Source organism: Oreochromis aureus, linkage group 3 (assembly GCF_013358895.1).
Source record: "Oreochromis aureus strain Israel breed Guangdong linkage group 3, ZZ_aureus, whole genome shotgun sequence".
Taxonomy (NCBI): domain Eukaryota; kingdom Metazoa; phylum Chordata; class Actinopteri; order Cichliformes; family Cichlidae; genus Oreochromis; species Oreochromis aureus.
This window is the reverse complement of record NC_052944.1, coordinates 52,578,201-52,650,289: the sequence shown is the minus strand read 5'-3', so window position 1 is coordinate 52,650,289 and position 72,089 is coordinate 52,578,201. Positions and strand designations below refer to the sequence as shown.

The 72,089-nt window shown below is 39.7% G+C and overlaps 2 protein-coding genes and 3 long non-coding RNA genes across 7 annotated transcripts; 3 read left to right on the top strand and 2 right to left on the bottom strand.

Moving 5' to 3' along the window:
- The first annotated feature begins 13,142 nt into the window (after nt 1–13,142).
- On the top strand, nt 13,143–33,133 carry LOC120433920 (butyrophilin subfamily 2 member A1-like). The gene is made up of 8 exons (XM_039600998.1): nt 13,143–13,195; nt 15,557–15,650; nt 21,378–21,719; nt 21,860–22,153; nt 22,246–22,371; nt 22,498–22,622; nt 29,946–30,038; nt 32,915–33,133. Exons 2-8 carry the CDS (start codon nt 15,563–15,565, stop codon nt 33,131–33,133), a joined length of 1,287 nt encoding a protein of 428 aa, XP_039456932.1. The 5' UTR covers nt 13,143–13,195; nt 15,557–15,562.
- Nucleotides 33,134–50,820: 17,687 nt separating this feature from the next.
- On the top strand, nt 50,821–53,846 carry LOC116316871. The gene is made up of 11 exons (XM_039600992.1): nt 50,821–51,071; nt 51,296–51,347; nt 51,656–51,718; nt 51,917–51,952; nt 52,047–52,156; nt 52,266–52,566; nt 52,650–52,685; nt 53,022–53,069; nt 53,202–53,245; nt 53,361–53,625; nt 53,818–53,846. Exons 2-11 carry the CDS (start codon nt 51,299–51,301, stop codon nt 53,844–53,846), a joined length of 981 nt encoding a protein of 326 aa, XP_039456926.1. The 5' UTR covers nt 50,821–51,071; nt 51,296–51,298.
- A 23-nt stretch (nt 53,847–53,869) lies between these two features.
- Nucleotides 53,870–54,805, top strand: LOC120434999. 3 transcript variants are annotated; one of them, XR_005609459.1, is made up of 3 exons: nt 53,870–54,014; nt 54,117–54,249; nt 54,791–54,805. It is a non-coding gene; the product is annotated as an uncharacterized LOC120434999 (long non-coding RNA). The 3 variants fall into 3 exon arrangements; XR_005609458.1 differs by having other exon boundaries at nt 54,766–54,802; XR_005609457.1 differs by lacking the exon at nt 54,791–54,805 and adding an exon at nt 54,699–54,731.
- Nucleotides 54,806–56,740: 1,935 nt separating this feature from the next.
- On the bottom strand, nt 56,741–57,944 carry LOC120434997. The gene is made up of 2 exons (XR_005609456.1): nt 57,881–57,944; nt 56,741–57,166 (listed from the first exon to the last, which is right to left on the bottom strand). It is a non-coding gene; the product is annotated as an uncharacterized LOC120434997 (long non-coding RNA).
- A 1,994-nt stretch (nt 57,945–59,938) lies between these two features.
- Nucleotides 59,939–60,344, bottom strand: LOC120438990. The gene is made up of 3 exons (XR_005612308.1): nt 60,310–60,344; nt 60,087–60,175; nt 59,939–60,000 (listed from the first exon to the last, which is right to left on the bottom strand). It is a non-coding gene; the product is annotated as an uncharacterized LOC120438990 (long non-coding RNA).
- Nucleotides 60,345–72,089: the final 11,745 nt, after the last annotated feature.

The following is a 72,089-nucleotide window of genomic DNA, read 5'->3' as shown; positions in this document are numbered from 1 at the left end:
ACATCAGTGGCTGTCCTAGCTTCATTCAGCAAGAGCCCACAGCGTAGCACTCGCCGCATGTCACTGGAGGGTGGCATTAGTCGAACATCCCTTCGGCGGATATTAGCTACTCACAAATGGCACCCTTACAAACTCCAGCTACTGCAGCATCTTAACGCGGATGACCCAGATCGGCGCACAGAATTTGCAGAATGGGCAAAACAAAAATTGGAACAGGACCCTCAGTTCACGCAGAAGATTTTGTTCAGTGATGAGGCAAACTTTTATGTGAATTTTGAAATTAACAAACAAAACCACCGCTATTGGTCTGACATTAACCCACATTGGATGGATCCCTCCAAGACTGTTGGAACAACAAAAGTGATGGTTTGGTGTGGTATATGGGGTCCATTCTTCATTAATGGTAACCTCAAGGCCACTGGATATTTGAAATTGCTACATGATGATGTGTTTCCCTCTTTATGCACTGAAGCTGGCACGTTCCCTGAGTTTTTCCAGCAAGATGGTGCACATTATGGGTGCCAGGTCCGAGCATTCCTAGATGAACAGTTTCCTGGAAAGTGGATTGGTCGTCGTGGGCCAGTTGAATGGCCCCTGTTGTCTCCCGATCTGACCCCTTAGACTTTTATCTTTGGGGTCATCTGAAGGCAATTGTCTATGGTGTGAAGATACGAGATGTGCAGCACCTGAAACTACGGATACTGGATGCCTGTGCTGGCATTTCTCCTGTGGTGTTGCTATCAGTGTGTGAAGAGTGGGAGAAGAGGGTTGCATTGACAATCCAACACAATGGGCAGCACATTGAACACATTGTATAAGTGGTCAGAAACTTGTAAATAAGTTATGAAAGAATAAAGTTACGTTGAAACCAAGCACATCATTGTTTTTCTTGTGACATTACCAATAAGTCTGATGTGTCACATGGCCCTCTTCCTATTGAAAAAACAAAAGTTGTATCCAAGATGGCCGACTTCTAAATGGCCACCATGGTCACCACCCATCTTGAGGAGTTTGCCCCCTCACATATACTAATGTGCCACAAACAGGACTTTAATATCAACAACCATTCCCATGTTATTACGGTGTATCCATATAAATGGCCCACCCTGTATTACCTGCGGAGGAGCAAAATGGAACTAAGCCATCAGCATCATGCTTCAATGGGATGAGTTAAACTGCGGTTTGCTTGTGAAGTTGGCGATCTTCCGTGTTCCAAGGGAAGATCGAGTGGGAGGTGTCAAGTCAAACCTAGTTTGGGAGGTGGAGAGCCCTGAGACAAAAAAGTAAAAGTGACAGGCTGAAGGGCAAGCTGGGCGGAACTAATGTTGTGTCTGTTTTTCTGTCCGGGAAGGAAAAGAAGGCGAACGGGGGAACAACAGGAAGTTGCAACTTACGGGAAAAACCCAGCATAATTCTTTCAATAAGTTGTCACCGGCAGGGATATTGTGTGGAACTGATATATCTATAAATCCAGGGAGGCAGCTGGTAAGGAAATTGGTCCTGGCTAAGTTAAAAGACTGGTTAAAGCGAGTTGCTAAAGAATCGCGGCTGCTGCTAGCTTACGTAGCATTAGCATTGTGCCGTGGATTGGTCGCCTGTTTACGAGCGCCACCATTGTTTATTGTTGGTCTGCATATAGAAGACTGTTAATGCTTGCATATGGTTAAGTGCAAGAGAAGCTGGTCATAAATACTATTGTTTACAGTTCTAATGCAGATTGATCATTTGATTTAGCACTTGTATAGAAAGCAGTATCCTTTAAAGTTGTATGTACAATCGTTAGTGTGAAATACATAATTTGGGCATTTAAAAATACTCAAGTAAATATTGTGCTACGAAGCTTATACACTGCATTGATGTGTTAAAAGAAATGTTTGGGATTGTTCACAATATTCACAGATGTGTGATAACAAACGTAATTTGTATTTTGGTTTTTTGGTTTGTATTTAAAGGTTTTTCACTGATGGCTGACTATGGCCGAAAAGAAGATTAAAGGAAAAAGAAAAACAAAAGATCTGCCTGGTCATTGAGTGAAATCCAGTTAAACACCTGTGGTAGATGCATCAATCCCTTTCAAGCGGGGAAGCTGCACAGACTTAAAGAGCTTTACACTGCTAATTTCTGACTTTCTGTTGAGAAATAAGAAAGACATTTTTTTAGTGTTAACCCAATTAATAAGTACTTTAAGAGAGGTGTGATTTCATTGTATTATGACCTTTTAAAAAAACGTGTATAGTCTGTTCTCATTACTCTTTTTCACTTTTATTCATCAAATATTTTTATTGTAGATACCAAACCCATAATTAATATGTACAAATTCTTCAGCTGAGTGATGTAGTTGTAAACCAATGTTGATATAAAAGAGCAGATTTTTAATATAATGAAAATAATTTAATAATTTAAATTTAAATAATTTATTTAAAAAAGTTCAGACCTTGCAGATCAAAACAGAGAAGGTTTGTGTTTTTAATTTGTTCACCAGTGAGGAGCACACACATATTATTTATTTAGGTTTGAGTAAAGGAAATGTAATTACATGGTTGGGAAATCCAATGCCAACAAAGAAAACAACCATTTATTATTAATGATCTGATTAAATGTCACATAATTACGGAAAAAATGTCTGTCTACTTTAAGGAATAAACGAATCTAAAAAATTAATATATGTTAATTAATATATCTCACCAACGTTTTAAATTTAAACTATTGGCATGTGTGACTCTGTTGTGTAATTACTCGTGTGCCTTAAAAACAACATGTCTCAGATTCCTTAATGCTTCTGACTTGCAGATTTCTCACATCAACAGTCCGCCCAAGCAGAAGAAAAAGAGACTGAAGGAGCCTCAGAAAGAAGTCAAGGAACAGCCCAAAAATCAGTGCTGTGCTTTCTGATTTGATTTTTATTTTTAAAGAATTATTTTACATTTATGTTTACATCAACAGCTGGTGTGCTTAAGCCACCAAACATTCCTTTATATTTTACTAAGGAAATTAGAAATAAGCACAGCAATTTATTGAAATATATAGTGTAGAACCACCAGAATGCCAAAACTCTGACCACCAAGGGGCGCCCTTTTGATCCTACCCTGCAACATCAGCAGTATTAGCAGTCCTTTCTTAAAGGAGGGGTTAATTTTCACCTCATACTTCTAATTAAAATTACCAGTTACAATTTTAAAAGTATTCAAGATGAATTTTGAGGTGTTTGATTAGTCTGATTTTATCACATTTTGACATGTATAAACACTGGACTGAACAGCTAATTGTCTACATTTTAAAACTAACCTCACAGTTGGCTCCAGCAAAGTAAGAAACACATTGTAGTAAATTAATTACTGTTAAAGTATAACAGTCAAAGTTGATCACACCCTCCACAACTGCCTTCGATCACCAGACCTGCACCCTCCCTCAGTCTCCAGCCCTTAACCTACCATTTTAGCCTTCACTTCACCAACTACTTGGTTTATGCAGATTCTGCGTCGGACAAAACAAGAGAGTCAGCCACATCAGACCCGCATGCAAATGGAAATGACCAGTGTAGCAACTACACTAGGTGTCAAAATACAAGTAAAACTACACACTTTTCTCATCCACAAACTGGAAAAATGTTTCAGATTAGAAGTCTGATTACATGTACATCTACACATGTTATACATATGGTAATTTACCCATGTGATCTTGCATATACCAGTAAAACTAACAGTGAACATAACCTTCCTGTCGTGTTTGGGTCTAATCTAACCGATTTACAACTTAAAACACTTATAAATATTGTGTTTTACATCTGATTGCCTCAAGGCCTTATGACATCCTTCACACTATGCACTTGAACATATTCTGATGAAGTTGTGATAAACATTTAATCACTGAACTATATATTTTGCTCTATAGAAACCAAACTAATATAACAGGGCTGTTGATGGTGTTGAGACTAAAACTTTAAATCGGTCTTCCAGGTTTATTGACTGTAGATTTTATAGCTTTGATGAATTCTATTAGCACAAAAGAAGAACACTAACTGATCTCTGCCAATAGGTTTCCCATAGCAGCCGTGGATTTCTGTCATTTCTTATGAGATGATCTGACCAAAACCAACCCAGAAGTTGCTCAACATGTAACTGAAGAGTGCTTGAGGTCAAAGCACTTCATAATAGAGAGACTTGATGTTGTTATGTCACTGATTCATGTTTTAATAATCAGTTGTTCAACTTGTAACACTTTATTCAGTCAAGACTCAGTTAAGTGAAGTAAGCAAAAGCTCTTCTCATGCATCTAAATTTCCCAAATACTAAAACTGGTTTAGTCTTTGTTTAATTAAGTAGAAAATGCATGCAATTATCAACTAAAAATATGTTGATAATTCACTGCTGTGTCTGATTTATTAAGTTAATTTTATTTTTTGAAAGATTTTCTTAAACTTATTTTAAGTTAGTTAAGCAACCGATCAATTATTTGATCAGGTAACAACTCATGAGCTAAAGCACTATTCTGGGAACATTTGTGTGTCTGTGTGTTTAATATGGTTAATATTGTGTTCATTTTTCTGTGTCAGACAAATAGAACTGTGATGTTGCTGTATCTGTGTTATGGTGTTTCAGAAACATTTGTGTATATATATATATGTATATATATATGTATACACAATCTTAAGTGAAGTAAGAAATGGAAAAAACAATCTTGATCTTTTAAGTTCCAAAAATGTTTCACATTTCTCTTTTTCTGTATGTAAACATGTATTTTGTTTCTTTCTTTTCTCATAGATGATATTTTCACTGGGTGTCACATAAATGGACCCAAAAGCAGACACAATGCTCAACAGCAACAAGTTTACAGTGAGTTTATTTGCGACGAAGTAGTGAAAGTTCACTGCGGGAGTCTCGCGGGGCAAAGTGCCTGAAATGGGAGAGAGAGTGGAATTAGTCCATGGCGAGGTTTGTGACAACGAGAGATTAAACAGTGAGAATGGGGTTTGCCTTACTTGTAGCGCGGGGCAGGAGAGCTGTGGATCGAGGGCAGGTAGTTAAGGGCAGTTTCCAGCAGGTGAAGAGCCGCAGATGTCCTTACAGGTGGGTGACAGCGTGGGAGGAAACCAGGTGAGGCTTGGATCCGCAGACTAGAGGTGGGCCGCTCTTCAGCAGGGAAGAATAGCTGAGCCCCGATCACCAACACCCGAGTGGATGACACTGGGATTGTCTTTATATATATATTTTTTGTCAATTATTATAAAACAGTTAACAAATTTAAAGGTGAATTAATGAAATGAAAGTAGTAACTGACATCCACACCCCTCTGTTGGGTCATTTTATTTTAAAATTTGTTAATATATATATGTTATCGTTCTTGCCATGCTTACTATTTAGCTGCAGAAGATACATTGACATGTTTGCAGCTGCAAGGCTTATGTAGAATTTTTAAGCCACAAGCTGGCACTGAAATGATCACGCTGACGTATTTTAACTCTACTGTGAACAAACATTTTCTCATGCGGTTTGTATCTAAGAAGCTAAAATTACTGGAGCGTCTGCAGCATCTAAAATAACCACACGCTGAGTGAACTGAGATACTGAGAGGTCTTTAAAAATGCTCAGCAGGCCTGTGGTTTTAAACTCTTCTGTGCATGACAAAGTTTAACAGCAACCAACAAAGTCAACGGAATACTGCAGGAAAAAAAGTATATAGTAAAAAAAAAAACTGTAGTCGAAGTATTTTTTTTCACAATATTTGCAATCACCCGTCATAGTGTAGCTCTTATAATTGTCCAGTTTACTGCACTGCTTTATTATCTAAATGTTAAAACTTCCAGAACATTCTCCATTAGTCATCAGTCAGTCATCTTTATATACAGATACCATTTATATCTGTGTAACACTGAGTTTTCCAAAGTGAAGTAATCCCACTAACAACAGCAGCAGAACCACCATCACAATGGTGAAAATAGTCCTCAACATTAGGAACACCTGGATTGCAGAACAAGAAGATGAGCAGGTCTCTCTGTGAAGTGCTGCAATGATAAAAATACATCTGCTGTAAAACAAATAAGGTTTACCTTTAAATGACAGAATAGGAAAACTGATTGTCTCCACTTAATTATATTTAGCTACACTCTAAAATTATAATTTATTCTAGCTCTTAATTTCTGATTTAATTTCTGATTTAAAATGACTGAATTTGCACCATGAACTGTCGCGTGATCAGAATATTGAGGGTGAGAACAAAACAACCATAGTGTAAACGAGTTGGTCAAACAGTTGATTTTAATGAACACACGTGCGGGGAGACCATTACTGCACACAATTGGCGTGGATCTCCACCCAAAAATACACTTCAGATTGCTTTTATAATATCAGGGTATTATGACGCCCCCTCATGCGTTTACAAGCACATTATTTGCATCTTAAGAACATTGTTTGCCTCCTCTACAGATAATGATCTATTCTAAGAGATAAATGCAGACACAGAAGTTCCCCTTTCTGGCATCCTCTTTCCAAATATGGTGATGATCTCAGGCCTTTGAGGTCCCCATGGACTTGTCCCCTCCTTCTTGTCACCTGTTGTTGGGTAGACTCAAATGCAACAAGAAGCTGAATAGATTCAGGCCTTTGCTCGGCTACTATTTTACTGTAACAATATACTCAGCATATAAGCTTTTTAAAATTATAGATTTAACTCAACGATTTAAGTGGTTCTAACTGCACCTGCAATAAACATGTTAATATTTGATTATGATAACCACTGTAATACAAATTATAACATAATGCCAGCAACTTCAATAAATGCTTGGATGAAATGATAATTAATGCAATGTTAGAGATGATGGTTATGTAAAATAATCCCTGTAATTCCACACAGTCAACAAGCTCTCTGGTGATTCTCCAGTATTAAACATCTTACACTTGTAGAGTCCTTCATCAGACCTGGAAACTTTGTGGATGGTCATCTCTCCTGTGTAGCTGTTCCCTCCTGTGTAGCTGTTCCCGATGAGGAAGCCATCTTTATAGAAATCAGCAGTGAGGTTTGAAGTCTTTGTCCTGTTCCTGCAGCGCAGAGTCACACTGTTTCCCTCCTCAACGGGGACAACAGGACTCTCTAGGACAACAGAACCAGCTGAAAAACAAGACTTTTTTCTGATACAGAAATCTGTAACATTTCAAACCAAACAAGCAAAACACTGAAATAATACGTGGAACAATTTTTTAGTTAACAGCTGCCATGGTAATGAAATTTTGGACTCATTGATAGTCACTCATTTTAATGTTAATTTTTATTTATAGTACATAAGACTGAACTAATACTGTGGCTTGACTCATCAATATTGTGGCAACATTTAAATGGAATCATTATGATTCATTAAAATAATTAAGTTAAATGCTGTTTGCAATAAATAATACTAATAATAGTTCCGAATACTATAGTTATAGATACCAATAGAACATTTTTATGTTAGAAAATGTTTCTGAATGACATAAATCCATCAGGTCATAAATGACCTCATCTTTTCATAATAAAATATTTCGGTCACTCAAGTGTTAAACATACGAGTTATTGTGATGCTGACACTGATGCTTTTCTCTCCTGCTCCAGTCTCACACCAGTATTCACCGCTGTCTGTTGCATATGTAGCCTGGCTAAATTAACCAGCCCAGAACACAGATTATCTTTGGGGTTCTTTTAATCTGAATGATAAAGTAAGCGCTCAGAAGAAAATAAAAAAGGTTGTAAAATAAAGAAATAAAATTGTTACAGACAGTTCTTATCCAGTAACAGCTTTGTGCACTGGTAACCTACTGCTACTGCAGGTTATTTCCCCAACTTTATCAGTGTCTGGAACTCAAGGATGTCTAGCGTCAATTTGTGACTGATATAAACCCATACAGAAATACAACAAACTTAGCAGTGCAAAAATAACTGTAGTGGCTTCTCCTGCTAAGATACAGAGCCAAGATTAAATAGTTAACAAGGTATATTTTCCCTGTTACCCACAGAAATATTCTAATACAAGTGTGAACTCAAATACATACAGTGCATTAATCCAGCAGAAAACGGATCCCTCTGAGATGAACGGTGAAGTTGGTTGCAGCAACTCCTGGTGCCTTAACTGTTCCACACTTTGCATTTAAAACAGATCACGCAGTGAAAACGGCATTGCACACCGACATAACACCAATGCAAGCTAGCACTTCTGTGAATGTCTCCGTAGATCCCCATCATTCCTTGCGCTCCGAGAGGTACCCCAAAAGAAACAGCGCCCTCCAGTGGCATGTCCCATAATATTGACCTTCCACCTGGCTACACATAGGCTCGATGAATCGCACACAGTAGTGTTGGTGAGTTCTCATCACACGCTGAAATGAAGGCCTCAGTATTTCTGATCACTTTTAACTGAGAAGCTCCATCAAGACCCTCACAGTGAAAGAAGACAGACTCCAGTTCAAAGAACTGCAGTCTTTTTGGGACGATGCGAAACACAGCATCTTAACCAAAAAGAGATCAAATGTAGTTACTGTATAGAGTAAAGGAACAATCAATAATTTCTGTAGTAAACAAAAGTTTGTAGACAAAATCGTGTGATTTAAGAGAGAAACTTGCTCAGCTGCTTACCCCTGTTTTCAACATGTGCGGCCAGCAGAATAAATACAAGTAACACTGAAAAATTAAATACATTATCAGCCAAAGAGTTTGTTACTGCAAATATAAACTCAGTTACAAATGAACTTCTGCACACGACCTCCTGCTGAATATTTATAAATTATGACATTTTAATCTGTCAGACCTTCAGTGAGTTTTATTTAATGCAAACTGCGAACATACTGACAAACATGACAAAGACCAGATTGACAGAAACACTGTAATTAAATAAGTTTCCAATGTTAATGCTGTTAAAACCATTCGTGGAAGTTTTATTCAAGTACACAGAAATATGTAAAACCAGAGAACTCACACATTGTGAAGCAGACAGCTGTAACCTTCATGTTGTTTTGCAGCTGAATGTCTAAGCCTGAAATACAGCTGCTCTGTACTGCAGATGAAAACTTCCTCTTCCTGCAGTTTGACTTTAATAACATGAAGCCTGACTCACTGTGGTTTTACCAGAGAGCAGGTTAAGGACAAAGAGAACAGTTAGATGTCTGATACTGACCATGAGCTGCAAAAACAAGTCCAGCTGAAACTATTCTTTACATACAGATGAATTACAATATATTTGTGTCTTTGTTTTAGGTTTTGAGTATTTATCGCTTCCTTTAAATTCAATCTGCAGATTAAACAGCAGTGTAAGATTAATATTGTGTTTTAATTTGACATTAACAAACAAATTTTACAGTTTTTGACCTCTACTGCTCCAGTCTGCACGTCAAAGTGTCCTTAAGAAAGATATTAAACGCCATGTTGCCCAAATGCATTCACCAGAGTGAGTGAATGTTAAACTGCTTAAACACCAAGTGCTCTATGAATGTCTGTGTGATTGTATCAATGAGGCTTGTAGTAAAAACAGCTATGAATGCTCAGTCAGAGTAAAGAAGACTGAGAATGCATCATCTATATTTATTCAAAGTATAAACTGTATTTATAAATGTCTCACATGTGAAGTCTCTTTAAACCACATAGTCTATTGTTTTTATTACATGTGATTAGCTGTTTCCTATATGACAAATCAAACATAACAGTTTTTCAGCCTTGTTTGTATTCAAACACTGAGTGATGATGAGTCTAAGGGCCTGTGACTGACGGGAATCTAGAACACAGGTGAACATTCAATTAGTCTTTTTTTATTTTTGCTTCACGAGGTAATTAGAAAGGGTTTTGTTTCCTAGCATTAGTTTTGTTTTGTTTTTTTTGCAGCAAACAATAAATCCAGTCACTCTGACCCCGCCTCCCCCTCCTTACTTCATGATTTGGTTTGGTCCAGGTGCTGCTAGCTGATGCTGAACAGTAAAATGGTAGGATGCCTCTGTTAAAAGTGGAGCCTAAGTTTAAAAAGAAAGGGAGACGGTTGGAAATTAAAATCGTAGTGACGTCCACATGAAAGAAACTGCTTGACTTTCCTAGTATTAGATAGTTCACTTCACTTCTAACAGAAAAGAATGTGTTTGTGTTATTTTAGCAAACATGTAATTGGTGCAGGCAGACCCTTTGTACGTATACTGTAAGTCTACGAAATCACTGATCTGCCGACCTGCTGCCAGGTCAAACAGATCAAACCTCTTCTTCAGGCTCAGCTGTTCAACTCCCATCTCCCCACTCCTGACACTGAACCAGCCCCACTGGTACCTGAAATAGTTGATGAGTTATTTTATGTCAAAAAATGAATAAAAATAATTTTTAGATCTCTGTCTTTGAGCTCCACTAGGTCTCAGGACAGAGACATATTTTTGTTGCCTATACTTTGTTTGAAAACTGATATACAAACAATTGTTTTAGTTATAAATATATAACTAAAACAATACTTAATATTTAAAAAAAAAATGTGATAAAGTTATCATTACAATGATTAAAATGTAAAAAGTGTCTTGTACATATCTCATCAGTCATACACAAAATCAATAAATCTATTTCTCTTAGCAGAATATTGATCCATGTCTGAAGAGTCTTATACTTTTTAGGGCTGGCATGGTTTGCAATATTAAAGTTGTGGGGCCCAAAGTGATATCTTTTTTCGCGGGACCCCAAATCCCTGGTGGCACCCCTGCGACACTGAAATGGATAACAGATGATATAAAACAGTCCTGACAGGGCTCTAGAGTGCGACGAGCGGGACCTCTCTGATTGGCCGTGGTCCAGTTGAAAGTGCAGGTGGAAGAGAGAGCTGAGTAGCTTGAATAAAGCGATATCAATTCATTAACGGATTCCACACAAAGACGTAAACACAGAGCGGACCCGACGCATCAGGATCAGCTTTGTCTTTCTCGGCTTTCTCACCCCACGGCCCGAACACGGACACGCTGTCGGAGCTTAGCGATTCTGATGCGTCGGGTCCGCGCTGTGTTTCCGTCTTTTTTGCGCTAGATTCTGAGCTGCAGGTTTTGTCTTTCCAACCAAAATTCTTAGCTGCAAAAGAAGAAGCAAACTACGCTTCACATTTGATCAATGTCGTCATGAATTCCCTCTGAGTTTTGCTGTTTTGCTTCCACCATGATAAAAATCACACTTCATGCACAGCTCTCTCTCTCTCTCTGTACTTCAAGAACAGTTTCCTGTCTCAAATCTCTGTTTTCTGCATTATTCATTCGCTTTTTACCCACCAGTCTACCGTTGTTTACAGTGCTGTCGGCCGCTGTCTTTTTCTTTTCTTTTCTTTTTTTCACTTAAATGACCTCGGACAAGAAAGCCTAATTTCTGCTGTTCAATACTGAAGAAATTTAAACTTCTTAAAATTATGCAGAATTGCAGAATATTGCAGAATATTTTTAAGGTTATCTGCTATAAAACGCCAGACCAGGAAAATCTCCTTCATGTTTTTCTGTGTTTTATTCTCAGTTACTTTGACACAAAGGCATCTGCTGTGATGTTCACAATTCTGATGAAGTCTCATGTGTATCAGTACTGATAAATGATCAGAATTATAATATTTCTGACCTCTGAGGCTAAATTGAATCGAATCAGAACTTTGAGAACCGGAATCGAATGGATTATAGAAATCAGTGATGATACCCAGCCCTAGTGATCCGCCTAGGCACGACAGAAGTGGATGTAGCTGTGGGTAATAAGAAAAGATGAAAAGAACTATTGATAACTTTTTTGTTAAGTTAAAGCCTGATCCGTCTGAAATTCATAGCCAGCTCTGACACGGTGCCATCAATCTTTGAATGCTGAAAAAACAGCAGTGTATCCAGAAAACACATTATATGCTGCAATAAATGCACTGCCCAAGTGTCCCCTCTCCCCACTGCCTTTCAGCAGCAGGCAGCAGCAAACAGGTCATCAGAGGAGCCAAGATGATGATTAAGTTTAACATTTTCTACAATATTGACAAAGCAATTTAAGCACAAGTTTGTTAGTTAATAATTTAGAAATGAATATTGTCTGTATGGACTTCCCCCCAAAGAAAGTGCACATGTAAAACTGCGGTGTTAAGTGATGCCGTTGAAAAATTTGAGTGCGCCTAACTTTTGTGCCGGTACGCCTAAATTTTTAAAGTTAGGCGTACCGGTCGCGCTGAGCTAAAGGATCCTGTCTATCCCGCAATATACGCTGAATTCTGAAAACTCTCCTTATCAATCTTGCACCTTCCACAATGGGTTGCTCGCGTACAAACGGACAGGACATGGCTGCGACAGACTTCCCAAATCCACCTTCACTTTTATAGCCGTGGTCTCTCATCTTGATTACACGAAGTAATTAACTATTACTACTCTAAAATATGAATTACATCTGAAATAATCAAATACATGAAATAGAATGATTAATAGTACATTTCCCTTTTTTTCGGAAATGACCTGTATGTATCTGTATGAAATCAATAAAAGAATCAAATACTGCATTATCTTTAGTTACATTGATAATATTTATTTATGGTAAAACAGTGGCGAAATATCGCTGTTGCTTTCGTATAAATGCAGCGGACATAACTGAGTGGCCGCGATCTAATCCTGTTTACATAAAGTAAGCCTGCTCCCGAGCAGGTTTACGCTTACGGATCTGTTGCTATGACAGCAAGTCCCGGATGAGCTTCGGAGAACCGAATGATCCAAGATCACGCGAAATCGTCAACAATCAAATCCGGCTAACTTACTTAGCGAGGTATGAAGAACGGGCCCCAGGCATCCATGAAAACAGAATTTATTAAATTTAACGGAGTTACAAGTTAGCAGTAAGTTAGCTCGCTAGTTTCCACCTAAACATGATATATCATGTTCAGACTGAGAGATATCTGAAGAAATTCAAACGTACAGCTCTGCTATCACTTCCAACATAAATGAAGACAGAAAACTAAACAGCAGTGACTTTTGCACGGTTATTGAAGTTGGACTAGCTTGTATATAATGATGTGCTATGTGATCCCTAGCGACACAGATATGTTAGCATAACATAAAGCATAACACAGTGAAGCTGGAGGATGAACGCTAACTTTTTTCCACTCGATTAAAGTTACAGGAACCCTTCCCGATGGTTAGGGACAAATGCGATCGCAGGGAGGATGTTGTAAACGGAGCAAACTTCAGTCAGGAGAACAACTGAGATAATCCATCCACAATACGAGGTTAGTCATTAATATACTGCAACAACGTGGGAATAGAGCAGCTGTGAGAGAATTCAACATTAATGAATCAATGGTACAGAAATGGAGAAAGCAAGAAGAATGAGTTGAGTAAAGTTTGACTTATCTCACTATTTTGTTTCGCTTAATGCACCTTATAATCTGGTGTGCCTTATGGTCCAAAAATACGGTATATTAAAATCTGTGATTCAGAATTATTCTTAGACACTGCAATAGGTCATCCAACCATTTAAGTTGCTTTTGAAGGTAACATAGTATGTACCCAACTGAAATGAGATTTACAAATGTGAAAAGAGTACAAGTAGCATATTCCTTGAATATCATTGCAGGGCTGTATGCAAGACGGGTCTAAAACAAACATATAAATACACTACACATATAAGTTTTATTATATATAAACAAACGTGTTAATTAACCTGGTTAATTACATGATCAGAGGCAAAGACCTCACAGCACAAGCATACTCCCAACCTATTATAAGACTATATATAATAATATACAATACAATTTATTTTATTTTAATATCTATTGACAAAAAGTCACAAGCAAAATGGGAACACAGCACAGCACATGTTTAAACATGTTTATTTATCAAAATCATTTATTAATCAAATAAAAACAACATGTATTTTTTCACCCCTAAAAATACATGTTCAAAACACCACAACAGTATCCTGATAGTTCACAAAAATGTCACATGGAATTAAACAGAAGCTGGCAACTCAGCTCTGTAGAGTGGGCAATCATAAAGAAGCAGTTAATTTTACGTTGTAGTAGCAAACTGCTATTCATATTTTGGGTCACCAGATGTCACCAAAGAGGACTGTTTAGAAAAGCTTTCAGTAATGAACCGTTTTTCAATACAAGCTTCAGAGAGCTTCATTTGGTCATTGGTAACCCTGAGTATCTGATCAGTGTGCCTTCAGTCCTCTACTGCCATCTTCAGCATGATAGCTGAGACAACACCTACCATGTGAATGCTTCCCCCTTTTTGAACACTGCAAAGACGGATATGGTTTCATCTTGATTATTTTATAACAGGCTCAAAGTTCAGCATTTGACAAACTGTACAACTGACCTAACCAGAATCAACAATGGATGTTAAATGGATTTTTCGAGCATTACACTTTGATTAACACGGTTTAGTTTTTGCATAACTCTGAGCATATATGAGGGATATGGAGTTAATAAGCCAAAGTTAAGGCCAGCAGGTTAATGATTTTCAGAGTTCACCCTTGTAGTCTCACACAACTTTCCACGAGTAAGTCTCTTTCAAATTGTCTATTTTTAAGTTCTACATGCTTTTCTGATGTCTAGTTATAAAGTCTGATTATAGTATAATTTATTTCACTGACATAAATAAATCTGTGTAAATGTAATAATACAAATGAATGACCAAGGATTACAATATTTCATTTGAAAGTAGAAAAGAAAGTTTTGAAAGTGAAAGTATGCTGTAGAGGTCTGTGCAGAGTCATTCTTCCAAGTATTTTTTTCTTCTGTTTTAATGTTCTACTTTGTGTAAAAAAAAACTGAAGGCATTAAAACACTGTAAATATTTTATATTTGACTGATTTACAGCAGCTGTGCACAGTCAAGCAGCTAAAAAGTCAATTTGCAGTCTACACTCACAGCAAACTGTCTCTGTTGGCTGAAGTTTACCAGTTGTGATTCCAACTTTTTATAAACGGCCATTTTATGGATTTTATGGTGAGACCAGCTTTTGTCCCCATGCAGAAAATTATGAGATGGAAAATAACAAATAATAAATTTTAAAATACTTTTATTATGGGATATCTTTTGAAATAAAGGAGAACATGTGCAAACATCAGATATGGTTATCCAACTCTGAACTTGTAATCTATAAACAGATTTTGATCAGATCCCTTTGTATTTATTTGTTGTTTATTGCATATTGCACTATGTTTATTCTTTATCCTGCTGATGTAACAGAATAATTTCCCTTGTGGACCAATTCAGTACCTATCTATGAAACCTTATTATCTGATAGCTAAGCTTTCTTTGTGGCCCATTACACAATCAAAACAATCAGCAGCAGACAGAGTTCATCTCAAAGCTAAAGATGACACTGACCAAAGGTTATTCTCTAGGCTGCAATTTAGCACTAATGTGAAGTAATGTGTTCACTTTAATCAGTAACAAAATGTCTGGTGCCTTAACTCTGGAGTTAATGGAAAGTTATAGTGCTAAGTGCATGTTGAAGGCCTCATGACAGTACTTGACATATTAAAACATGTAACATGTAAAATATGTTTTTAGTCTTGAATAAATTGATTTTAATGACCTTTTGTGGCCACACTTGTATCATTGATGTATTTCCAGAGGAGGATGCTTCCACAGATAGATGGACTCTCCCTTTCTCCAGTCAAAGTCTTCAGTATTTTGATTTTCCATCTTCTAATACACTTAAATCGAGGTAAGTTTGATGTTACATGTGTAATATTTTTTATTACAGTGCATATAAACAAAATAGTGCAAATATGTTACATTTGGTACAAACAGTAGTTTATAATTTGATTTTTGTGACTTGTTTCCTGCCTGCAAGTGTTTATTTAATTCTTTAGTGAAACATCTGTTTTTAACATTTTATCTTCATCACAATGCTTAAAAAGAGAAAGAAAAATAATGCTCTATGCTGAGTGTCATCTTTAACTAAATATTTGCATTCAAACTGGCTGCAGAAATTAATAAACACATCTTTCTTTCTTTCTTTATTGCTTTCTGCATTGCATGCTGGGAGTGTTGTGGTGGAGTGTGTGGTGAGTCTGACTGAGTGATTGAGGACTTGTTTCCAACTTTACTTTTCTGTCTGTTATGTCTTTTTTCTTATTATAGTTTAGATTTTTATACTGTGCGTGGTACTGAATTAAACGTTACAGATTTTGTTGCGTGCGTAAAACCGGCTTTTTGCTGGTTGGCGTGCGTATCGCCAAAATGGACCTCACTAACCTTATGAGACAACATGGTTTTAAGATCATACCTACTTGTCCTTGCTCTGTAGAGGAGTGTGGTCTGGCGGTTGGTGAAATTCTGGGTCATAGCAGCATTAAATCTGCTGCTCGGATAAGCAGCGCAGTGGTGATTTTTGTTGACACTGTGGAGAAGGCAAATAAAGTGATTGAGAAGGGTATTGTCGTGAATGACATTCTAAGCACCCCAGCGAAAAATGTCACGATTGCAAATATTCCTCCGTTCATCAGTGATGAATTACTGGTGAGAGAGTTGTCTCGGCACGGAAAAATAATTTCTCCGATCAGAAAACTGTCATCGGGTTGCAAATCGCCGCTGTTAAAGCACGTTGTCTCACACAGGTGACAGGTTCTTATGATCCTAAATAAAAAGGATGAAGACCTAAATTTAGTGTGTAATGTGCGAGTGGATGATTTTGACTATAACTTATATTTGACTTTGGGCACGGTGATGTGTTTTGGGTGTGGCGAGGTTGGCCATTTAGTTCGAGCGTGTCCTGGAAAACATGTCTCTTCAAATAATTTGGAACAAGCTAGGGGGGAAGGCGGAGAGAAGAAGCAGAGAACAGCAGAAGCCAGAGATTTGGGGAGCAATGAATTAAACGTAACGGGAGAGTAAAGTGGTGAGAAACCTGGTCGGAAAGCAGCTGAAGTGCAGGAAAAGCAGATTACAGAAGAAGAAAATGTGGAGCAAATTGTCCGTACTCAAAGCCAAACAGTGATAAATTCACAGGACAATCAGGAGGATAACACAGGTGTAGTGAAGGAGAGCTCAGGGGAGACTCAAGAAGGGAGAACAACTGCAAATGATCCCGAGGGCACAGAAGGTAGTCAGATGCAGTTAGAGGAGTCCTTTAAAGCTCAAAAGACGAAATCAGGGAGTGTAGCTAGCTCTCAAATTGAGAATGATGTTACAGATGGAGTTGGGAAGCTCGGGACAGAATCGGGTAGACACTGATAGCGATATGGAAGAAGAGGATGAAGGCGAAGAGGAAGGCTGGACTGAAGATAGTTTGGCAAGTTCAACCTATAGAGCCTCTGTTAAACAGCAGAAGAAAGGTTACGGGGTGCAAAATGTTAAACACTTTCTCAAGGTCACAAAGAATATGAAAAATGTGAAAATAGAGGATTTCTTTCCAGACAAGAAGTTGTTTTTGTTGTATGTGAGATCACAGTTGAGCAATAAAGGAAAGGGTGATTATACGGACAAAGAAGTCTATAGACTGAGAAAGATAGTTGCAAAACTTAAGCAGGAATTTAATAATGACGAGGAGTATGATGGCATCTAAGGTTTTGTGTTTTCTATTTTTATTTATCCTTGTATCTTTGGTGATGAGTAACTTCAGAGTTTCTACTTTAAACCTGAATGGAGCCAGAGATATGAGGAAGAGAGTCGGTGTGTATGAGTTAATGAAATTAAAGCATGTTTCACGATTCTGTTTGTGAATGTGTATGCTCCAAATACGGGGCAAGAGAGAGTTCTGTTTTTACGCAAGCTTGAGGCTGTCTTGTGCATGTGTGATCCAGAAGAGTTTCTTTTTTTGGCTGGAGATTTTAACTGTACAGAAAATGATCAGTTGGACAGAAATCATTTAGAACCCCATGTGCTCTCACAAACAGTTCCAAAGAGTTTGACAGAAGCACAGTCTGTAGTTGATGTTTGGAGGGAAATGCACAGTGAAACAAGACAATTTGCGTGGGCTAGGTGTAGAGGAAACTTTTTAACTGCAGCTAGATTAGACAGGATATACTGTTTTAGACATCATTTTGGAATTTTTAAAGAGTGTAACATACATCCTGTTTCTTTCTCTGATTGTACTACTTTTATTGCAAATCTTAGGCATAAGTCTGCTTACTGGCAATTTAACACTGCTTTGTTACTAGATGCAAATTTCAAGACAGCGTTTAGCTTTTTCTGGAGAGTGTTTGGATCTAGGAAAGATGACTTTCTGTGTTTAAGGCAGTGGTGGGACCGGGGCAAAACTGAAATAAAAGAATTTTGTCAACAGTACACTTTCAATGTCTCTTCGGACTTAGCCAAATCTATGAGAGAACTGGAGACTGAAATAGTGGAGCTGCAGGTGTCTGCGAATTCCACAGGAAACCGAGGTTGTTTTGAGAATCTCAATTCTAAAAAAACTTTGTTGGCTGACTTGCTGGGCTCTAGAGCACAGGAGGCACTGGTTCGTTGCAGGTTTCAAAACCTTTCTTTGATGGACGCTCCTATGAAGTTTTTCTTTTCGCTGGAAAAAAAGAAAGGACAGAGCAAGTTCATACATGTTTTGAAATCATCTGCTGGGGATCTTTTGACAGTGGATGGTGACATCAGGCGGAGAGCAGCAGATTTTTACTCTGAGCTTTATCGTTCTGAGTTCTTGGAGGATGAAGAGACTTTTCATGCCTTCTGCAGCGGTCTCCCCAGAATTTCTGAGGATTTCGCCAAGGAGCTGGGGGAGCCTCTAACACTGACTGAAATTAATACTGCCTTACAAAGTTTGGAAGGAGGGAAGGCCCCTGGCATACATGGACTTCCAGTCAAATTTTATACAGCTTTTTGGTCTGACCTGGGTATTGATGGCATGGAGGTTTTTGAAGAGAGCTTTGCTACAGGATCTTTACCTCAGAGCTGCAGAAGAGCGGTTCTAACACTGTTGCCTAAAAAAGGTGATCTTCAAGATATTAAGAACTGGAGGCCTGTCTCTTTATTATGCACTGATTATAAAATACTGTCGAAAGTGCTGGCAAACAGACTGAAAACGGTGATGGATCAAGTTGTCCATCGAACACAAACCTACTGCGTGCCAGGCAGGTCTATTGTCGATAACGTGTCACTAGTCAGAGATATTTTGGAGGTCTCCAGTTCACTGGGATGTGATATTGGTCTGATTTCTCTGGACCAAGAAAAGGCATTTGACAGAGTTGAGCACCGTTACCTCTGGAGTGTGTTGGAAAGGTTTGGTCTCGGCACTGACTTAATTGCCAAGATTATGGTGTTGTACGAAGACATTGAAAGTGTACTGAAAATAAACGGTTGTTTGTGTAAACCTTTTAAAGTTACCAGAGGTATCAGGCAAGGTTGTTCGCTGTCTGGCATGTTATGTGCTCTGTCTATTGAACCAATGTTAAATAATATTAGGTGTTCTATTGCTGGGATGAGTTTAGCAGATTTTAACATGTCTTTTAACCTATCTGCATATGCTGATGATATTGTTGTTTTTGTTAGAAGTCAAAATGATGTCAATAAGTTAGGAATGATTGTTGAAAACTTCTGCAGATTTTCAGCTGCACGAGTAATTTGGGCTAAGAGTGCAATAGGAGATTGGCGCACTGGACTCCCGCAACTTCCAGGTGGTTTGGAGTGGAAAAGAGATGGTTTGAAGTATTTGGATGTGTACTTGGGGGATGATGATATGGTAAACAAGAACTGGGAAGGGGTGTTGGGGACAGTTGAGGGGAAATTAGGGAAGTGGAGATGGTTATTACCCCAGATGTCATATAGAGGGAGGGTGTTGATTATAAACAACTGAGTTGCTTCTGTATTGTGCCATCGATTAGCTTGTCTGGAGCCACCCCCTGGCTTATTGTGTAAACTTTTGGGATAACCGACACTGGCTGTGCTTTTTTTGCCCAAAGAGGAAGGTGGACAAGGGCTGGTTCACCTGGAGAGCAGAACTGCTGCTTTCACATTGCAGTTTATTCAGAAGTACTTGATGGGAAGGGACGAAGATGTTTTCTGGAAACCAGTAACTAGTGTTATTTTAAGAAGAATAGGAGAGTTGGGCTTGGATGCTTCAGTGTTTTTAGTAAACTGTAATTTGATACGTTCTTATGACATGCCACTGTTTTATAAAGGACTTTTCAAAGCTTGGACCATTTTCACATTGAAAAGACTGGAGCCTACTTCTTCATTGTTTTGGCTTCTAGAGGAACCGTTGCTGTTTGGAGCCCGGCTGGATGCACATGATGGGAAAGGACTTGCTTTTGCGAACAGACTGCTTGAGACAAAGGTTCTCAAACTGAGACAAATTGTGGAGGTGGCTGGACCAGACCTTCGGAACGCAGAAGCAGCAGCATCTTTGGTTGGTTTGAAATCAAGTCGCATCATGAGGTGTATTCTGGACTCGTGGCTTAGACGGTTAACTGCATTTGAAAAGGAAATGCTGTTGGACTATTCGAGTGGATTGGAGATTCCTGATGAAAGGGATCCTTACCCAGGATTGGGATTGAATATTGATTTTACAGGCATGGCAGGACCACAGCTTGTGCACCAAAAGGACTCAGATTTTCACATGTTGAGTGGAAAACTGTTATATAGATTGTCTCTTCAAGGGTTAAATAAAAGGCAATTGAGTGGAAGAACAGATACCGTATGGAGAGAAAAGTTGAAAGTTGAGGATGGTAAAAAACCTATATGGCGGGTCTTTTATAAACCCCCTTTAAATAAGCGGTCAGGTGATCTACAATGGAGGATTTTGCACGGGGCCATTGCTGCCAATAGTTTTGTGTCCAAGATTAAAAAAGGTGCAAGTGAATTGTGTCCATTTTGTCAGGAAACAGAGACAGTTTTTCACATGTTTCTTGAATGTAAACGCCTTGAACCACTGTTTGTTATGTTGGAGTATGTCTTTGAAAAATCTGGAGTGGGTTGGTCTCCATTGGCATCTCTCTTTGGTGCTGGCTATACAAAAAAAGAGGCTTCAAAATGGAAGCTGCTAAATTTTGTGGTGGGTCAAGCAAAATGTTCTATATATAAAAGTTGAAAGGATAAGATTGATAATTTTTCAGGGAAACAAGTTGATACTACTTTCATTTTGCTGGTTAAATGTCGAGTTAAAGTAGAGTTTCAGTTTTACTCATTGATGAATAATTTAACAGGTTTTTCTTCTCAGTGGTGTTTTAGGAATGTGGTGTTTTCTGTTATAGATGGCCGTTTGTACTTCAGCCCTATGTTTATGTGACAGCTTTGTCTTTTGTTTTTTTTCCCTTTGTGACAAAACTTGTGATGTCTTGATGTTTATTTATTGGTAATAAATGTGTTGTTAAAAATCAATCAATCAATCAATCTTTCTTTCTTTCTTTCTTTCTTTCTTTCTTTCTTTCTCCTGCGGCAGAAATTAATAAACTAATTTTCTGTCTTTCTTTCTTTCTTTCTTTGTTTTTCCTCCTGTCTACAGCGGAGTCTCAGGTGGTTGGTCCACATCAACCAGTAGTTGCATTAGTTGATGATGATGTTATTTTACCATGTCACGTGGAGCCTGCAGAGGATGTGACAGCTCAGATATTGGAGTGGACAAGATCTGACTTGAACCCAAGATTTGTCCATGTGTGGCGATCCGGTCAGGATCTGGTGAATACAAGAAATCCTTCATACAGGGGAAGAACATCACTGTTCATCAATGAACTGAAGAATGGAAACATTTCACTGAAACTCTCCAGAGTAAAACTGTCTGATGGAGGAACATATGAATGCAGTGTTCCTTTAATGAAGAAAAAATCTTTTGTTAAGCTTGTGGTTGGTAAGTAGACTTTAGAAAAGAGAACACACCAAATGCGTCAGAATTGTATAATTTTAATAATTTAATAACTGTGAATTACTGTCCATAATAGGAGGTTTTTTCACCCACTAACATCTTTTCTAAACTTTTCTTTTGCTCAGCATCAGATGCTGCCACCTCACCTGTCATCAGTTTATCAGGGATTGACAAAAACAGAGGAGGAGTGGTGTTACAGTGTGAGTCTGCAGGCTGGTATCCAGAGCCTGAGCTGCTGTGGTTGGACGGTGAGGGAAACCTCCTCTCTGCTGGACCTACAGAGACCCTCAGAGGTCCTGATGACCTCTATACTGTCAGCAGCAGAGTGACTGTGGAGAAGAGACACAGCAACAACATCACCTGCAGAGTCCAACAGAGGAACACCAACCAGAGCAGAGAGACACACATACATGTTCAAGGTTCAAATTATATTATTACATTTATGATAGAAAGACTTTTTGAACATCTGAAGTCCAAATGTAACCAAATTATTTCTTTTATATGATTTCAGAGGATTTCTTTGAGATCCCGTCCAGTTCTTCCTCTGTCATCATCGGTTTGGCTGTTAGTTTGGCTCTTTGCATCATCCTGTTAATATTATCATCCGTTGTTCTTTTACTTAGAAAGAGGAAACACAGTAAGTCACTAATTAATTATTTACCGCTACTATGAATCAATGTTTTCATTGAGACTCTGATGAGAGGTTTCATATTTTAATCCAAGTTTGGGTATTTCCTTCTTATTTAATTTCAATTTCAAAAAGAGAACAACAGGAGGCCAAAGGATCAGACTGACTCAGGAGATGCTGAAGTTCCTCTGAGGAAGACAGAGAGAGAGAAACAAAATACCAGCAGCTCTTCTGTCCAAACTAAGAAGCAGACTTCATGCGTGAGTAGATAAACATGAATAAGTTAAATATCAAGATGTTCATTGTTTTTCAGAAATGAAATGAAATACTAATCCGGATTTCACAATAAAACTACCTGAAATAATGCTCAACAGAAAAAAAAAGAAGAAAAAACAACCTGCACACGGTTACCACACAGACATTATGTGCATTATGGGCATTTACTAAGTGTCAGTACAAAGAATTCTCTTGATTTCAAAGGAATGAAGCAGAAATAATGTGTTTCACATTATCATTATCAGATTACTATTTCAGTAATGTCACCACAGTCTCTGTTTTGGTAAAAATGTTGCTACTGTTAAAATGATTTTATATAATCAAACCTTTCAATTTGGTTGATGACAACACACATCACCAACAAAAACAATAGGTGTGCTCATAAATAAAAGAAACATAATGATTTAAAAATACAACCCCAGCATGAAAAACAAGTTTTTTACCTCATCTTTGTGTTTTATATCATATAAGCAGATTTATTGATTGTGGCTTTAACCAGTGTTGCTCATGCTGTAATTCAGTGTAATTTGTTAGAAGTTACATTATTTATCACCTGGAGTGAGTAATCCATTACATTATGTGTTACATTACTTTTGTGTTACTCCATAACAAGGACACAAATACACCTTCACATAATTACCATTTAACAATATAAGCCTTAAGAGTACAATCCCACGGACTGACACAAATCTTCATCCTAATGACGACACCAGAGGTGACAAAAGTACAGACATTTTGTACTAAAATAGAAATACAGATACTAGTGTTAAAAAATACTCAGTAAAAGTTGAACTACTGATTCAATTTCCACAAATTTTTACACAAGTAAAAGTGAACAAGTACCGACTCTGAAATTTACTCAGAGTAAGAAAGTAAAAGTAACTCTTTGGAGGAAGTTTCTTCCATCTTTTTTCTTGGAAAGCTAGATAATAATGAAATAATATCAGTAAATGGGAATAAAAACATTAGTTCAGTGTAAATTATATTTCTAATAAATGTACTTAGGTTGAACCACTTAAGTAGAGATTGAACAGACAAAAAGAAGAAAAATTTAAAAAGCTCTATTTTCTGTTGCCTCCATTGTAAAGGGTCAGACTTTTCCTCTAAACAGAAGATGAGCATGGAAGAGGTTAAAGTGGGATTTCTCCATCTCTGAGTGAAGTTAGCTCTCTCTTTTCTCTCTCTGTTAAAAACAGCAGCTGGACCTTTAAGAGGACATGAAAGCTGCACATATAAAGGCTAATTTACACACTGAGCCCTCAAACACTGACATAGATGTAACTGAAGCTGGATTTAAGAAATAAGCGCTTAAAGTTTTTAAAACATATTGTGGCGAGCTCAGACACGGAGGAGACAGAGGTTTCTTGGGAGCACCCGTTTATTTCTCCCTGCCGAGAACACTGCCGCTACCTCCCTGCTCAGCGTGGCAACAACAGAACAACAACAAAAAGGCGCCCTCTCACCGGAAACACAGTCGCCGAGAGAGCGCGTCACCCGTCACCATAACAACATGACAACAAACACATTACTGTAATAACAGAACCCCAAACAGCCCTGGCCCGCTACATAGCCCCCACCTAAGGGGTCAGTCGTCCCCGACAACCCCATTACCCAACGCAAAGTCCTGCAAATGTCCATGTGTCTTCCTTCGACGCGCAGGCCGATCTCGACCAGCAGGGGAGGAGTCACTCGGATGAGAACCTGGGGTGCCACCAGCATCCCCTGCCCCGGCGACTGCTGGAGCGGGCGGGCGGTACGGTGAGAGCCTGTCCAGGTGCAACACCACCACGCGCCCTGGGCCCGGCATGCGGATCTGGTACACCACTTCTGTCAGCTGCCCCACGACTTCCGCCGGCCCTTGCCAGTGACCGCACAGCCTGGGGGACACCCCTCTCTTGCGAACCGGGCAGTACACCCAAACCTTGTCGCCAGGCATGAAAGCTCCCCCTCGGCACCTGGTGTCGCAGGCTCTTTTCTGTCGTACTCCGGCGCTGACCTGGGCCTGGCAGGTGTAATCATGAACCACTCGTGGCCGCTCCCTCAGCCTCCTGTAGCAGTCCCTGGCCACCGACACGCGCCAGTTCCCTGCCTCGGGAACGGGGAAAGGCCCTAGGATATCTCCTCCCACTCTCTCCATCGGGGCCCCCACCCGATGCTGCTGCAGGGGGCCAGTGGGGCGTTGAGTGGGGCCCTTCCGTGCCATACAGGTGTCACAGCAGTGCACATGAAGTTCCACATCCCGTCGACAACCAGGCCAGTAGAACTGTCCCCTGAGATGGCGGAGAGTTTTAGCATTCCCATAGTGGCTGGCCCCCACCGAGCCATGGACAAGCTCGAGCACCTGCGACCGCAGCGACCGAGGCACCAACAGCTGCGGGAGATCCTTGCCCTGTTCGGGGGCCCGCCATCTCCGGTACAGGAGGCCGTCGCGGGTCTCCAGATTGTTGTACTGGGAGTAGTAGGCCTTCACTTCGGGCCCCTGTCCTGAAACCCCTGTCCAGCCTGGGCGTCGTGCTGCCTCCAGCCAGGCCCCCACCTGAACCAACGTCGCATCAGCCTCCTGCTCCTGCTTCAGCTGCTGCATGGTCAACGAGAGCCATCCCCCTCCGCCAGCTGTGGCCCGAGCAGTAACCACGCCCCGTGCCTCCTGGGCCCGCTCTCCCTGCCGTTTCGAGACGGGCAGCTGGCGTGGGCGCAGACAGATGGGTTGAGCAGAGCCGGTGTCGATGGTGTGCTGAACCAGCCACGTCTGCCTGCAGTCTCTGGTTCCCTGCTTTTGACCGCACTGGAGGGCCAGAGTCTCTGTACCAAGAGTGATAGCCAGCTTCGCAGTGTCAACGCAGGTCCCCCAGCGGGTCAGCAGATCAAGGCCGATGATGCACTGGTCTTGGATGTCAGCAAGCCAGAAGTCGTGCACCAGCTCCAAATCCTTCACTCGGATCCGCAACGGTTTCTTCCCCCGCATGTCAGTTCTCTCCCCCGTCACTGTCATCAGCTGGGTGTTGATGGGCGACCAACCCATCACAAGCGGCCCGGATGTTCCAGGAAACACACCAGGTCGTATTAGGGAAATGGTGGACCCCGTGTCCACCAGGGCCTGGCAGGGCTGGTCCTCAACACAGCAGCTCAGGTAGAGTCCCTTGAGGTGCCCGACTAGGCCTGCCACCGTGCATCGTTCTTGGAAGGGGGCAGGAAGCTGGAGCGGTGGCCCCCTCGCTGTGACGCTCCCCCTCTCATCCCCCTGAGGCCACATACAGGGAGTGCAGAATTATTAGACAAATGAGTATTTTGTCCACATCATCCTCTTCATGCATGTTGTCTTACTCCAAGCTGTATAGGCTCGAAGGCCTACTACCAATTAAGCATATTAGGTGATGTGCATCTCTGTAATGAGAAGGGGTGTGGTCTAATGACATCAACACCCTATATCAGGTGTGCATAATTATTAGGCAACTTCCTTTCCTTTGGCAAAATGGGTCAAAAGAAGGACTTGACAGGCTCAGAAAAGTCAAAAATAGTGAGATATCTTGCAGAGGGATGCAGCAGTCTTAAAATTGCTTCTGAAGCGTGATCATCGAACAATCAAGCGTTTCATTCAAAATAGTCAACAGGGTCGCAAGAAGCGTGTGGAAAAACCAAGGCGCAAAATAACTGCCCATGAACCGAGAAAAGTCAAGCGTGCAGCTGCCAAGATGCCACTTGCCACCAGTTTGGCCATATTTCAGAGCTGCAACATCACTTGAGTGCCCAAAAGCACAAGGTGTGCAATACTCAGAGGCATGGCCAAGGTAGGAAAGGCTGAAAGACGACCACCACTGAACAAGACACACAAGCTGAAACGTCAAGACTGGGCCAAGAAATATCTCAAGACTGATTTTTCTAAGGTTTTATGGACTGATGAAATGAGAGTGAGTCTTGATGGGCCAGATGGATGGGCCCGTGGCTGGATTGGTAAAGGGCAGAGAGCTCCAGTCCGACTCAGGCGCCAGCAAGGTGGAGGTGGAGTACTGGTTTGGGCTGGTATCATCAAAGATGAGCTTGTGGGGCCTTTTTCGGGTTGAGGATGGAGTCAAGCTCAACTCCCAGTCCTACTGCCAGTTTCTGGAAGACACCTTCTTCAAGCAGTGGTACAAGAAGAAGTCTGCATCCTTCAAGAAAAACATGATTTTCATGCAGGACAATGCTCCATCACACGCGTCCAAGTACTCCACAGCGTGGCTGGCAAGAAAGGGTATAAAAGAAGAAAAACTAATGACATGGCCTCCTTGTTCACCTGATCTGAACCCCATTGAGAACCTGTGGTCCATCATCAAATGTGAGATTTACAAGGAGGGAAAACAGTACACCTCTCTGAACAGTGTCTGGGAGGCTGTGGTTGCTGCTGCACGCAATGTTGATGGTGAACAGATCAAAACACTGACAGAATCCATGGATGGCAGGCTTTTGAGTGTCCTTGCAAAGAAAGGTGGCTATATTGGTCGCTGATTTGTTTTTGTTTTGTTTTGAATGTCAGAAATGTATATTTGTGAATGTGGAGATGTTATATTGGTTTCACTGGTAAAAATAAATAATTGAAATGGGTATATATTTGTTTTTGTTAAGTTGCCTAATAAGTATGCACAGTAATAGTCACTTGCACACACAGATATCCCCTAAAATAGCTAAAACTAAAAACAAACTAAAACTACTTCCAAAACATTCAGCTTTGATATTAATGAGTTTTTTGGGTTCATTGAGAACATGGTTGTTGTTCAATAATAAAATTATTCCTCAAAAATACAACTTGCTTAATAATTCTGCACTCCCTGTAGTGTTTGTGTTATTACGAGTGCTAAACAAGAAGAGTTCCCAGATGGTACAGTGGACACATGTGTGACTCCTGTGATTAAAGCATCTTTCTTTCAGCTTAACGAGTGAACCGTCAGCTCGTTCAAACACACGTTAAAGTCCGTTTGGCTCGACACCACCGAACAGAGGCAGCAATATAACATAGCTAACATTAACAGTGCAGTGAATCCTGCTTGTGCCGTCATATTCAGGACTGCAAACCGAGCAGCATCACTGACTTTCAGCTTGTTGTGTTTGTGGATATATGACTGACTTTAATTATCCATAAAATCATCACATTCTCTGTAAGATTAAGGTCAACTATTGGACGGCGTATATTTGAAAGGCTTTAAAACCAAGTCATTGCTGAAAATACAAACATCGCTAATGTCACATAACTTTGCCAACATGTGGCCAACAGTAATGTTTTAATGTTCTTCATTATTAAACATTCGTACATAACTAAGTGACATGATATTCCGTACTTACTTTTGACAGTTCACTCTTCAGCCGATCCGCTTCAGCGTCTGCCGTATTTTGAGGCAAAATTATCCACACCCACAACCATGCTATGAATTGTGGGATATATGGGTTCACGAAGCGTGCACCGGACCACGCTCGATATTTGGGGAAATCTACGGCGCATTTGGAGTATGTATTTGAAGTACACTTTGAATTGGGACAGCCGTCGTCGTTCGGCGGTGACATAATCGCACTCAAAATGCATACTCTAAGTGTGCGGTCTCTAAATTGGGACACAGCCTTATACACAAGAGAGCTGAGAGGAACCACCTGGGAAACACGGCTGGACATGATCTAAGAGATGAGACAGGAGAAACAAAACTGAACATGATGCACACAGGACAGGAGACTGTCAGAATAAAACAGGAAACATGAGAAACACGCACTGAAACTCAGACTAAATACAGACAAGGGAGAGAGTGAGGGAGACAGATAAACATGACTGGGGACCAGAAAGGCAAATAATCATGTAGACAAGACTGACTTCACAGGGAGAGACAAATAACACAAAGAACATTACACAAGACAATGGGGAGCACAGACAGAGGGATTACTCTAACCTAAACACACTTTAAGCATAATAGAAATGAAACCAAGAACCAACATAGATTATTCAAACAATATAAAGTCCACAAACCTTGAACCATCGCATCACTGACTCAGGACTAGGGCTGCCAGGATTAGTCGACTATTAAAATCATCAACGACTAATTTAATAGTGGACGCGTCGTTTGAAGCTTTGTAAGATCCCAAAAGACGCAGGAATAAGTAGTAAGATTTAAGAGTGTAATAACGGACTGAAACAGAAGATGGCAGCACTGCATGTACAAGGATGCCAGCTGCCGTTAAACCCCGAAGAAGAAGAAGCTGTGTCCAGTATTGTAGCTGTTTCCAAATTCAGGAACCACATCCCCCTGTGCCGGAATTTGTAGGCTGATTACGTTACAGCGACACGAGGAAAACTGTCCAAATTCGAAGACTCCGACAAATGCGGTTGACAAATGCGCCCTTCATTTCCCCAGATTTGAAGGATGGGTTGAGTGTATACTTCGTGGCCCAACCTATCCCAGAATTCATAGCGCGGCCCTGCTCAGTTTCCAACAATGGCGGCGGCTAGTTAGTTTTAATATTACTCTTATTATTCTTTCTGGGTCACAAAATAAACTCTTAACATATTTTCAGGCGAGAATATAGCTGTGTAAACTTCAAATATCTGCTCAGTTTATCAAAACACCACATATTTTCAAAAGCGCTCCGACGTTTTCGGAGACGTCTGTTACCCACCAGATCGAAAGCTAGCCGGAGTTCAAGGCTCACTAGAGCCGGTGAGAACACCGAACTCCCGGCAAATCGTTTTCAAACCCACCGCTGTCTTTTGCTACTCAGGTTAAACATAATATATAAGTCACTTAGATAACTTAAAAATGTTATTGTTTGGCTTTTTTCAGTATTTTATTTGTTCCTGAGTAAATCGGTTTGGCTGAGATTAAAGTTATAGTTTTTACACAGCTGAATAAACGTCAAACAGACAACTGATTATCAGAAGTTTGAGATGCTCAAGAATAATATCAAATATATCAAAGTAATCGTTTGTGGCAGCCCTACTCAAGATCATGACAGTGAAAGCAGAAACTTCACTTTTGGTGCTTGTGATCATGTAGAGGATCAGTTCTGTTTCAGCTTCTCATTAAACTAAAGCGCTGCTGCTTCACTTTACATGCATGATTTGTTGGCTTTGTGTGATGGTGCTGCTGTAGGCTGATAGAGAGGAGTAGACTCACTCCTGTGCAAGAGGATCGTTCCTGATCTGATCGTCATTCACTGCATCATTCACATGTTAGAAGCAACAAGTTTCAGTTTTCAAGTTTAGATTTTAATCTGGAAAGTCTCCTGTTGATCTCAGTAAACATGAACATTTCTTCCTTCTGCTCTTTCTTCATGCAACATTTCACCTGCAGTGGGAGAAGAAAACTGAAACCATCGATCAGCTCCAGCAGTTGAAACAAGCAGCAGAGATCCTGAAGATTCAGCTGGAGTCCAAAAATCAGCAGGTTTGTCTTTTCATCATAAATAATGTAAATTTGCTGACTCAGCTCTCTTTATGAATAAAATAATAGCCTGCATCATTATTTACTCACCAGCAGACTATACAAATAAATAAATAAATAAATAAAACAACATCTAAAGGTCTAAAATATATTTTAAAAAGAGTTTAGGGTATATTTACATGCTGCTGTTGATCTCAGTAAATAAAGGTCACCTCCTCCCCTATACACAGTGTTTTTTGGATGTGGGTGAACGACGATGACACACTGTACAGTTGACTCCTCAGTGAAGTAGAAAATGTTTTCCCATCAAATCAGAGTGTTTTCTAACTTTGATATGTAGAGATCTACCAGAGCTGAATGTTTGGTGTAATATTGATTTTTCTTTTTTGCAACTGACAGCATTTTGTGCTGTTGAAATTTAAGCTTATTTCATATTAAATATTGATGTTATCACACACCTGATCAAATAGCACTAAGTGGAAATGAGATTTAAAGCTTCTTTTTACTGTTTACCATTTGATGTGATTAACTGTGTGTGAAGAGACAAAGACGAGTGAGAATATTGCACATGTTCATTGCATTAAAGACACAGTATCCTTTAAGAGCTGTGGTCATATTTAAATTTATCATTATTCTATAAACCTTACATTGACAGCAATAATAAAAGTTCTTTCAGGCTTCTAAATATATGAGACCACTATGTTTTTATTTATTGTTCTGAAGTTCATACGCTGAAGCAGAGTAGTACCAGCCCTCAGCAGTTGTATTTAAATAAAGTGTTTAAAAAAATTAGGCGACTTTAGTTTTTTATGAGTTTGTGACTTTACATAATTTAGGCTCTTTATATTTTATCGTTTATCATTTATTTATTTCCTTACCACATTTCATTAAATCAGCACTGTTGATCAAAGTGTTGTACAAAAATACAATATAACTAGTAAAATAGCTTATATGGTATTTGATGTTTGGTACTAATATTATATTAGTACCAAACATATACATATTATATAACTCTCATACTGTATTAAAAGCCAGTGAATATAAATGCTTTTTAAGATAAGATTTAAAAGATTGACAGTAGGAGCCTTTCTGATGTGTAAGGGTAGATTATTCCACAGTTTAGGTGCTACGACCCCAAACCCTCGAAAGTTTTTAAAAGACAAAAATGATTTCAGAGATAGATATAAGTTTGAAAAAAGACCACTGTACAAGGTGAAATTGCTGTCAAATATAAGCCCCCAATTTTTGGCATGTGAAATAATAAAAGGCTCAAGACTGTGCAGGTTAACAAGATGGTGCTGGGATTGCAACTTGGTCCAAAAATGATCACTTCGGTTTTGTTCTCATTAAAGTTAAGGAAGTTAGAGGCCATCCAGGCTTTAACTTCACCGAGACACTAAAGTAAAGACATCTGCAGCCCATCTTTTTTCCACTTATGTTAGGCCTCCCTGCACTCTCATCTGGCTGAATGAGTGGCCTCATTTATCCATGGGTTCGATTGTGGTTTCAAGCGGATAGTTTTAAAAGAAGCAACCTCAGTTTTGCAGTTTATCACGAAAATCTCCTCTCCTTGGTAGCAAAGCCGAGGGGAGATCCTAAAACCTTTTTAAAAGTAATAGAAAATTGTTCTAATTGTTGTTTGCACGATACCAGCTAAAAAGCTTGAAAAGTCTAGAATAAAATCCTTGTGATATTTTGGAGGTGTGTATACTGCTGCAACAATTCAAACATCAGAAGTTCAAAACTTGAATAAGAGTCAGTTAAGAGTTATTTGTAGGTGAGCTTCTTCCTAAAAACAGCCGCCACTCCACCACACCCAGGCATGTTAAGATATTCAGAGTCTGAAGGTAAAAGTTCAGTAAAACAGCTGGACTCACTGGCTCTCTGCCAGGTTTCTGTCATAAGCATTAGATGCAGTTCCGGATTAGTGAAGAAGTCCTTAAGAATAAAATTTTTGTTTGTTAGTGATCGAGCACTAACAAGACTTATCCTTAGTGGTACCAGTGGCTCAGTGGCCGATGAGGGTGCCTGACCTATCAGCTGTAGGTTCTGAGGGTTTACTCCACCTGAGTGAAGACGGGGAGAACACTTGGCGCGAGGTTATTGTAGTAAACCCAACAAGAGGTGTAAGCGGTAAAGGCGGTTGCCCCATGATCGGAAGGTCGGGGATTCGAATCCCCTGAACAGCTACCCTGATGTACCCCCTGAGCAAGGTACCGTCCCCACACACTGCTCCCCGGGTGCCACACTGGTGGCTGACCACTGCTTCACTGAGGGAATGGGTTAAATGCAGAGAAGAATTTCCCCACGGGGATCAATAAAGTATACATTATTATTACTAGTTGACGCGGTCAAATCCATTCGGGATAGCGTGAGGTGTTTTTGCAAATCATGCCAAGGTCGCCTTCATTTTCACTAATAAGCCAATGCATTTCCCACAGCATCTACGGTGCACTCTCAGTTGAAGTACAACAGAGACAAACTGGAACTCCTGAACGGAATTGTGGGGAGAAGGTTCCCTGATATCCACGACTGCAAATAACAGGTTTTAAATAAGAAGATCTTATTGCCAGGGGAGTTGGGCGATCATATACAAGCAGAGAGTTAGCATTATTTAAGACAAATAAAGAATAAATCACTAGTGCAAACAGAGTCAAATGGCAGGCTGTAGACACTGACGTGATCTTGGGTTTCTCTTAGACAAAGTAGAGAAATTTTACTCTTTACAGTCTGTATCATTAAGAAAAAGAAAAACACCAATCAGACTAAGTACGGTTGGAAATATGTTGCTCACAGTGTGAAGCTTTAATAATTTTATCACTTTCATCAACAAAGTGCTGCAGAAACATCAACATCTCTCTGTCTTTTTTTTCTGACAGATTATCAAATCTGGAAAGAAGGATGAAATCATTACGAAGCTGACAGACATATTTCCTACACTGGAATCAAAGGTCAGTGAAAGCATCTCTCAGCAGACAGAGGTAAACATGGACACATGTGATGCTGTCATCCTCCCAATGATCACAGACCTGTGCACTTATATTCCTGCAGTTTTGTCCAGCAGCAGCTTCTGTATCATTAACCAAACACAACTTTGAAATCCTACCACTGCAAGATTGTTGACATCATCGCAAAACACTTAATGTTGTTAACATCATGCTACATCAGCTCCCTTATATTTACATAATACAGCTTTAATGTGACTCTTTTTGTCTTTTCAATATTGTGTCTTAAACATGAACATTTCTTCCTTGTGCTCTTTCTTCATGTAACATTTCAGCGCCAGGGTAAGACATATAGTGAAATCATCAAACAGCTCCAGGAGGACAAAGAAACAGCAGAGAAGCTGAAGCAGCTTCAGGTTTGTCTTTCCATCATAAACATTCTGAATTTAACTGACTTTACTGAACTCTATTTATGAATAGAATAATTACATACATCAATATTTACTCACCGTCAGACTCTTCAATATAAATGAATAAATTTATATTAAATTTAAATCATCTGCACGCAGCGTTTTACGTAATTCATGAAATGAGCAGCACTGATGAACAATATTTACATAATACAGCTTTTATTTGACTCTGGTTGTGTTATCATTATTGTCTTAAACATGATTGTTTCTTTCTTCTGCTCTTTCCTCATGTAACATTTCAGCTCCAGGGTGAGACATATAGCGAAATCATCAAACAGCTCCAGCAGGTGAAAGACACAGCAGAGAAACTGAAGAAGCAGATGGAGTCGGAAAATTGGGAGGTTTGTGTTTCCATTATTCCACAGCACAGTGCTTTTTGTCATAACCAAATAATTTGATTTTTGTTTCATCAGTCTAATCTGGCTCGTCTTAATGAGCTATTGTACAACTAGCAATTCTGTTTTTGTGTGAATGCAGAAAGGCCTTCTTTTCATTAGCCTCCCATACATATGTACAAATACACATCTTCAGCAAGATGCTCTGCAGGTTTTTGGAGCTGATTCATTGTTACAATCCGCTGCATATGCAGCTCCTGTAATTTTCTTGGCCTGACCTGAGTTCAACCACAGCAGATGTGCCTGTGCTCTTCTATTTCCTGATTACTGTCCTTACAGTTGACATTGAATTTAAACCTCTGAGGTACGTTTTTGCAGCCTTCCCTTGACAATCTTTGTTTTTAGATCTTTTGAGAATTACTTTGAGGATCCAATGCTGTCAGTGTTTAGTATAACTTGAAACTGACCACCTTAGTTGATAGTGGACTTCCGGAGGTGCAGAGAAGTACACACCCCCATAACCATCAACGGCGCTGCTGCGGAGAGAGTGAACAGCTTCCGGTTCCTTGGTGTACATCTGGCTGAGGATCTTACGTGGTCAGGACACATAAACAAAACAGTGAAGAAGGCGCAGCAGCGCCTCTTCTTTCTCAGGAGACTGAAAAGATTTGGCATGAGGCCCCGCATCCTCAGGACCTTCTATCGCTGTGCCATTGAGAGCATCCTCACTGGATGCATCACCACCTGGTACGGCAACAGCACCGCTTACAACCACAAAGCTCTCCAGAGAGTGGTGCGGTGTGCTGAACGGATAATTGGAGGTGAGCTTCCCTCCCTCCAAGACATCTACAGGAAGCGGTGCCTGAGGAAAGCGGGCAGGATCATCAAGGACTCCAGTCACCCCAGCCATAAACTGTTCAGACTACTTCCATCAGGAAGGAGGTTCTGCAGCATCCGGTCCCGTACCAGCAGACTGAGAGACAGCTTTTTCCACCAGGCCATCAGACTGCTGAACACTTCATAGACACCTCACCTTCACTACTGGAACTTCAACATTATGCACTCCACACTGTACATTAATGCCACTGTTTTGCACATGTCCAACTACCAACCTCTGTATATTTTATATATTTTATTTTATTGTTTACTCTATTTAATTTGTAAAATATGTATACACACACACACACACACACACACACACACGGAGAAAAACATTTAGTATACACATCCAGTAATGCATACACTCTTATATTGTACATATATTTATTACTGTCATATTTAGCCATTCTTATATTTTGCTTGTTTTATGTTATTGTATTTTTGCACAACTCTGTTGCTTGTGAAGCTCACACACAAGAATTTCACTCGCATGTACTGTACCAGTGTACCTGCACAAGTGACGTGACAATAAAAGTGATTTGATTTGGTTAAAGACATTTTCTCATGATTGGACACACTTGCCTATGAAGTTCAAGGCTTAACAAGCTAATCCAACTGATTTAGTGTTGCAAGTAATCAGTATTGAGCAGTTATGTGCATTCAGATTAGTAAAATTACATTCAAGTTTCAAGATTCTTTATTTGTCACATGCATGGTTATACAGGTATAATACGCAGTGAAATGTGACCTGATACGCTCCTCGACTGTGCCGAGAAAAAAAAGAGAGAGACAGAACAGAACTTTATATACACTTGAATAAGTATATACAAAGAGGACATTATGTGCAGGAAGTGGGTGAGTTATGTACATTATATAAATAGAAATAAAATTTAAAAAAACAATCTGGAAATTTACAGCTTGTGTACATTGTGTGGGTTGGGTGTGAGAGTGTCTTGCTGTAGTGAGAATGTGGTAATGAATCCTGTCTCAGTCATTTATGGATTATGGGGGATGATTCAACACACGAATGGCCTGAGGATAAAAAGTTTTCTTGAGCCTCTATGTTTTTATTCGGTGGAACAGTCCGCTACTTGGATGTGACAGGTCCTTCAAAATCTGAGTTGCTCTAGTCCAGCATCTCCTTATGTAAATGTCTTGTAGGGAAGGGAGAGCAGTCCTGCAGCAGCGTTCTGCCATATGGATCACTCTTTGAAGAGCTTTTTTATCCTTGACACAGCTGTTTCCATACCAGGATGTGATGTTCTGTGTGAGGATGCTCTCCACAGTGCCAGTATAGAAAGTCCTGAGGATCACTGGAGAGACCCTGAACTTCCTTAGTTGTCGTAGGTGGTACAAGCTCTGCCTAGCCTTTTTGGTCTGGACCTGAATGTGGGCAGACCATGTCAGGTCTGAGGAGATGTGGACAACAAGATACTTGAAGGACTGCACTCTCTCCAGTGGAGCTCCATTAATGATGGGGCGATCGTGGCTCAAGAGTTGGGAGTTCGCCTTGTAATCGGAAGGTTGCCGGTTCGACCAGTCTCTGTCGTTGTGTCCTTGGGCAAGACACTTCACCCGTTGCCTACTGGTGGTGGTCAGAGGGCCCGGTGGCGCCAGTGTCTGGCAACCTCGCCTCTGTCAGTGCGCCCCAGGGTGGCTGTGGCTACAATGTAGCTTGCTATCACCAGTGAGTGAATGGGTGGATGACTGGTTGTGTAAAGCGCTTTGGGGTCCTTAGGGACTAGTAAAGCACTATACAACTGCACCCATTTACCATAATGGGCTTGTAGTCTCTGTGCCGACTCCTTCTGAAGTCCACCACCAGCTCCTTGGTCTTGCTAACGTTCAGCTGGAGATGGTTGGCACCATGATACCAGATTCTTCACTTCATCCATGTAGGCCACCTCATCGTTGTTGGAGATGGCGCCCAACACCACTGTGTCGTCAGCGAACTTCACAATGGTGTTGGATCCGTGGTTGTACACACAGTCTGAAGTGTAGAGGGAGTAGAGCAGTGGCGAAAGGACACACCCCTGTGGCGCTCCCGTGCTGATGGTGATGCTGTCGGAGATGCACCTACCCACCCTCACCACCTGAGCTCCTCCAGTGAGGAAATCCGACACCCATGCACACAGACGGCTGTTGAGTCCTAGATCCCTCAGCTTTCAAAACAATAGTGCCCGGTAGACTGTTCACAAAGCTGAGCTGTAATCAACAAACAGCAATCTCACATAGTTACCCTATTTCTTGTCCACGTGGCTGAGGGTGGTGTGCAGGACGTGGGCGATGGCGTCCTCCGTGGATCTGTGGGGTCAGCTCTGCGATGCTGATCGCCGCTCCCTCTCTGATGACGTCACTGTCCTCAGTTGTCAGGCAGTTGTTAGAATTAGCCGCCTGGCTAACCTCGAAACGGGCGTAGAACTGGTTCAGCTCATTGGAGAATGCAGAGTTGGCGTTGGTCGGCGCAGTGTCCCTGGCTTTGTAATTTGTATGGATACCCAAATTGTTGCACAGCCAGTTTTTCACAATTAACTCCATTCTGCACATCTAAATACTGCTTCACTAAAATAGATGTTTGTGAAACCCACCAGTACTCAGTGGCATGTATTTCATTTCCTCAGAACATCTGTTATCTTTTTGTTGAATGTAGAGTGAATTATTATGCAGGGAGAGAGGTTCCCATATGTTTTCATATGACTGAGCATTTCAACAACTTTTTGACAAATAATTTAAAAACTGTTTTTGGTGACACAACATAAAATTGAACATATATGTATGTATGCCTGCTGAAAATTCTCACCATTCAAATATGAAAATTGTCAAAATTCAGATTAAGTGCTCAACTTCAGAAATATCAAATAAAGAGATAAAAAGCTGAATTGTCCCTTTTCAGTTTAAATCCTGACTGAACAGCCTCAACCAACTTCACAGGTAAGAAATCTCAACACTGGGTCCAAACACAAATTAAAAAACAAGACATAAGACAGTAGTGTTAGCCCCAATACTCATATCTAAATAAAGTAATTGATAGATGACATTATTAATGCAAACTGGATTAGTGTAAGAAAATGGATTGATGGTCAGTCTTTATTAAATAACTTTTATTGAAATTCAAATACATGAGTTGTTTTAGTCATATTTCTTTCTGGCCTGAAAAATGACAGAAAGCACTCACAAAATGTCAAAACATGAGACTTTTTTCATGTTTTGTAATGTGCAGTTACAGGAAATTGATTCTATAATTAGCATCAGCTTCATCGGGACAAAGAGAAAAGACGAGATGCCGAGAGGAAAATTTGAGGGACCAGTTACAGTTGATGAGGTTCATCTTTCCTTTATCAGCTTCCTGAATTTGTTTATTCAACTTTGTTTATTACTGTAATGTAAAGAAAACTTTAGAATTGAATCTTTTTTTGATAATTATTTTTTGTAAATACAGAATTTGTATATACTGAAGCAGATGATTTTACATTCCAGCATAAACCAACCAACAAACCCATAAATATCCATCCATCAAAAACTAACTAACTAACTAAATAAATAAATAAAAATGACAAAAAAAAGAGCATGTGTTGATAATCAAGGAGCTCATTAATAGTAAATTATACACTTAAAAATAACACCTAAATCTAAAACCTTTGACTGATCATCTATATTAAGAATCACATCTGTTTTACTATATTAAGAAATAAACTAGTCTAAATAAATTAGTATATTGCAAAAAAGTAATTATTTTTCCTTCATTCACAGAAGAATATTTCCATTAAAAATATATTTATTTTTTCATTTCTCTCCTGTCTGCTACATGGAAAAGATGCTTCAGGCTGATAAGACGAGGAATGATGAAACTGACAGAAAACTCAATGAGGTAAATCTTTTCACCCAGAGCAGTTCGCTCCTATCGTCTCTCTTTATCTCTTAGTACACACTGCCAATTTGGAATTTCTTCACAAAAATAATTTTTCCACCACAGAAACATATTTCAGTTCATAGCTGTGATCTTTCTCTCCATCTCTCTTCTGTCCTTTAGTTGGTAAATCAACTCGAGGAGAAGAAGAAGAAAACTGAGGAAAAACTCAATGCAATGAGGTAAATCTTTGTCACCCAAATCAATCACCTGCTATTATGTCTCTTTTCTACGTGTTCATGTTACAACCACACATGAGAACAAACCTCAGACACCAAATAACTGTTTGTGAAGCTCAAGTTTGTTCTCACTGTTTTTTTAAACTTGAAACTTAAAAACATAATTTACATAACATATGTGATAGGTTTGTAGCATAAACCTATTCGCTGGAACGTTCAGGACAATTTGCTACACAGCAGAAACAAGACACAAGTAGGCAAAGTTCTTTGTGTTACTCATGCATGAGGGAGACCTGCCTGGAGCCAAGTGTCGTTCCACCCACTTGACCTCCGTCAGACTCTCAGCCAGGTTCCCCATAGCACTCCTTTTATTGAGGTTACTTGAATATGCATAGGGTCATTAACATATGATGTATACATGTGGACAAAGAATACCTTGTCTGTGTGTGTGTGTGTGTGTGTGTGTGTGTGTGTGTGTGTGTGTGTGTGTGTGTGTGTGTGTGGGGTCAAGATATGACCCCATGAAGACTCCCCAAAGCTGGTGCCAGGAGTCTAGCGGTCCATCTAAACAAAAGGCACTTAGACTAAAACAGATATACGTATGTTTGCTATACCATATATCAGCAAGAAAAGATACGACCTCTCCTAGGAGGTGTGTGATCTATGCCAGAACACTCTGAAGAGGAGTGAACGCACTCCCCTCTTCATGCTACACAGAGTTGTTACAGACCTCCTGGGATGAGACATTCTTTCAATATGCCATCAACTATATACTTCTAAACACAAATGATTACATGTTTCTTAATACAAATGACAATAATAAAATATAAACCCAACAACATGTTTTAATTTACAGTTAAACTGATTTTTTTTCTTTAGTGAAGTTTGTGATTGTATTATTATATCATGCTTTATAAAAGAGCACATCTCTAGTCATGTGTCCTTTCACCTGCTGTTTGATTAAAAGTATTCTGACTTAATCAGATCTAGCAGGAGAAACCTGCTGTTAAGATCCTCCTGAATTTCTTTCTAAACATAAAAGCAAAATGCAAAAATGTTTCAAAAAAAGACAAATGCTGAAAATCATTAACTTGAATATTTAGCACACAGATCAGTAAAATAAACGTTTTAATACCAGCTCATTAGTGCGCTCTCACTGTTGTCTGAGGTGACAACTGCACATTCTGCCCCACAGTCTGATGTATGAGCAACTCCCACGTCTTCTTTATCAAAGTGATGTTAATTTGACTGAACAGGTATTCTTGGTGTGTAACTTGTGTACTAACAGCTGCAGTGTAAAAGAGACTCAGAAGTATTTACATGGTTTTTTGCATGACACAATTAATGGATGTACATTGATCATTCGTGGTTTTAGTAAGGTAAGATTTAACAGCTCGTACATTTAAAATGTATTTGACAAGCAGAGATTGTAAGAAAACTTACAAGATACTGTAAAGTAAATAATCAGAGGCTTCCAGCTGATTTTAAACCAAATCTCAGATCATAACCTGCTGCTGTTTATGTGATCAGCACAGGTTACCACAGTGATTTACCAGTTAAAAAGAGAGACACATTTGTGACACAGAAAACTATGACTTCAATGTAGACATGAAATATTAAACCATGGAGCCATACTCTAAAAACTGTACAAAATGCTGAATTTAAGAAATAAGTGTTCCCAGTTATAGTTTGTTAGACCCTGTGTAGATCCATCTTGTGTGAGTACAATAACATTGGTTTGTTTGGTTGTTGCTAATAGACTGACAATAGTTTGTGTTAGCTAACTAGTGACAGAAGGTAACTAATAATCAGACTAAGGGGCACTTTTGTACTGCCCATAGCTGCAACAATGAGATTCATGTTAAGAAAAACAGAAGGATATACTGTCCACTGTCACTGTCTGTCTCTGAAGCAGTCAGTGGTTCTTCAATGGTGAAACAGGAAACTCCACCTGTTAGCTGTTAGCTTTAAGGTTTGCAGAGCACTTTATATATGAAGACTATGTGGAGAAGAAGCTGTTTGAGGCAGGTGCACTGGTGGTTCACCTGACTAATAGCTAAAGTCTGACACTGTCACCCGTTTCAGTTTGATTTTTCTTTGTGGGGTCAGGTGTACAGACCGAGAGGTGCCATGAGGTGGCAGAGCAGATGTTCACAAGCTGTGACCAGCACTATTTTAAGCTATATTAAGGTGTAATATAACCCCCATTCTCTTCATAATCCCCCTATTCTCTGGGTTTAATATCTTTCCCCAAGCTCACCCAAAAGGTTTCCAACATAACAGGTTACTGTGATGTTTTCCTGTCATCTGTTTTTATATGGTACAGAGACGGAAATGACAACTTGAAGCATGCATGAAAACAATCATGAGAAACTAAACCATTTTACAACTCCACTGTAATAAAACAGAGAAATTATAAACAGACAAAAGTTTAAACTATTGTTGGGAGGAGTTAAATGGAAATTCAAATGTTTCTCTGGAGTTTTTGTTTCTTTACATCAGGCCAGTTAAATTTAAGTATAAGTGGAGCTGTAACTAGAGTTTTAGTGAAGTGTGATAAATATACTGCAAATCTGGAATTTCTTTACAAAAAATATTTTTGTCCTCCAAAAAACATATTTCAATTCCTTTCATGGCTGTGATCTTTGTTTTTATCTCTCGTCTGTCTTTCAGTTGGTAAAGGAGCTCGAGGAGGAGGAGGAGAAGAAAACTGAGGTAAATCTTTGTCAAATCAATCACCTGCTATTATCTCCCTTTTCTACATTTTCTATATAACAAGTTACTACATGTGCATCACATGTCCATTTCTTACTAAAGCATGATTGGGAATCCTTACATTCATCATCTTACACTCACCTTAGATGTCCTTTGATTTGTTTGGTAAAGATTAATTTTCTTTCTAACATCCTTTAATTTCTTTTCTCTAGCCATAGCAACTTAGCCATCTATCTAGATTTTTAAATAATTATTTCCCCTGCGGCCCCAGATAAGCAGAAGAAGGATGGATGGACATTATTTTAAGAATTCTACTCGGGTTTGTTTCTTAGCTCCTTACTTACTGTTGTTACTTCCTCACTCTGGGGGGATCTAACCATTTGTTATTTTAAAAAGTGACTTGGGGTTCACACAGGCTTGTTTTTTTTGTTTTGTTTTTTTTTTGTCAGAGTAAACTTCTGAGCAGCCAGCCTGTGTTACTTTATTTCTTTTATTTTCTCATCATACTAACAGCATGAATATGATGAAGTCCTGTGATAAAACCTTTAACCTTATAATCACTGAACTTTATATTTCGCTCTACAGAAACCAAACTAACATTACAGGAATGTTGAGGGTGTTGGAAGACAGATTTAAAGTTTTGGTCCCAAGTTTAATGACTGTAGTTTTTACAGCTGTGATGAATTCTGTTAGCGCAGAAGAAGAACACGAACTGATCTCTGCCAACAGGATTCCCAGAGCAGCCGTGGATTTGTGTTCTGGACATTGTTCGGGATGTGGAGATGATCCAATCAAAACCAATCCAGACGTTGCTCGACATGTAACTGAGGAGTGCTTGAGGTCAAAGTGCTTCATCATGGAGAAACTTGATGTCTGTTATGTCATTGATTCATGTTTAAATAATCAGTTGTTCAACTTGTAACACTTTATTCAATCAAGCAAAAGCTCTTGTCATCCATCTAAAATTCCCAAATACTAAAGTTGTTTAGTCCTTGTTCAGTTGTATAGAAAAATTAAAAAAACGTAAATATGTTGAAAATGCACTGCTGATTTATTAACTTAATTTTATTTTTTGAAAGATTTAAAACTTATTTTAAGTTAGTAAACCAACCGATCAATAAATAATTGATCAGGTAACAACTCGTGAGCCAAAGCACTATTCTGGGAAAATTTGTGTGTCTGTGTGTTTAATAGGGTTAATATTGTGTTCATTTTTCTGTATCAGAAAAACAGAACTGTAATTTTGCTAAATGTTATTGTGTTTCAAAAACATTTTTATATAAAAGTCTTAGTTTTATTGTTAACTGAAGTAAGAAATGAAAAAAAAAACAATCTTGATCTTTTAACACTAAATTTCAAACTTATTACTAAAATAAATAAAGTTCCAATTTTTTTTCTCATTTTTCCTGTGCTGTATATGAATATATTTTGGGGGTTTTTTTGTTTCTTTCTTTTCTCATACATTATATTTTCACTGGGTTTCGGGCCCCAGCTACAAGGTTTATTTAGATTTCTTAAGCCACAAACTGGCACTGAAATGATCACACTGAAGTATTTTAACTCTACAGTGAACAAAGACACAAACATTTTCTTATGTGGTTTGTATCTAACACACTAAAAGTACTGGAGCGTCTGCAGCGTCTAAAATCACCGCACGCTGAGTAAACTAAGATACTGAGTGGGCTTGTAAACATGCTCAGCTGGCCTGTGGTTATAAACCCTTCCGTGCCTGACAAAGTTTAACAGAAACCAACAAAGTCAATTTAATACTGCAGGAGAAAAAGGCTGCAGTAACAAAAAAGTAAGTCAGAGTATTGTGGCATACAGAGGAATCTTTTACAAAGAAGCTCACAGAGAGAGATTGAGCTTGTTATTCAACCCCAAGCTGGTAGGGGGAGCTCTTTATTGAAACACTTGCTCGTGCTACACTGTGCTTCGAGGGTCAATAACAGCATAACAGAACTCACTTATGTAGTGATGGTAAATTCGATTCTTTTTACTGAATCGAGTTTTAATGAGTCACTCACCAAAGTGAATCGGGTTTCTTGAGTCATTTGAGTCACTGAGTCAGTTGACCAGAGAGTGCAAAAATGTATATTTTCACTCAAACTTAATTTGTTTCTCTTTTAATGTAAATCCTACTGCTAAGATGAATGATTGTAAAAGAAAACAACTATTTTTTTTTAGAGCAAAAAAGAGCAAAAAAAATTGTAAAGGGAACATTTATTTATTTTTATTTTATTTTATTGGTATTTTCCTTAAATGTGTCAAATATATATTTTCTCATTTAAATGTCCACTGAGCTGTGAGCCAGGGGGCGGTAATGCGCCTTAACATTGGTTGCCAACCAAGAAGAAGAAGCTGTGAGCCAGGAGGGAGGGGGTGAGTGAGTGAGTGATTCGCCTGCTTACGCTATGATTCAGCACAGCAAGGGAGGGGGTGAGTGAGTGAGTGATTTGCCTTACGCTATGATCCAGCACAGCAAGGGAGGGGGTGAGTGAGTGAGTGGCTGTGTCCGAATTCAGGGGAAGGATGCTCATAAGGACACTACCTACCTACGTCACAAGGTAGTGTCCTTAGACGGACGGGTAGTCAGGAAGTGAGCGGCTGTGGACAGCCCCCTTTTTTCTCCATAGAAACTTTATTGAACAAACAATGAGTATCCAACATAACAGATGGGCTGTGGACAGCCTCCTAGCCTTCAACTCCGCCCTTACTTGCATGGTTTTCCGGTAGCTAGCGCCACAGCGCGAAAACTTTAAAATGGACCCAGAAATGTCGCTCCGTTGTTTGGACAATTTTAATTCTCGAGGAGCTAGAAAAACTTAATCGTCGTCGCCCGCACATTTTGTACCTTAGGCTCATCGGAGACAATCATATCCAGGTAAAATAATTTCCTTTAATCTACACGCATTTAGGAATTACTTAGTTAATTACACGGATAATTGAATTATTGCCAGCGTTGTGCCAAAAAAGTGTTCGCCTGCCAAAACTGATTTCCAATGTTTCCGTGTGTAATATGTGAAATATCTTCATGTATGTTGGTAAATAGACTTCGGTGAACATGGTTTACTAAGGGGTTTTATATATACAATAATTACCTGTTGTTCAAGTATCTTTATAACTCTGGTTATAATGTAGGTACAATTGATATATTTGTTGCACTGTCTGCTGTCCTCTTGACCAGATTACTCTTAAAAAATAAATTTCTAATGTCAATAAGATTTTTTTTTTTAACTGGATAAATAAAGGATATATAAAGGTCACTGCCAAAAACTGATTGGAGCTTCTACCTTGTTACAGGAATGTTGCTGGTGGCTCAGAGTGACGTGATATCACTAATGAGGGACACATTTGACATGTTTCACGTATTATAGACCAACAAGTTATTTATAGCAGGTTAAATACGAGCAATCGGTTTAGGGCAAAAACCGGAAATCAGTTTTTGGCACAACGTCGGTCATTCTCACACATGTACTGTATCATATAAAATATATAAACTAAATATCTTTGAAATGTATAGAATCTAATCTTTTGTTTGTTTTTTACATAGCACTTTATCAAACTGTTGTCTGCTACAGAGTTACAAGTATTATACTAATAATATAGCATCCACCATCTTCTGCTTGCATATTTCTGAAAACATCTTAGTGGTGTGGCAGCCACGAGTGAGCCCTGCAAACCCTGTGGATGGACGATGCAGTGGACAGTGGGAGGAAGCATCCTAAAGCTCTCTTTGCAGACCACCCTGTGTGATTCTCCACTCGCCAACCAGAAAAAACAAACCGCAGGTCTCAGTTGCAGCAGCCCATCCATGTCTGATCTTGCTCGGGCAGATTCAGCAACACTGCCAGAGACTTCCTGTAATCTATTACAGTTGTTAAAGAAAAGGTCCAGGAACAGGTCACTCAGGTTAATCCTGTGTGAACAACTGTAAATGTTGTTTTTTCATCTTTACATACTGTGTATTTGAAATATTCTTGTTTAATTGTTATTGTTATTTACTTTATTGCTATCAAATAAATATCCAAGTAATATTGTTCAAAGTTAGCGTTATGTTCATACGTGTTACAAATGCCTGTAAATCAAATTGAGTTCAGTGACAATTACTGTTTGTTTGAATCAATTTATTAATAACATAAAACCTTTAAACTAATGCAACACATATAACAATGTAACAAATATATTCAAATAAATTTCTCAATACATAACTCATTTTGGAACTAATCTTTCTCGAAGTGAAAACAGTCTGTCCATCCTCTCCCTGCTCTCCTCTCCTCAGCCTCTCTTTGCTGCCTGGTCGTCTGATGAGGTCTAGCAGCTCATCATCCCTGTCTCTTTTCCTCTTTCTCCCTGTCGTAGGTGGCTGAGCCGCTTCGTCATCGCTGTCGTTTTGGTCACCCACTGCTGTGCTTGGCCCTGGAGTGTCCTCAGGGAGAGGGGACATTAGGACAGGAGGCTTAATGGAAGGCATCTGTCCTATCACCTCATCCATGAGGGCAAATCAGGGCCAAGTAGCAGCAGTGGGCTTTCCACTGACCCCCTCTCCTGAGCCTGGATACTTGCAATCCTAAAGGCAGAGGAAATCAAAAATGACAGCAGGCAAATAAAAACACCACAACAACTCTTAGTAATTGCACATTTATTAACTTGTGTTCTTAAGAATTATCTTCTTGTTAACACACATACGTACTTTTGTATTCTTTAAAGTTATCTCATGTCTTCTGGCCTGCAAGGGGTGACTTTCCCTGCAGGCCCATCCTCTCAGAATTGTCCTGATCACACACAACAAATAAGAGAAGAAAGGACACCATGGCAACTATGTTAATCCCTAAACCCAAAAGTTTTCACAGCAGAACACCAGAGGAACACCGTCTGGACATCACAGGTTCTGTACAGCAGCGGTCCGTGAGTCGTTTGGTACCGGGCCACGAGAGTTAAGGTCGATGTGACATTTATGGTTTTCAGGGGTTTTATCGTTAACTCGGTTTCCCTGAGTCTTTCCCTTGTTGTAGTTGTGTGTCTTATTTTGAAAGAAATATTTACACGTTGCCATAGCGACCAGAGAGCATTAAGCGACAGAGAGGAGGATGTTACTCTGGTGCATTTTCAGGAGGACACTGGTAATAAAGTTACACAATTACACAGTACATTCACGTTTATTATTATATTTACAAAATACCACAGTTTTTGTCTTGGTCGGATCATTTTATGTGGTTGTATTTATCCACGATACCTTAAAGGCCGATCCGTGTCTGACATAAACCGGTCTGTGGTGCAAAAAAGGTTGGGGACCGCTGCTGTAGAGCATGAGGGTTAATAGGACCGTACTCATATGAATATGATGTGTAAATTGATTTATTCTTGTACATCCACGTCGTAGCGGCCCAATTCTTCACCCCAGTGAAGAGGTGATCGTTTTCTCCTCGTTTTAATAAATTAAGCCGTTTGGTCTTTGTTCCCCACAACATATCACCAATTCGAAAACATCAGAAAGAGCTGTATGTAAGCAGCAATACATGAAAAACCGCGGGACCCGCGATACAAGCTGGTTTACGGTTATTTTAAATAAAAGAAACATGTCTATGCAGATGCCCAAAGCTTAACAACACGACCACTATAACAATTTAACTTTTGTACAACCAGATTTTCATATACTTACATTTGAAAGTGTTTTCCTCTCCTGCTTCGACCACCATCGTTATCAGAAACAAATCTCCTCTATGACCCACAATGAATCCTGGGATATAGTAGGACATGAAGGATACATCGGACCATCCTTAGAATTCAGGGCAAAGTAGGACACATTTGTCGCCACATTTTGAGTGCTCTTTGAATTCAGACAGTCCTCGTCGCGTCGCTGTGACATCATTGCCTCCAAATATGGCATTTCAAGCATCCTTCCCCTGAATTCGGACACAGCCAGTGATTCGCCTTACGCTATGATCCAGCACAGCAAGGGAGGGGGTGAGTGAGTGAGTGATTCGTAACAGGAAGGGAGGGGGTGAGTGAGTCAGTGATTCGTTCAACTCGTTTGAGCTGTGAGCCAGGAGGGAGGGGGTTAGTGAGTCCTGAGTGATTCGTTTATGCCAGGCGTGTCCAAACTGGACCGCGGGCCGCAATTGGCCCGCAAGTAATTTTATAAATTGAGTAGAATATGGCCCGCACTTCAACTTTTGCTTGAGTGTATTGCACTTCTTAGTTTTAACACCAGGGGGAACTGCTGTTGATCAAGGCAGTTACTCCACCAAAAAGGACAATCACAGAAGAAATTTACCCCCAAGTTACTAAACATGGCAGAACCAAAGAAGCGAAAGGTAGAAAGTGAGTGCAGAAAATTTCAGACAAGGTGGGAGAGTGAATATTTCTTCAAAGAATTCAAGGGGAAGTGTCTGTTTGATCTGCACTGAAACTGTGGCAGTTGTGAAAGAGTATAATGTACAACGTCATTATGAAACCAAACATCAGGCCTATGAATCCTACACTGGTGCTGAGCGAGAGCAGAAATTAAAGCAAATGGTAGCTCTCCTGCAGGGTCAGCAACAGTATTTTTTTTCGTGCTCAAATTGTCCAGAAAAAGGGTCCAATAGCAGCTATGAGGTCGCCCAACTCATCGCAAGACATGGCAAACCTTTTTCAGATGGAGACCTCATAAAACACGGCCTCGTTAAAGTCACCGAAATAATGTGCCCGGAAAAAGTACCGCAGGACTTCAACAATGTCAGCATGTCCAGAAATACAGTTGTGCCACGCACTGAAGACTCGTCAGCCAACATTAAACTGCAACTGTCTGATAAAGCTGTGCTTTTGATTTTTACTCCATCGCATGCGATCCGAGCACCGGTGCCACAGACATCGCACAGCTGCTAATTTTTTTGCGGGGAGTGGACGAGAGCACGAGTGCTTTAGGTGAGTAAAAGTATATTCCACAGTACCCGTGTGTTAATGTGCAGGTACACGTGCTTCAAATATCAATAATGCGCATCAATTCTGTAACTATCCTGCTTTTGCGCACCACTTATATGCGTTTTTCTTGTTAACACACAGAGTACACACCGCTGTGCACAGCGCACGCACACGCAAAGTCAGCAGATCTCATCTGATGCAGATCTGCTCCTTGGTCAGGTGACATTTGTCTGGATTTTTGGCACGAGTGGCGTACGATCGGCACCGCGGCTGGATGGCCCGATTTACATACCCAGTGCAGCTGATACTCACCAGAATAATTGACTAAAATTATATACACTCCTGTTATTAAGTCCAGTTCAGTCTGTTAATGTTGATAATCATTTCAAACGAACGTTAATAGATGTTTTGCCAAGCCTAATAACTTAAATAACAAACTTGAAATTTACCCGTCCTATTTTCCCCTTTATTGTTTTTTTCTCTGTGCTGTAAATCTTCTGTCTAAGAAGAAATCTGCTGCTGTTCTGAGAATGAGCTACCAAAGCTTTTTCTGAATAAATCAATAAAGATCCATTTATGGAAAGCTGTGATGAAGGCAGTTTTGTCTTTAATTATATTCAACAATATAACACATTTGACCACTTTTAAGTGATTTTTAATACAGTAAAGTTAAGGTTATATACCTAATTTCTAGTAAGTGGCCCAGCCCCTCCTATATTTTTATGTATGTGGCCCTCAGCGAAAAAAGTTTGGACACCCCTGGCTTATGCTATGATTCAGCACAGGAAAGGAGGGGGTGAGTAGCTCAAATGTGTTGTTAGCATGCTAGCTGAACGATGCTACTGTGAACCGAGGAGCTATTGTCTTGATGTGAGCTTCTACTCAGGGTTTTTTCATCCAGTTCCGAGCAGAAATGTTTTTGTTAGGAAATTGGCTGTTGTTTTTTCCCCCACAATTTTAATTATAAGCTAGATATATTTCTACTAATGGAATTAGTTTGCTAACAGCAACAATAATGAGTCAGTGAGTCAGTTGCGCTTGTGAATCATGATTCACGAGTCAGTAAAGTGATTCTCGAGTATTGAACGATTCGTTCACGAATTGAACATCACTACACTTATGGTACTGCATCCTTTCTCCAAAACAATAACTGTCAGTGACTTTGTACCGCAGTATAAACACAACATTCAAGGTAACAGTTAAAAGTAACGTAAACATAAACAATAAAACAAGAACATCTAAACAGCAGCACATGTCCCAAGGCATGATGGGAGAGAACTAGCTGTTCCCCCAACATGCCACAGTATTTTTACAATATTTGCAATTACCCGTCATAGCTCTAGCTCTTATGGTTGTCCAGTTTTCTGCACTGTTTTATTCTCTAAATGTTAAAACTTCCAGAACATTCTCCATTAGTCATCAGTCATCTTTATATACAAATACAATTCATTTCTGTGAAACACTGAGTTTTCCAAAGTGAATTAATCCCACTAACAACAGCAGCAGAACCACCATCACAATGGTGAAAATAGGCAAGGCAAGGCAAGGCAAGTTTATTTATATAGCACAATTCAACAACAAGGTGATCCAAAGTGCTTTACAGAGACATTAAAAAACAAAAACAAATAAAAAGCATGATTTAAAATTGATTAAAAAAACAGTAGATAAAATCAGTAGTTAAAATGTAAGTTTTGAAATTTAAGCTTAAAAGTGTGAATTTGGTGCTTTATTCAAATGCAGCTGAGAACAGGTGAGTCTTCAACCTGGATTTAAATAAACTGAGTGTTTCAGCTGACCTGAGTACGGTGTACATTTTAGGACATCGTCAGGTCTCAGGAAAAAAGGTGTCAGGTATCAGACTCACATGGTAAATTGTCAGGTATCAGACTCACATGGTAAATTGTCAGGTCTCAGACTCACATGGTAAATTGTCAGGTCTCAGACTCACATGGAAAATTGTCAGGTCTCAGACTCACATGGTAAATTGTCAGGTCTCAGACTCACATGGTAAATTGTCAGGTCTCAGACTCACATGGTAAATTGTCAGGTATCAGACTCACATGGAAAATTGTCAGGTATCAGACTCACATGGAAAATTGTCAGGTCTCAGACTCACATGGAAAATTGTCAGGTCTCAGACTCACATGGTAAATTGTCAGGTCTCAGACTCACATGGAAAATTGTCAGGTCTCAGACTCACATGGTAAATTGTCAGGTCTCAGACTCACATGGTAAATTGTCAGGTATCAGACTCACATGGAAAATTGTCAGGTCTCAGACTCACATGGTAAATTGTCAGGTCTCAGACTCACTTGGTAAATTGTCAGGTCTCAGACTCACATGGTAAATTGTCAGGTCTCAGACTCACATGGTAAATTGTCAGGTCTCAGACTCACATGGAAAATTGTCAGGTCTCAGACTCACATGGTAAATTGTCAGGTATCAGACTCACATGGTAAATTGTCAGGTCTCAGACTCACATGGTAAATTGTCAGGTCTCAGACTCACATGGTAAATTGTCAGGTATCAGACTCACATGGAAAATTGTCAGGTCTCAGAAAATCTTCCTGCAGGTGGCGCTGTTGTCATGTCCCATCCAAATTGATTTCCAAATACGTCATCAACGTGTGACAGTGGGAGAGCGCAAGGTCATTGACCTCACCGGAGTTTTACCGCGGTCCAGGCTCCTAACGACACAAGGTAAGTTTAACTTTTTCTCCCTTTTGTTCATATTTTTGACACAGTTGTGTGATATTAAGTTGCGGTAATGTTGTGAAAGTTACCTATCAAAGAAGGAAATCTAGTTTTGTACGAAACCAAATCAGCACTATTCTTGTCTGGCCAATTCGTTCTAGCTAGCGACAGTGGTGGTGAAACGTGATTTAAATTTAAACTGTTTAGTAATTGTTTTGTATATGTTTCAGCAAATGGACAAGCTGAAAGCTTACGAGCAGCTGAAAAAAGACCTTGAAAATGGTAATCAAACGCTTTATTAAATGTTTTTGTAATGCTTGCAATTTCCTTTTTTAACTGCCAACAACCCTGACAATATCGTGCTTTAATGGTTTAACATTGTTTGGTATTCCTATTTACTTCTCTTAATTAATATGCATGTTAAAAGACGTATATAGTTATTACTTTGTGATATTGTCGGAGTGCCCTAGTTTAAAAAAAACTGACAAAAGATGGATTTCTTCATTGCAATTTAAAAGTTAGATACTCATGTAGGATTTGGCTCCTACAGTCTAGCTATAACTCCTTACTTTCTAAAATTTTATTTGAAGGCGAGATTACCCAAAAAGGCTTTGATAACAACGTAAAAAAGCTCCTGGCAGCAGAAAAATCAGGTAGGTTTTGATACTTTTGAACAACATGTAAAATAATCTCCTTTATATAACATGATATGCTTAGCAGGTTATGATTGACTAACCACTTTATTTATAGATGCAATACATTTTGAAAGCAGATCAGTGTGCAGTAGTCTGTGATTGTAGTAGAATTCTATAAAGCACATGTTTCACATCACTGCCCTATTTATATTGCAGATGACACTCCTTCAACAAGTGGCAATGAATTTCTCAGTAAGAAAACCCCAATTATTTTGCTTTAAGATCAGTTGTAATATAGAACTTTCTGCGGATCAGTTTGATTAACTTTCAACTTCATCCATTACAGGTGCAGCAGAGGCCTTTGGTAAAGCCAAGAAACTACTACAGCCTCAAGTAAAGAAAAGGCAATTTCCATTGAATGATAAACGTTTGGACCATGGCAAATCATTATTGAAGGTTAGTTAAAAAGTGAAGCTATGTGTATGACTATCAGCAATATATTAATAATTAACTGTCTAAAAAGGCATATTTTTTCATAAACTTTGCTTTTTCTCCTTGATGCTAGGTCAGAATGGCTCCCATGGAGTGGAAACCAAGAACTCCGAGAAGGTGTGGACGGTACCAGAAGTTAATAATGGACGAAGCTCCACCTCGAATCATCCTGCAAGGCCATGAAACCTATGATGATTTAATTACCATAGCCAAAGAACGCTTCTGGCCAGAGCGTACTGAGGGGAGTGAGTTCACTCTTTGTCATTCTGACGGGACCAGGTGGAGTAAGGAGGATTTCCACAAAGAATACAGAACTGTTTCTGATATTACACATCTGTGGAAAAGAACACTATACATCGGGCGAAGACAACTGGGTAATAAAGTGATCAATATTGCTATTAACTACTGTCTAGCACTCGATTTTGTATGGTATGAAATAATTTTACTTTTTGTACAGAGGTCGTGTGTTTGGATGATCAAAGTTCCATCTCAGGTGTGTGCCTGCCCAAACCAAATTGAATATTTTTGATTGTGTGATTGAACATGGTACACCAGGGGTGGACACCGAGGGCCGGTGTCCCTACAGGTTTTACATGTGTCCTTGAACCAACACAGCTGATTTAAATGGCTAAATTATCTCCTCAACATGTCCTGATGTTCTCCAGAGGCCTGGTAACGAACTAATCATGTGATTCAGGTGTGTTGACTCAAGGTGAGATCTAAAACCTGCAGGGACACCGGCCCTCGGGGCCTGGAATTGCCCACCCTGTGGTACACACGGACTATGGTGGGCATTCAGATATATTGCAATTAATGTGTTATTTTACAGATGAAGACCCTGTAACTAAAGTGGGTGGTGATGAAAGTTGCAGTTTAGGTGAATGCCTGGACATCTAACTAAATCATTAAAATTGACTTCTTATTTTGTTTGCATTACATTTCCAACCTTTACACACTTGTTTACTATGCTTGGTCATTGCACATTTGTAATATGCATCTTATTCTGCAGATGAACTTCCTGAAACCCTCATAGGACAAAATGTTGCAGAACAGGTAAAACCATGGCTTCTTTTTGAACAGACCAATTAATTTCTTATCATTGTCATAAATGTGGATATTTTCACAGTGCACCCTGCAAAAAATATATCTTGGCTGAATGTGTTCATAGGATTTCCATCCAGAAACATCCAGCTCAGGTGAATTTGAAACAGGGAGAGTCAGAAAGAAAAGCCAGTCCAAGCAAAGGAAGGAGGAAAATGTAGGGTCATCTCTAGGTCCAGGTGGAGCAGTGAGCCAAGACATGTTACCACATGCAGTTATTGAGGCAAAAGAAGCTATGGAGGGAGCTGAAGAGCTATCTGAAGGTGCTGGAAATAGTGAGCTTTTGATAGATTTTGCAGAGTCCTTCAACACAACTCCAAAGTCGCCATCATGTAAGCATTATTTCGCATTTAGGGCTAACATCATATCATCAGACAAAATTGTAAATAAAGGTTTTCATTCTTCACTATTTGGTACTCAAGTTCCTGGAGTAAACCTAGATATTACTAATCCAGCAGTTAATAGAAAATGTTTAGCAGTAGCTGTATGTTAATGTATGTTACTTTGTGTTTTTTTATCCCAAGTGTATCTTCCACGTGTTCCATATATGTGAAGAGGCTTTAATTATTACATACAGCGAGGACAATCTACTGGGAGAAGGGACATTTGGCAAGGTATATAGAGGTTCTTTTCATGGTACTCCAGCAGCTGTTAAAAGGATCGTGTGTGGCCAACAAGGGATGGAGGACAGCGACATTCATCATGAGATAAATGTTTCACTGTAAGAACTTTGACACACTTATTTTTGTTTCATTTTCAAAATCGATTGTTCCTCAAGCTGTAATGCCTCTATTTTTTTTTTTATTTTTTTTTTTTTTATTAGGAGACTGTCTCACCCCAACATCGTCAGACTAATGGCAGTTGCCCGCACTGAGTCCTGCTTTTTGTTGGCAGCTGAATACATTCATGGCGCAACCCTGCAGCAAGTGCTTCACACAGACAGCTGCTTGGTGAAGGTACCAATACTCATAATTTATATTGAATACATTTTGTGAATAATCTTAATACCATCATATTAAAACAGAACTTCTTATTGCTGGCATTTCTTTAAATATGTACTTGAAACCATCTTTATGCATACAACATATAAAAAAGACTGATTAATTTTTTTTCTCTCATGTTTTCAACCATTTAGAATTACAAAAATGATCCTTAATTGCCATATGCCAGAAAAGTATGAACTTAGTAAAATAATAATCTTAACTTTCTAATAATAAGCTTCTTTACTATTTTGGTAGAATTGCTTTTTTTTACATGGATGAGTTCAGACATTTTAGGTTTTCTTCTACAATATTCTTACAATATTTTTCAGGGATTTTGGTCCAGTCCTCCAGACAGGACTGGTGTAACTGAGTCAGATTTGTTGGCCACCTTGCTCACACACACCATTCACCTCTGCTCACAGTTTCACAAGAGGACTGCAATCAGGGATTTTGATGGACACTTCCAAACATTGACTTTGTTGGTCTTAGGTCCCATTATATATTGTCTTGATAGCTTGAAGGGGATGATGCGGTTTCATATCACTGGACTTATCCATGGCAGTAGAGTACATCCATGCACAGAGAATCATTCACCAGGATATAAAGCCAGCAAATGTCATGGTAAGTGTTGCAAAAAGCAGTTTCACCACAGTTCGTGTATTCGTCAGGCTTCCAGAAAAAACACCGGGACTCAGAGTAGTCAATTAACAATATTTTTATTAATACACACTTATTGATTATAGCTTATAGAAGGGAGATGTACAGAACCCCGGACTTCCTCTGCAGATCTCAACTCCTTTGTCCGTTACATGCAGTTTTGTATAAGTGACCCCCCTTCTAACCCCTCTACGAGGTGCCATAAAACTAATCACCATGTTTACATGTTTGTGTGTGTGCGAGCACGTGAATGCCTACATGTGCGCGCTCCCACGTACCTACGTGAGTGTTCGTGAGTGACTATGTGCGCATACCTGTGTATACACACAGGTATGCGCACATACACTCACTCATGCACTCACTCATGCACGTGAGTGAGTGTGCATGTGGGTGTGGGTGCGTAAAGTAAAGCACTGCAGGTGTGTGTCTCAATGTAGTGACTTCCCGGATGTCATAAAAACCCATCTCCGTTCCAGACCACCGTTATCAAGTCACAAATGTTGAAACCCCCTCCTAAGTATACCCTGAGGAATTTCCACTTAACATCAACTCCTCTTTGTCTTAGTTTCACAGCTCAAATGGGGGAGGGCCTCATAAAATCTACTTCTAAGTTCATGACACAATCAGGCCTTTATTACATTGAGGGCAGTGTCAGTGTCTTTACAATAATTCTACATTCTAAGTTAACATATTTCTAAACTCTAAAAACTAAACATTCCTACATGTCTAAGCTCTAAAATAAGCTAAACATTTCTACATAAGCCATACTGAATTTTTCTTTATTGAACTTTATTCTCTTCAGTCTATTAAACACTACATTTCAACGAGGAACTGTTCTGGTATATTCATATAAAGGACTTTTTTTTAAGTAGGAAGCCTTACATTGTTTCTTTAATATGTTGGTTGTTGCACACCTACAAAATTCCCAAACATGTTGTAATAAGTTTAGGCTTTACAAACTGAATTTTTCTATTGTTCTATTAGTCTGTACCACTTTCTTAAGTGGAATGGGGATAAAAAAAGAACAGGACTATAAAACCGTGTTTGATCATTATCCAATCTGTTAATTTCAATGTTAGGTATAATAAACAATCTCAGAATAAATCTGCAGTGGTTGGGTGATCTGGGTGCTAAAAGCTTTGAGGGTTTTTTTTTTTTTCAATTATGAGCTGTGGTCTTTGGAATGACAGTTTTGATAACATTTGTGAGATTTAAGACAACCTGATAAGTTCTCGTGTGTATACCTTATAGGTTCACCACCCTTCTAAGAAGGCAGTCCTGACAGACTGGGGCATGGCAAACATAAGAGACACTGTGATGCTTCGTCAAGGGAGTAAGTTCACTGCCCAGGTTATTGGTCCAGCTGGTGGCACATATCTTTACATGGCTCCTGAATGCATACTGATGTTTGAAGAGGCCTCGTTCCAGACAGACATGTGGTCCCTCGGAGCCACATATCTGGAGATCTGACGGGGTCCGCTCCGTGGACTGTTAAAAACAAAGAGAACTGGCTGCACTAATGGCCACCAAAACCCCACCACATGCCCTATCACATCTCAGTGACAAACACAGTTTTCTTGGTGGTTTGGTGAGCTATGACCCAGACTCAAGGCCTTCCGCATCTGATGTTGTTAAGTTTCTCAAGTCAGGCCTTGATCTTACAAGCCGATATGGCTACAAGTGGTAATGTTGCTACAGTCTGCAGTTCAAAAGTCTTTCAGTGTTAATTATGTTATACATTAGGGTTAACAAAAGTTGTGTTAAATGAAACACTGAATCATTATGAAAGATGGCACCTTGTCAATTGTTTTCAACATTTTATTGTACATTTTGTTGGTCAGACAGTTTTCAAATTACCTGTTGATTGTAAACAAGGATAAATAAATGTTAACAAACAATGTTGTATGATTTTATTGGTCATTGGAAATGTTTACTGGTGCACCTTCCATCCTCTGTCTCTTCAGAAAGATGTATATGTCATTTGCCTCTGCAAACGTAGAAGGTGTAGGAACTGCATTTCTGTTCATGGCAGTTGTCAGCTCTTGGACTAGCATGAGGTATGCAGCAAGGCAACCATCAGGTGTGCAGGGAAATTGGCTGTTTTCTAAAATGTTCTGGCACATGTCTCTGAATTCCTGGTTTGCTACCAGTGAAGGCTCTTCCACCTCACAGATTAATTGCTTGGCGTAGTCTAAAAGGTCTGGGTCAACTATGTGCAGCACATTGCCATATCCTGCGAATGAAAGACAATATTGAAAAGATGTTCACTTTGGAATGTTAAAAATAAATGAATAATCATAAAGCTGTTCTACAACCTGTATAATAAGCAGTCAGTTTTACAGATGTTATTGCAGAAACTGAAAGATGTAAATATCACTCAAACATTTTGATTAATTTTTAGTTAAAGGTGCCAATATGAAGCCATATTTGTATTGACAGTAGAAATTCAGAAATCTCAGATTGTACCAGAAGTAAGCTTCTTAGGAAGACAAATAAAAGAAAGCACATTATAACAGTTTTACGCTCATTACACTGGATTCCAGTATATTTTAGAAAAATCATTTTAAAATTTTAGTAATGACTTTCAAAGCTCCGAATCGTGAAGCTCCTGCCTACATTTCTGATCTTATAGAACCCCACACTCCCTCTCCCAGCCTGTGATCATCTAATCAATGGCTGTTAGTAGTCCCACCAGAAGACCAGAGGCAATAGATCTTGCAGAACGGTGGCTCCCAGGTCATGAAATGCTCTGCCCTAAATCATTATGTTTCCTTGATTGTATTTATTCTGTATGTTCGATTGTGCTGTTATATGTCTGTTTTACATAATTGTGAAGCCACTTTGTGGTTTTTATCCTGTGAAGAGTGCTATATTAAAGTAAAAGTAAACTAATGAAAGTTAAAAGAAAAAAAAGAAAAAAAACCCCACAGACTTTCAAATGACATACCAGGAGGTGGTGAGGTAAACAGAAGGTCGGGTTTCCCAAATGGACCTGGTGCATTGCGTTGCTTTATGGATGTCATGGGTGTTCCAAACTGTTTGCTCCGTTTTTAAGTCTCTTTGAAGCAGTGGCAAGTGTGAGTACTGCAAGCAGTTGCTATGAAAAGGATAATTAAAAAGTTAATATGTTCATCTGCTTCTTTGAGGAAGAATATGTAAAAGCTAATTTTTAATCAGTACTCAAAAACAAAGGCATTCCTAGACCACATACTTTCATACTGCTGCTTGATCATTTTCATGTCTAAAAATATTGACTTACATGTGCACAGGATTGTCCAGTTCAAGGATCCCAGACTCCATCATGGCCTAAGCATGTGGTTTTGAAAAAGACATAAGTTGTGAAGGTGAGCATTTCATCAGTGAAAAGGTACAGATGTAAAAAAAAAAAAATTCCAGCATAGTGTTTTCAGATAAACTAATCCATCGTATGTTTAGCGCAATTTTGATGGCTAGTCTTTGTTATTAGGTTTTACAGGTGAAAGATTTGCTTTACCTCAAATGTTGTCAGCCATTTCTTAATCCATGTCCGCTTTAAAATACTGTTAAAACATTCAGCTCTCTAAACAACATAAACATGACATTATCAGTTTTGTTGTCAGGTTGTTACTTTAGAAATAGTCATTTACCAGCTTAAAGACATACCTGGTTGTGCACTGATGTCCCCATTCTGAAGCACCTCCATGCCTGATTCCCAAGATCTCGCATGTGAAATGCCATCTGCATTTGACCCACAACAAGGTTCTCCTTTCCTCTGTCCCCCGAATCATTTGAGGACAGCCTAAAGACACAAACTGAAGATAATTAGTGAATGATGAAAAAATAAATTTATAACCAAAATGTAATCTTTTTTTAACCCCCCTTTTTTAAGTATATTGCATACCACCCTGTTCTTGAACAGCCTCAAAGAAGTATCTGGCCACAAAGTTTTGTTTGCGGTTGGATGTGCCCACCTTTAGCCATAGAACCTTCCTGGAAAATCTGAAAAGAGAGAAATTGATAAGCGCCACTGTATACATATGATTTAATCATGTTTTGGCAATATGTTTGGTTTTGTTACATTCCCCAAGAGTATTCTGGTTTTCCATTGTATTCTGTCTAGGCGTTGTTTCTGGTTCCTCCGGCCATTTTGACTGCCATAGTTATGTAGGCTTACATGCCTTTGGAATTGAATGTGACCCTTGACTGTGTCCAGACTGATGCAAGGAGAGAGCTGCCTTTTGTTTTGTATTCTCCTGTTTATTGTGTTGGTTAGGTAGGTTATCGTAAATTGTACATTTTATTTTCTTTGGAGTTAAATTCTGTTTACTTTATATCAGGGATGTTTTATTTGTTGTGTTGTTCTTGGCCCTCCTGAAATAACTGCCAGTCTGAAATGGACTAGCAGGAAATAAACCTTTTAAAAAATGCCATCTTGAATCCTCCTTCACTATTCATACTTTATCTTGGTCCCTTAGACCAGGCTTGGCCCATTCCAGACCTCGAGGGCCAATGTCCTGCATGTTTTAGATCACACCCTGGGTAAACACACTTGAATAAAATGATTAGTTCATTACCAGGCCTCTGGAGAACTACAAAACATGTTGTGAGGGTAATTTAGCCATTTGAATCAGCTGTGGATCAAGGACACATCTAAAACCTGCAGGACACCGGCACCTCGAGGCCTGGAGTTGCCCATCCCTGCCCTAGACTACTCAGGAGAGATAACACCTCAGTTTACCTCACATCCTTATCTTGAAGCAACTTTGTACTATATCTGAATATAATCAATTAAGTAGCGAATGCCATATTCAGACCTACCCATCAATCCCCAAATGTATCCACATTCCAAAGAACTCAGTTTATCATTGCCTATATGAAACAACAAATAAAATTACAATTTGTTTCGACAGAAGTAACATCAAAACATGACAGGAAGGTTAATTGAAAAGATAAAATAAATACCATCAATGTGCCAGGTGTCATTTGGACCACGGCTGATGTAATTCAGACGGGAATTTTCTTCTTTCAGGAGATCTCCTCTGAAGACCACTTGCATCCATATCCCTCATTATATTAGCAACATCGTCTCTACAGTAACAATAGATTTTACTCTGAGCTCAACAGTAAAACAAGAGAATACTTGATTATATTGAGTACACACTATGGAAACCAACCTGTAACAAGGCCGCACTCCTCTGACATCCCTTACCCGCTTTACCATTGCCCTGATTCCTTGTTCAGGAGACCACTGTTTCATCTCACTCTAAAAACAAACAAACAATTAATTGAATGGGCTTTTTAAATAACTACAGAAAATAACATTTATTGTTTCAACAATAGCTCCTAACACAGACTTCAGGAAAATATGTATTTTTGCACTGATGTTTTAACACTTACCTCCACTGCTTTGTGGATTTCAGTAAAAGGTCGTTAGGGGGCATCTTCGCTTCAACCCTAGAAGTTTTAAAACTCGTCTCAGATGCCTCTCACTGTTAAAAGACAACACAGACTTGCATTATATTAAAGGACAACTGCATGTTTTGTAATTTTAGAGAGTTGTCATGGAAACTGTTGAAATGCAGACTTACCTTATTTTATGCCCATATGAATTGAGTACACAGCTGATTTCCTTTTGTTTTAAGCCTTTGTTGAACAATGTTATTATCATCGTATCTTGAAAGGTTAAGTGTAACAAAAATAGTCTAATTGATCACCCACCTCTTACACTGAACATAAGTAATTAACCAGTAAATTACTAAATCTTTTAGGTGGCAATTATACTAAAAGCAGCGTCTATTCAGTGCCCACAAATAAAATATGTGTAGCAAAAATACACTTCTTTAATATGAAAGAGGTGAACAGTAGTTAATAAATAAGTTGTACTTTCGTCATTTATTTTTAATGCTCTTTAAAAAAAAAAAAAAAAGTATTTTTGGTACAGTCATAAGAAACAGCCAGAGTCGGATACTCCTTTCATCATCGTCGGATGACATTGCAGAAAAGTCTAAAACAACAACAGAAAATACATATCAGGATCACAAAATATCTCAACAGTAGCAATATAGAAAAGAGAAAACAGCGAGAGAAAGGATGCAGGCTGCTCGTAAGCTTTCAGCTTGTCCATTTGCTGAAACATATACAAAACAATTACTAAACAGTTTAAATTTAAATCACGTTTCACCACCACTGTCGCTAGCTAGAACGAATTGGCCAGACAAGAATAGTGCTGATTTGGTTTCGTACAAAACTAGATTTCCTTCTTTGATAGGTAACTTTCACAACATTACCGCAACTTTATATCACACAACTGTGTCAAAAATATGAACAAAAGGGAGAAAAAGTTAAACTTACCTTGTGTCGTTAGGAGCCTGGACCGCGGTAAAACTCCGGTGAGGTCAATGACCTTGCGCTCTCCCACTGTCACACGTTGATGACGTATTTGGAAATCAATTTGGATGGGACATGACAACAGCGCCACCTGCAGGAAGATTTTCTGATACCTGACAATTTACCATGTGAGTCTGAGACCTGACAATTTACCATGTGAGTCTGATACCTGACAATTTACCATGTGAGTCTGAGACCTGACAATTTACCATGTGAGTCTGATACCTGACAATTTACCATGTGAGTCTGATACCTGACAATTTACCATGTGAGTCTGAGACCTGACAATTTACCATGTGAGTCTGAGACCTGACAATTTACCATGTGAGTCTGAGACCTGACAATTTACCATGTGAGTCTGATACCTGACAATTTACCATGTGAGTCTGAGACCTGACAATTTACCATGTGAGTCTGAGACCTGACAATTTACCATGTGAGTCTGAGACCTGACAATTTACCATGTGAGTCTGATACCTGACAATTTACCATGTGAGTCTGATACCTGACAATTTACCATGTGAGTCTGAGACCTGACAATTTACCATGTGAGTCTGAGACCTGACAGTTTTCCATGTGAGTCTGAGACCTGACAGTTTACCATGTGAGTCTGATACCTGACAATTTACCATGTGAGTCTGAGACCTGACAATTTACCATGTGAGTCTGAGACCTGACAATTTACCATGTGAGTCTGAGACCTGACAATTTACCATGTGAGTCTGAGACCTGACAATTTACCATGTGAGTCTGAGACCTGACAATTTTCCATGTGAGTCTGAGACCTGACAATTTACCATGTGAGTCTGATACCTGACAATTTACCATGTGAGTCTGAGACCTGACAATTTACCATGTGAGTCTGATACCTGACAATTTACCATGTGAGTCTGATACCTGACAATTTACCATGTGAGTCTGAGACCTGACAATTTACCATGTGAGTCTGAGACCTGACAATTTACCATGTGAGTCTGAGACCTGACAATTTACCATGTGAGTCTGATACCTGACAATTTACCATGTGAGTCTGAGACCTGACAATTTACCATGTGAGTCTGAGACCTGACAATTTACCATGTGAGTCTGAGACCTGACAATTTACCATGTGAGTCTGATACCTGACAATTTACCATGTGAGTCTGATACCTGACAATTTACCATGTGAGTCTGAGACCTGACAATTTACCATGTGAGTCTGAGACCTGACAGTTTTCCATGTGAGTCTGAGACCTGACAGTTTACCATGTGAGTCTGATACCTGACAATTTACCATGTGAGTCTGAGACCTGACAATTTACCATGTGAGTCTGAGACCTGACAATTTACCATGTGAGTCTGAGACCTGACAATTTACCATGTGAGTCTGAGACCTGACAATTTACCATGTGAGTCTGAGACCTGACAATTTTCCATGTGAGTCTGAGACCTGACAATTTTCCATGTGAGTCTGATACCTGACAATTTTCCATGTGAGTCTGAGACCTGACAATTTACCATGTGAGTCTGAGACCTGACAATTTTCCATGTGAGTCTGATACCTGACAATTTTCCATGTGAGTCTGATACCTGAGACCTGACAATTTTCCGTGTGAGACTGATACCTGACACCTTTTTTCCTGAGACCTGACGATGTCCTAAAATGTACACCGTACCTGAGGCTTTCTGGGAGTTTGTTCCAGATATATGGAGCATAAAAGCTGAATGCAGCTTCTCCGTGTCTGGTTCTGACTCTGGGAACCGATAAAAAACAGGATCCAGATGACCTGAGGGATCTGGAAGGTTCATACTGGGTCAGGAGGTCACTGATGTATTTTGGTCCTAAACCATGCAGAGCTTTATAGACCAGCATCAGAACTTTAAAGTCTATCCTCTGACGGACAGGCAGCCAGTGTAAAGACCTCAGAGCTGGACTGATGTGGTCCACTATTTTGGTCTTAGTGAGGATTCGAGCAGCAGAGTTCTGAATGAGCTGTAGTTGTCTGACTGATTTTTTTTAGGTAGACCTGTAAAGATGCTGTTACAGTAATCAAGCCTACTAAAGATGAAATAGTCCTAAACATTAGGAACACATGGGTGGCAGAACAAGAAGATAAGCAGGTCTCTCTGTAAAGTGCTGCGAAGATAAAAATGCATCTGCTGTACAAAAAAAAAAAAAAAAAAAAAAGTTTTAACTTTAAATGACAGAAATGGAAAACTGATTGGCTCCACTAAAAATAAATAAATAAAAATAAATCAATAAGTGATGACTTTTTAAAAAGAAAAATTTTTTTGAGTGTGTATAAGTATAACTAACATGCCATATGAATATTCTGACACTGGGGTTTTTCACAAATGATATCAGTGACCACTGTGTGGTAGCTGTAGTCAGACAACTGAAGCTCCCAAAATCAAGGCCACAAATAGTTTTTCAACGAGATTTTAATCATTTCTGTCAGCAAGCTTTCTTTCATGATTTATGGGACTATAAATGGAATAGAATCTACCTGATAGCTGATGTTGAGCTGGCACAGAATTATTTTTATAACACTTTTATCAAAATTATAAATAAACTTGTCCCCATGTGCAAATTTAGAGTAAAATGCAGAAAAAAACCTTGGTTTTCTCCTGAGCTCTCCAATCTACTCTAAAAATCAGCCAATCCGCTTCAGATTTAGTTTTTCTGGCCTTAGCCCAGGCATCATCCCTTTTTTTGACAGCTCAGAAACTGTTCAACTTCCTTAATTAAACAGCCCAAATCAGAATTCTCTCTCTCAAAAACGACTAAACATCTGAACGATCTTAAAAACTTCTGGAAAATAACAAAATCTTCTTATGGGGACATAACTGTCTTTGTTGTAAAAGTCTGGTACTGCATGCTTACATGGATACCTACAGACAGAGACCATAGATATTGCCCAGGCACAGACATACAAAGATGCGGTAGTTGAGACTGAAGCAGAAGCGCAGTGATGCAATTGCTATAGATCTTCATGCAAGGACAAAGGCTATGTGTGAGGCAAACCAGATAGCTGTTTTGGAGCAGTCTTCTGGACAGAGGCTGAAAAAAAAGAATGGATGGATTTGTTGTTGAGTCAACCTGTGGGGCAGGCAGTGAAGTCTGTGGTTCTTCTGTGTCAGAAGAGCTTAAAAGGAAATTGTTGTTTACTTGTCTGGACAGAATGATCTCTGAACTTGAAAAGCGTTTTTCTGCTGTTAGTCCGGAATTGCTTAATGGGATTCAGGTGTGTAGTTCAACCTCAAACCACTTCTTGTCTGAGCCTCATTTGTCAGCCCTGGCACTGCATTACCATATTGAACTTCAGTTAGAGGAAGTCACGGTTGCCAAAAACATTTTGAAACTTAAGATTGAGGCTGGTGCCATTCCAGATATGTTAACATTGTACAATCTTAAGGATAATCAGATCTTCCCCACACTGAAAACTGTTATTCAGGTTGCCCTAACAATCCCAGTTAGCAGGTGTAGCTGTGAAAGGTCTTTTAGTGTCTTGCTTCGGCTCCATAACTGGCTGAGAAGGACCATGGGTCAAAGCAGACTCCAGCACCTGGCTGTGATGTCAGTTGAGAAGGAGATGCTTGAGAGACTTGACCACCAAAAAGTGATAGACAGTTTTGCCAAATTCAAGATGAGGCGACATAGGTTAAAATAAAAGAAAAACTCAGCAGAGCCATAGTAGTATCTGCAGTACAGATCTTTTCATACATTGTACCATAGGCCAAGGTGTCTCCGTTTTTATACATTTTTTAATTAATATTTTGTACATTTGTACATTTCAAGGACTCTTCTGTTTTTGGAGTGTATTTTTTATGTACCTGTATTATATTATACATACACGTTAAAAGTGAATCTCTGTCCAAAAAATGCGCTCAGTTTACTTTTTACTCACTATGAGCATCATTCATTACTCTCCCCCAGTAATTAAGGTTAGGATATTTATTTTTATATTCCAATCCATTCTTCTTTTGCAGCATTTAAATTACCTTTATCAGATTTGATGGTTTTGTTACAAACTTTTCAAAAGAGTGTTTTGCTTTTCTTTCACAAATGTGGGGATTAAATTGTGTTAAAATGTACAAACCAGTGATGTCATGTTTTGCGACGAGGACCCAGGCACAGAGAGACTTGATGAACTGAAGAATCTTATGATTTAATAAAGAAATTTGCAGACTTGCACAGAGATGGTAAAATTATGATGACTGATAACGGAGACGAAGACAACAGACGACGAGGACAGGGAGGAACAGGGGTTTAAATGCACCAAGGAGACAGAGAGAACTCGGGACAACTGGAGACATTTAAGGATGCAGGGACTGACAGAGACAGGGAAGAAGTCTCATCGTGACATGTAAAGTTTATCTTGCCTGGCTGGTGTAGAAATGTTTAGCTTATTTTAGAGTTTAGACATGTAGGAATGTTTAGTTTGTTTTAGAGTTTAGAAATGTGTTAAGATAGAATGTAGAATTATGGTAGAGACACTGACACTGCCCTGGATATAAATAAAGGCCTGACTGTGTCATGAACTTAGGAGTAGATCTTAGGAGACCCTCCCCCAGTTGAACTGTGAAAGTAAGACAAAGAGGAGTTAATGCTGAGTGGAAATTCCCCAGAGGATACCTGTGTGGGGGTCTCAACATTTAACTTGATAACTGTGGTCTGGAGGGGAGATGGTATTTATGGCCCCTAGGAAGAGACACATACCCACAGTGTTTTAACTGATACACTCACACATCCACATGCACACTCACTCACGTGCACTCACATAGACACGCGGGTACGCGCACACACAGGCACTCACGTGCTCGTGCATACACACACACAGACATACGGAGTTTCCAGCACACCATGGGGGATTTATGATGGGGTCGCCTCTATAAAGCTGGCTGGAACTAACAAAGGGGTGAAGATTGTTTCAGAGGGACACCGGCCTCGTCTTCCCTTCTAGAAGTGCATGCTTAAATGAAGATGAATAAAGATGAATAAAGATTTTGTAAAAATAACTACTGAGTTCCGGTGCTGTCTCTGGATGCCTCGACGAATAAAGAACCGGGGTAAAAACTGATTTCGCAACAGTTTTGGTGCCGAAACCCGGGATTCGCTCGAGGCCCAGAGAGGATGAATTGGCAGAGCTGAGATCGTGAAACGAGGCGAACAGAGAGCTAGCTCATGATTAAAAGGTAAGCACGACCTGTTTATTTTCGAACCGTGCATATTGTTTAAAGTCTAAATTATCTGTTCGCTAAGTTCAGCGTGTCTCAGTGTAATTTCACTCAGTATGTTAAAGAAACGGTGTTTGATCCATTTTAGTGGCGGTGTGTGATCCGTCTTAGTTAGTAATTAATAGAATCGGTGTTTCATCCGCGGCGGTGTGTGATCCGTCTTAGTTATTAGGAAAAAAGTGGCGGTGTGTGATCCGTCCTCCGTGTGTTAAAGCAGGAAACGTGTGTTACTATTAGTTAGAAAGTGGGGCTGGAAGGCCTCGTCGCCAGCTCAGGGCTGTGTGTGTTCCGGGCTTGGTAGCTCCACCTATTCTCGGACGCGGGGATAGGACCTGTGGGACAGGAGATCCAGGCTGGTTACCTAGGCACCGGGGACGCCTTAAATAACTAAAGCTAGGTGTTGGATCCTAGTCGCGGTTGATAACCTGCATGAGAGTGGGGGCAAGTTGCTTCGTTAGTGAAAGCACGACTACTTGGTTCACCCCACTGACTGCAGCGTTAGTAAATTGCGTTGTGTGTGTGGAAAGCGCCGTTAGAGTCGGCGTCTCGTTTGAAGTACAGGAGTCAATTAAAGTAACAAAAATAATTTGGGTCTAAAAGTGTGTGTTTGTGGTGTGCAGAAACCGCGGCAGGAGGCCGTGTCATGAATTGTTGCAAACTGTGAAGTTAATTGGGGGGTTTAATTTGGTTTTATTTTTTATGGGGAAGAGAAACTGCGGTATCCAGTCCGTGGCGCAGTTTGAATAATTCGTGAGGCAAATGTGGCGCGATCTGAAGATCGTGAGCCTAACTGTCCTAGTTAGGTTGAGGTGTACAAGAGCGGACGGCACCCGCTCTTTGTGCTGATCAGGGCGTTGTCCTGAATCAGCAGAGGAAGTGTCTCGCAGAAAGTTTGAAGGGGACTGCGAGAAGCATGAGGTGTGTGTGAGCCAGCCTCGAGGGGCGGGTTCACAGGTGGAACAAAGGAGGAGTAAAATGTGTGTGTGTGTGAGAGAGGAAGAAAGGTGGGGGCGAGTGACCTGGCTGTGTGTGTGTGAGCTCCCTTGAGGAAAAAGGGGGGACAAAGTAGATTAGTTGACTGTCTGTGAAATAATAAGAGTTAAAAAAAATAAACGTGATCAAATAGGAGAAAATGAACTAAAGTAATTAAAGAAAAAACTAAACAGTGGATTAGTGTTAAGGTAATGATAAATAAATTGATAAAATTAATAGTGACATTTAAAGGTGACCAAGTACTCAAGGATGAATGGAGAATTTGTTTGCTGATTGTATGAGAGCTGTTGGGGTGAAAGGAAAATGAGCTTGGAGGAGTGAGTTTACAGGTTAATGTGTGGGTGTTAAAAAAAAAAAAAAAAATAGAGAGAGAAAGAAAATAATGACAACAAAGAAAATAAAAAGTGTGGAAGTGTGAGTGGGAAATTGTCTCCAACTGGGGGAAGCAGTGACACTACAGGTCATCTTCTTCCCCTGCTGGACACAAAAGAAAACATAATTTGGAGTATTGTGGGTGAAAAAAATTAACAACAACAGCAAGAAGATTTTTTGTGTTTGCGGTTAAGAACGAATAGGAATTTTATTTTCGGGGTTTAAAGTTAGTAGAGTTCAAAACAAAATAAGTGGAGATGTGTTGCTTTAGGAGTGATGAAAACATATCCAGTCACAGTGAATAATGAAAGTCTCTCAGTTTGTCGATTACAGGTGGGGAACGGACCTGGATCAATTCTCCACGGGCAGCAGTCGGAAGAAAATTATAGGTTAAGATCATTAGAAATAAAAAAAAGAAACACCCAGCCAGAATTTTTGGCTGAATTGTTTTGCAGCTTCCCGTTGTAAGGAGTAGGAGGATATTTTGCTGCTATTATTTGCTGCTATTTTTATAATCATCGTTACCATTCTATTAATAACACTATTGATATTGCATTCAGATGTTCAAACATATTGGTATCATATTAGTCTTTATTACAGGTCCAGTAAGAACCACTTTAAACTGTTGAGTTGAATCTATAATCTTAAAATGTTTATAGGCAGATTACATTGCATTATTTGAAAGGCTCACCTCTGAATATAATCTGGGCCTAAAGGTCTTGACAGGAAACTGCAGGTTTGCAGAGTATGCTTTGCAGGAAATGAAAGCAAAAGCAGAGTCTCAGGAGACTCTCACTAGTTTATTCTCTATTATCTTTTATTCATTTATATCGTTTGATTAAGCTTTTAGTAGAGGTTCTTGATTAAAACATTTATTCAGTAGATTACATATATAGTTCCAGTTAGGTTATTACATGTAAGGATGTGCCTCTGTTCTGGTAAAAGGTCAGAAGTGCAACGGGTGAGATGAGAGAGCATTTAAGGACGAGACACACATACACACACACATATTAGATAGACCCATATAGGTGAAAGTTTAATCATGTTTTGCTTGCAACTGCAAAATTGTGCCTGCATGAGTGACAGTTTGTGCAGAATGTGTGCCTGATGTTCCAGACAGATAAGCCCGGGCAGGATGGTGACCGGATGCACCTGCCGACAATGTTCTTTTTAAACTGTGTTAAAAGTTATTGTGTTTGCCTTTCCTGGACTGCGCTGTGCACATTGAAGAGAATGGCAACCTCAACATTGAAGTTTACCGGAAGCCCACACACACGGACCAGTACCTCCTCTTTGACTCCCATCACCCTCTGGAACACAAACTTGGAGTAATTAGGACCCTACACCACCGGGCAGAACATGTTCCCTCTAAGCCTCAGGGAAAAAAGAAGGAACACACACATGTAAAGGAAGCACTGAAAACATGCGGTTATCCTAACTGGGCATTCATAAAGTCAGCAAAGAGGCACAGAAAAGAAGACCAGACACCAGCGAGGGAGGATAAGAAAGACAGACGCAACAACGTTGTCATCCCCTATGTAGCCGGTGTATCAGAGAAACTCAGGAGAGTTTTCTCCAAACACGACATCCCAGTGTACTTCAGACCCAGCAACACACTCAGACACAAACTGGTTCACCCGAAAGACAAAACTCCAAAACACAGACTGAACAACGTGGTGTATGTGGTACAGTGCAGCGAGGAATGCCCGGACCTCTACATTGGAGAGACCAAACAGCCACTTCACAAGTGCATGGCACAACATAGAAGAGCCACCTCCACAGGACAAGACTCAGCAGTCCATCTGCATCTTAAGGATAAAGGTCACTCTTTCGAGGATGCCAATGTTCACATATTGGACAGAGAGGACAGATGGTTTGAAAGAGGAGTGAAAGAGGCCATCTATGTCCACTGTGAGCGACCATCTTTGAACAGAGGCGGTGGTTTACGACACCAACTGTCTGCCATCTATAATCCAGTTTTGAGTTCCCTCCCAGACGCCTTAACGCCCACTCACATCCTGGGCCATCTGACCTCAGGAATTCACATGACAAGGTGGGGCCAGGTTTCACAATGGGCTCACCCGAAACCCTGGCTGATTAGGTCCCACACCCGCTTTCACACCTTGGCGCATGTGATTAGAGGATCACCAGGGGGTCCTTTGTCCCTCCTTGGGGGGATACTCCCACTGGGTTTAAATCTGGGACTCTCGGCCATTTGACCTTAGAACTGAAGAAGCTTCTCGGATGAGAGGTGAAACGTCTTCAAGCAACTTAAAGAAGTCCAGACGCTTTTCTTTGCAAACTCCTTTGACTACGATGACCTGGATGACTGAGAACCTTCACAGACAAAAGTTATTGTGGTTTTGAGTTGACGTATGCATGTATTGTGTTTATCTGACGCAAGAGGGGGCGTTCTAATACCCCGATGCATAAAAACTGTGTTCTGACGTTTTGGAGATGAGATCTGGATGCTGTCTGGGTACAGGTCTCCACACGCTGCGTGTGCTTCATTAAAAATCATTCGTAGACTCCAACTGACTGGGTCAGTGTGTTATTCCGATCTCCACCACCTCTCTCGTCCTCAAAAATGAACCTTAACACCGTCCTCATCCTGAACAAGCAGGCTCCAAGGAAGCCAATCTCTCCCTGAAGACACAGAGTGCAGTTCCAGAAGCACGAGGATGAACATCAACAGTGGACAGCAGTCCAAGAGACAATACCAGAGACCTGAGCAGAGAGGTCCAGCAGCACTATGGGCAAACGGCATCAGAAAGAGAAGATCCGTCATCTTGATTGGATGAATGGAGATGCGTTTCCAGCAAGCTGCAACCTCACTGTGTGTGAAGGACTTTTGAGAAGATTGTTGGAGTTTGACATTTGCCGTGTTTGGAGCAAGATGGCAATGAAAGAGACAGTGGGAGCATACACGGGACAAAGCTGAAGAGAACTGACTGCCATTGGACGGCAAAGTGGGAGAGGAGAAAGGAGCAGGTGAGGACAGAGGAATGCTGTTTTAGTGTGGGGAATTAAATTGGGTTAAGGAATCTGGGGAGAGAAACGACTGCCTTGAAGTGGAGGATTGACAAAGTGTCCAGACCACCACAAAAGGGGGAGGAAGACAAGCACTGAGGTACGCAGGAGTACTGTTAGAGAAAATGGAAAGACAACACCACACATGCACGTGATATGCACTACAGAGAATACAAAATCATACATAAAGTGTTACACATCAACAGAGGATATTTGTAGAAGGGGTTAATAACACACAGCGTGGTCGCCGATGGTAACCTGCAAGCATTTGGGGTTTAGCTGTGCCTGACTATGATAGAGGTTTTCATTAAGATGTTTCTGAAACAAAATTTGGAGTGAACGGAGTTTTGTTTCAGAAAAAAGGGGGAAGGTACATAAAAGGACACACAGAAATAGTAAATGTCTTAACCCTACTAACACACACACACACGCAATGAAGCTCATTAGGATCAAACAGAATTTTAAGTAGGTAATACTGTTACCATCATCCTGTCTGGTTTATTGAGTGGGTTGAGAAGTGATACATAGACAACTGAATTAGTATTATTTTGGGGAACATGATAACAGGGGTGAACAGAATCCTGCAGCCAGAATTTAAATGAAAAAAACTAGCAGATTTTTTGTTTTTTGTTTTGTTTTTGTTTCTAATGTATGGGGAAGGTTGTACCATGGCACCAAGTTTTAGATTTGGTGCGTTTTCACCCATTAGAAAAATAATATTCTGGGACAAGTCCTAAGACTGGGCTTCTGTATTTTTATTTAATTTTGTTTTTCATTTTGATCTGTTATTTTTATTTTTATTTTGTTTTTTGGACAGTGCACTGATTTCTGTTTGTGAATTTCTTTAAGCAGATCTGCACGGCGGGAATTAAAAGCACTATGCAACATGTCGAGAAAACTGTTGCAAGTGAGTTTCTCCAAAAATTACAATGGGCTCTGGAGAAAGTCACTTATCTGGGACAATTAGAAAATGAGTCCCTGCCCAAAAAGGATTCAGCGAGATAATCCGATCTAAAAGTTCTTCTTTTCTTTTTTGAAATGACGTCATTTTGCTGTGGGTGGAAATGAAAATGCGACGATAATTTCCACTATCAGCAAAGAATGAATGAATGAAAGAATGGATGAATGAATGAATGAATGAGTGGAAGAGAAAAACTGACTGGTAAAAGTTGACAAAA

Bases quoted from the DNA above. Each gene is read 5' to 3' on its own strand.
- LOC120433920 (XM_039600998.1), top strand. From the start codon at position 15,563: ATGCTTCCACAGATAGATGGACTCTCCCTTTCTCCAGTCAAAGTCTTC. The intron at 22,623-29,945 runs GTGAGTAGATAA...TTTCACCTGCAG, and splicing joins CTAAGAAGCAGACTTCATGC to TGGGAGAAGAAAACTGAAAC. The intron at 30,039-32,914 runs GTTTGTCTTTTC...TTTTTCTGACAG, and splicing joins TGGAGTCCAAAAATCAGCAG to ATTATCAAATCTGGAAAGAA.
- LOC116316871 (XM_039600992.1), top strand. From the start codon at position 51,299: ATGGACAAGCTGAAAGCTTACGAGCAGCTGAAAAAAGACCTTGAAAAT. The intron at 51,348-51,655 runs GTAATCAAACGC...TTTTATTTGAAG, and splicing joins GAAAAAAGACCTTGAAAATG to GCGAGATTACCCAAAAAGGC. The intron at 52,157-52,265 runs GTTAGTTAAAAA...CCTTGATGCTAG, and splicing joins ATGGCAAATCATTATTGAAG to GTCAGAATGGCTCCCATGGA.